This window comes from Plecotus auritus (genome assembly GCF_963455305.1).
Source record: "Plecotus auritus genome assembly, chromosome: 9".
Classification (NCBI taxonomy): domain Eukaryota; kingdom Metazoa; phylum Chordata; class Mammalia; order Chiroptera; family Vespertilionidae; genus Plecotus; species Plecotus auritus.
Window position 1 is genome coordinate 102646088 of NC_137783.1, and position 71778 is coordinate 102717865.

The 71778-nt window shown below is 42.2% G+C and overlaps 1 protein-coding gene and 2 pseudogenes across 6 annotated transcripts; all 3 read right to left on the reverse strand.

Annotated features, from left to right (window-relative positions):
- Positions 1-4640: 4640 nt before the first annotated feature.
- On the reverse strand, positions 4641-8573 carry LOC308233474 (DDB1- and CUL4-associated factor 13-like; annotated as a pseudogene). Its single transcript has 3 exons — positions 8542-8573; positions 7931-8229; positions 4641-5314 (listed from the first exon to the last, which is right to left on the reverse strand). The product of its transcript is annotated as a DDB1- and CUL4-associated factor 13-like (transcript).
- LOC308233473 (uncharacterized protein) lies at positions 8269-27458 on the reverse strand. Of its 4 annotated transcripts, none has more exons than XM_080640485.1 (8): positions 27340-27458; positions 26286-26349; positions 25303-25502; positions 22968-23106; positions 21653-22000; positions 20950-21231; positions 14877-15000; positions 8712-11490 (listed from the first exon to the last, which is right to left on the reverse strand). In XM_080640485.1, exons 4-8 carry the CDS (start codon positions 23086-23088, stop codon positions 10671-10673), a joined length of 1695 nt encoding a protein of 564 aa, XP_080496611.1. In that variant the 5' UTR covers positions 23089-23106; positions 25303-25502; positions 26286-26349; positions 27340-27458; the 3' UTR covers positions 8712-10670. The 4 variants fall into 4 exon arrangements, with proteins under 4 accessions (XP_080496609.1, XP_080496611.1, XP_080496610.1 ...); XM_080640484.1 differs by having other exon boundaries at positions 26148-26349; positions 27340-27384; XM_080640486.1 differs by having other exon boundaries at positions 26012-26349; positions 27340-27384.
- Positions 27459-37561: 10103 nt separating this feature from the next.
- On the reverse strand, positions 37562-48110 carry LOC308233629 (cellular tumor antigen p53-like; annotated as a pseudogene). The gene is made up of 2 exons: positions 46925-48110; positions 37562-37734 (listed from the first exon to the last, which is right to left on the reverse strand). The product of its transcript is annotated as a cellular tumor antigen p53-like (transcript).
- Positions 48111-71778: the final 23668 nt, after the last annotated feature.

Consider the following 71778-nt stretch of genomic DNA (forward strand, 5'->3'; position numbering starts at 1 on the left):
TTTTAATAAATCTTTATTGTTCAGATCATTACAATTGTTCCCCTTTTATCCCCCCATAGCTCCCCTCCACCCGGTTTCCACCTCACCCTCTGCCCTTACTCCCCCCCCCGACCCGACTGTCCTCATCCATAGGTGTACGATTTTTGTTCAGTCTCTTCCAGCACCCCCCACACCTCTTTCCCCCCGAGAATTGTCAGTCCACTCCCTTTCTATGCCCCTGATTCTATTATATTCACCCTTTTATTCTGTTGATCAGATTTTTTTATTCACTTGATTTTTAGATTCACTTGTTGATAGATACGTATTTGTTGTTCATAATTTTTATCTTTAACTTTTTCTTCTTCTTCCTTTTCTTAAAGAATACCTTTCAGCATTTCATATAATACTGGTTTGGTGGTGATTAACTCCTTTAGCTTTTTCTTATCTGTGAAGCTCTTTATCTGCCCTTCAATTCTGAATGATAGCTTTGCTGGGTGGAGTAATCTTGGTTGTAGGTTCTTGCTATTCATCACTTTGAATATTTCTTGCCACTCCCATCTGGCCTGCATAGTTTCTGTTGAGAAATCAGCTGACAATCGTATGGGTGCTCCCTTGTAGGTAACTGTTTTTCTCTTGCTACTTTTAATATTCTCTCTTTGTCTTTTGCTCTTGGCCTTTTAATTATGATGTGTCTTGGTGTGGTCCTCTTTGGATTTCTTTTGTTTGGGGTTCTCTGCGCTTCCTGGACTTGTAAGTCTATTTCTTTCACAAGGTAGGGAAAGTTTTCTATCATTATTTCTTCTAATAGGTTTTCAGTATCTTGCTCTCTCTCTTCTTCTGGCACCCCCATAATTCTGATGTTGGTACGCTTGAAGTTGTCCCAGAGACTCCTTACACTATCTTCATATTTTTGGATTCTTTTTTCTTTTTGCTTTTCCGGTTGGGTGTTTTTTACTTCTTTGTGTTTCAAATCTTTGACTTGATTATTGCAGTCCTCTAGTCTGCTGTTGGATCTCTGTATATTATTTTTTATTTCAGTCAGTGTATTCTTAATTTCTAGTTGGTCCTTTTTCATATCCTCGAGGGTCTCGCTAAATTTATCAGCCTTTTCTAGAAAATTCTTGAAAAACCTTATAACCATGGTTTTGAACTCTATATTCGGTTGTTTGCTTTCCTCCATTTCTTTCATTTGTGACTTGTTTCTTTGTCTCCACATTTTGGCTGCTTCCCTGTGTTGATAGAGTGGCTTTGTGTGCTAGGTGTCTTATAGGGCCCAGTGGCTCAGCCTCCCCAGTTACCTGAGGTGGACACTCTTGGTGCACCCCTTTGTGGGCTGTGTGCACAGTCTTGTTGTAGTTAAGCCTTGATTGTTGTTGGTATCACTGGGAGAAATTGACCTCCAGGCCAATTGGCTATGAGGATCAGCTGTGTCTACACTGGGAGAACTTCTGTGCTGGAGACACTCTTATGAGACAAGATTTGCAAAAGCCTTTGTGCTCAGTTTAGGTGGGGTGGAGTCTCATGGCGGAGCAGACAGCAATGGCTTCCCATCAGCCCTGCCCTAAGAGGCCCCTGGGTCTCAGTGTCCTGAGGTAATCGCTGCAAGCACCTCTGAGAGAAAGCTGCTCTCAAGTTTTACCCGCTGCCAGACAGTCCAGTTTCTCCCCGAATGAGTCTGGGTCCCCAGAGTCTCGCCCGGAACTGGAGTTCAGAGCCATTGGGAGCTTTAGTCTCCCTCCTGGTTGAGAAAGCCAGCCGCATATTCAGTTGCAAGCCCTCTCTGCGCGCGCGCGCATGGGTACCTCTGTCTTCCACAGTTCCTCTGAGTCTCAGTGTGCTTTTCTCTTTCCTGACATTCCAGTTTCTCCCCTTATAAGTCTGGGTCCCAGAGTTTCGCCCGGAACTGGAGTTCAGAGCCATCAGGAGCTTTTGTCTCCCTACTGGTTGAGAAAGCCAGCTGCGTACTCAGTTGCCAGCCCTCTCCGCATGTGTCTCAGTACCTCTGCGTTTTGCTGCTCCTCTGAGTCTCAGTGTGTTTTTCTCTTTCCTTCTAGTTGTAGAATTTCCACTCAGCCAGCCTTCCTGTGGTTCTGGATGATGTCCGTTTTGTCTTTTAGTTGTAGTTTTGAAATTGTGCGAGGCAGCAGTTTAGGTGTTTACCTATGCCGCCATCTTGGTTCCTCCTTAACCAATTTGAGATATAATTCACATACCATACAATTCACCCTTTAAAAGTAAATGCTTTATATTCTATGCATAGAATTGTGTATTTATCCCTACAATAAATTTTAGAACCTCTTCATTATTTCAAAAATATAACTTAGCCATCACCCCATGTCAGGTTTTTCCAGAGAATTACCTTTTGTGGCTGTTGTGAGGATTGGCAATTCTGAAATTTTCAGATGTAGCTATAGGCTGAAAATTCTAGAAGTTATTTGTAAAATTCAGAGTAGATATTACAGTATTAAGTTTGAAAGCAGTGTGGATGTAGAATTCTTTCCTCTTTGAGAGATCTCAATCTTTAAGGCCTTTGATTGATGAGCCCCACCCACATTCTAGATAGCAGTCTGCTTCACTCATAGACTGTTGATTTAAATATTAATACATCTAAAAAGTACCTTCACAGAAACATCTAGAATGGTGTTTGTCCCAGCTACTGGACACTGTAGTCACTGGTTCTGGGTGACTGATTATGAACACCTCACACTACCCGAAAATGTGCCCTCTCCCTATAAACATCCTGAGCTCTGCTGTCCCAAACCCTCTGCCAGGAGATGAGATCCTAAAAGTTTTAGGGGATCAAGAGAAAGATGGGCTCCAAAGTCACACACACACACACACACACACACACACACACACACACACACTCAAGTTAGGGAGAAGACATATATTGAGAATGGGATAGATGAGGAGAGGGAATAGATAAACAGAAAATGCAATACTAGAGACAGGAAGAATGCGTGTTTGAGGAGGATGAAGAAGGAAGAGACTCTTACTATGATCTTGCAACAGTTTCTTCAGTTCCACAGAAATAGAGAAGCAAGAATGTATGACCAAAGTGAAATGACACATATATGATGGGAATGTCAGGGTAACTTGTAACTTCCCTTTTTATGGACCTCTCAGGGCACAACCAATGTGCCAGAGTGCCAGGGTGGAGACCACAGAATCCCTCATTGTTATTGTTATCTTGTTAATTGTTGACTGTTAGCTATCCTGCACCCACCTATGTAAAAGAAGCATGTGTCTATCATTTTACTTTTTAATCCCAGAAGTTTCCCCTGATTTTCTTTCTCACACCTCCCTAATCTATCAACAATGGATTTCATGTAACCCACTTACATCTCCTCCTTTTGTAACCAAACAACCAAGGGGTCCAGGCTGCCTGCTACTACTTCAGCCAATTAAGCAGAGACAGTGTTGAATCATATAAACGTTTATTCCAATAATGCTGGTAGTATGGGAGAGCAGCAGGTCATCCACAAAACTCTGCTCTGCCTCTCCCCATGAGGCAGCTGCTTACATTGGGTAGAAGGACAAAGATTATATGGGAAAGTGGGAATTACAGGCATGGGAAAGCAGGCATGATATAACTATTACAGGTTACAAGTCATGCAGGCTGGGGGGTGTTAGAAATGAGGCAAGCCACCCAAAACCAGGGATCCTGGCAGAATACAAAGCATACTCAGGAGCCAGACAACAAGGCAAATATCTGCTCCTGCAGGATGGTGCGCAGGCCCAGGGTATGGGAGCAAATGCACAGTGAGTGGGCGGTCTACTCAGGCTTTTATGCTTGATGAACGTCATCTGTACCTCACTTTTTTTTTCTGAGAAAAAGGATGTTTTATTACTTTGACTTCACCATAATTATAATTATTATCATTTATAAAAGTTACATAAATGCAGGCTGATCTTGAAAGCTTAAAAAAAGCCAAATATAAAGTACAGAAAATAAATTCAATTTAAAAATGTACTGACATAATTCTTTTATATGCTATGCAAAATCCTAGCAAGAATTGTTGCAATAATTATTCAAAGTAATATTAAAGATAATATGAAAGATGTTTGGTCTTAAATGTAAATTTAAATGCACAGTGTCTATAATAGATCAGAGTTAAAATTATATTTGCAATTTCTAACAGAAAAAATAAGTTAGTTTGCAAATACTCTGTATTCTTCCAGGAAATAAGAAAGCAGATCAAGAATCAAATGTTGCATAGTTTTATCAACCTTTGACACCTTTGACAGATAATTTTTCAGGGTAGCTAAAATGAGCAATGGTAAAGCTCTACAAATATAACTAAACCATCTGTTATACTAGAGCTAGTACAGCTGACCCCTTGAACAATGCGGCGGTTGGGGTGCTGACCCCATGTACAGTCAAAAATCTACATATAACTTCGGTCGGCTCTCCACATTCACAGATTCCCAACCTCAAGTAGAAAATACTGTTTTGATCCAAGGTTGGTTGAATGCATGGATGCACAACCCGGGAATACGAAGAAACAACTGTATATTTATTGAAAAAAAATCTGCATGTAAGTAGATCTGGCCAGTTCTAACCCATGCTGTTCAAAGATTAACTGTATTTTTATTTGTAGAGTTTACAAATAAAAATGTAACAAATAATTATAAGCCAGTATTGGCAGGAATACCAAATATTATTTTACAACTGCCACTGTGTGTTTCTTCTTCTCTGACACAATTGGCACAGATCCAGGCTTGCTATGCTTGAGACGATTCACTTCCTTCCATCTTCAAGCTTCTTTCATGATGCGCTGTTCTTGAATCTGGCTGTAGATCGGTTTTGGTAGCTGATGGTGATGAGCGATGCGTTTTATAAGAGGATGATGTTGAAATTTCTCCTTCAACTTCTGGTTATAATTTTTGGCTGCCTTTTCTCATGATGTAAGCACACCCAATTTTTCAGAAGCATTAGCTTTCCACAGAGGAATGTTCATTTCATCAGGTCCACACATAATGTACTTGTTATCGGAAGTCCATTTTACACAGATAACATATTGCATTCTCTTTGTGTGATATACTTTCCTGCTTCTACTTTTATCCACAGGAAAGATTTGAATAGATTTATCAAAACTAGCGGGCACAAACTCTTCCCCAGTGGGAGAATAATTCACGTCTAGCACCGCAGACACGCGATCCATGTGCACCATAACAGGAGTGTCCAATGCACGCATACCAAAAGTATATAAGTTGTAATCTTCATTTGCTGCATTAAAAATGAAAGCTTCCATAGGATTCCAACAAATTGTATTTGTTCTCATATCTAAGATGACCTTTTTTAGAGGAGTAGCTTGCCTCATATCACACAGTACTACCAGTGGCCCAGTGCACGAAATTCATGCACATTAAAAGGGAATTAATAGAGGAAATATTTTAATATTGCTATTTGCCCTTTGCCAGGGATGGGGACGTGAGCCTCACATCCCTGGGCCAGCACAGGGGGTGGGGACACGAGTCTCATGTCCCCTGGCTGGCGCAGGAGGCAGGGATGTGAGCCTCACATCCTGGGCCCATTGCCAGGGGCAGGGACATGAGCCTCCCCACCCCGGGCCTGTTGCTGGGGGCGGGGACGGGAGCCTCAAGTTCCCGGGCTGGCGCAGGGGGGCGGGGACATGAGCCTCATGTCCCTGGGCAGTGCAAGTCCCTGCCCACTGATGCTGCAAGTCCCTGCCCATCTACTCCTGCTTCAGATGCAGCCTGCTGATCGGTCGTTATGTGACGATGTCCTGACCAATTTGCATATTATCCTATCCTATCTAATAAAAGAGCAATATGCAAATTAACCATCACTCTGCTACACCAACAAGCCACGCCCACCAGCCAATCAGGAGTGAGTATGCAAATTAACCCAACCAAGGTGGCTATGGCCATAGAGAGCAGGAGGGAGGCTTGGGTTTCCCTGGCAATGGAGGAAGCCAAGCTTTCCACCTGCCCTTGCCGGCCTAGGCCTCCACTCAAGGCTATAAAGTTTCAATGATAGAAGATAAATATAGCCCAACAGAAATGGCGGCAGCCACAGAGCTGGAAAGAGCAGGAGGCTAGGGTTGCCCCCGGTGATGGAGGAAGCCAAGCTTTCCGCACACCCTGGCCGGCCCAGGCCTCCGCTTAAGGCTACAAAGTTTCAATTATAGAAGATACATAAACCCCAACAGAAATGGCTGCTGCCACGGAGCAAGCAGAAGGCTTGGCTCCGCTCCAGGCTACAAAGTTTCAATTATAGAAGATAAATAAACCCCAGATACCAGGGCCTCTGCTTGGGTTGCCAGGGGGTGTGGCCGGCCTGCAAACCACCACAGGCCCCTCGCCCAGGCTGCCCCACACCCCAAGGGGACCCCCACCCTGATCTGGGACACCCTTCATGGCAAACCAGCTGGCCCCACCCATGCACCAGGCCTCTATCCTATCTAATAAAAGAGTAATATGCAGATTGACCATCACTCCAACACACAAGATGGCTGCCCCCATGTGGTCAAAGATCCTGCCCCCATGTGGACACAAGATGGCCACCACAAGATGGCCAGCAAGCGAGGGCAGTTGGGAGGGACCAGGCCTTAAAGGGAGGGCAGTTGTGGGCGATCAGGCCAGCAAGGGAGGGTAGTTAGGAGGGACCAGGCCTGTAAGGGAGGGCAGTTGGGGGCAATCAAGCCTGCAGGGGAGGGCAGTTAGGGGTGAACAAGCCGGCAGAGGAGGGAAGTTGGGGGCGACCAGGCCTGCAGGGAAAGGCAGTTGGGAGGGACCCAGGCCTTCAGGGGAGGGCAGTTGGGGGGGAGGACCCAGGCCTGCAGGGGAGGGCAGTTGGGGGCAACCAGGCTGGCAGGGGAGGGCAGTTAGTGGTGACCAGGACTGCAGGGGAGGGCAGTTAGGGGAAAACAGGCTGGCAGGGGAGCAGTTAGGCATCAATCAGGCTGGCAGGGGAGTGGTTAGGGGGTGATCAGGCTGGCAGGCAGAAGCGGTTAGGGGCAATCAGGAAGGCAGGCAGACGAGCAGTTGGGAGCCAGCAGTCCTGGATTGTGAGAGGGATGTCCGACTGCCCGTTTAAGCCCGATCCTACCAGGATCGGGCTTAAACGGGCAGTTGGACATCCCTCGAGGGGTCCCAGATTGGAGAGGGTGCAGGCTGGGCTGAGGGACACCACCCCCCCCCCGTGCACGAATTTTGTTCACCAGGCCTCTAGTCTACACTAATAAAAGAGAAAGATGCAAATTGACCATACCTCCGCCACACCCACCAGCCAATCAGGAATGATTATGCAAATTAACCTGACAAAGATGGTGGCAGCCCCGCCCCACAGCCGCTCCGGGCCTGTGGGAGTCAGAGAAGTCGAGCGCCAGCGCCTGAGGCTGGCTGTGGCCAGGGAGACCAAGAAGCCGCCTGCCCTGTGATTCCAGGCTGCAGCCATCCAGAGAAGTCACCCACACTGCATCCCAGGGAAGATGGAGAAACTGCCCGCCTGCAGTCCAGGCACCAGCACCTGTGGCTGGCTACGGACTGGTAGGCGGAGAAGCTGCCCACCCCGCGGTCCTGGGCGCCAGCACTTGCAGCTGCAGCCCAGGTGAAGCCACCTGCCCACCATCCCCTGAGGCTGCAGCCGGCCTGGGCACCTATGGCTGACCAGAGGAAGGGAAGCCCGGATCCCGGGTGCCTGTGGTCAGCTGGAGGAGGGAATCCTGGGTCCTGGGTGTGGGGCCGAAGCAGAGGTGGTTAGGGGCAATCAAGCCAGCAGGGGAGCAGTTAGGGATGATCAGGCTGGCAGGCAGAAGCAGTTAGGGGCAATCAGGCAGGCAGACGAACGGTTAGGAGCCAGCAGTTCTGGATTGTGAGAGGGATGTCCGACTGCCGGTTATCCTCTGAGGGGTCCCAGATTGGAGAGGGTGCAGTCTGGGCTGAGGGACACCCCTCCCCCCCTCCCATTCATGCACCAGGTCACTAGTTATTAGATAGATATTCCTGTCAGAAGCACAACTTCCCAAGAGAAATATCTCAATTGGGTTAAATTTAACACTACTTATACTGTCAAATCCCCAGGTCATTGAACATATAGGACTGGTTTTCTGTTCATCCCAAATGTCTACTTCCTGTCCACATGTGGCAAAAATTCCTTCTTTCCAGTGATGATCAGTTCCTGTATACACTGTGTTTCCTAATATTGTATGTAATGGCTCTTGCTCTTCTCCAAAGCCTAGTCCATGCATTTGCCAGTGCTTCATGGTTTTGTGATCACCAACAGTAAAAAAAGAACTCCCACAAAAACGAGTACCTATTCTTCGTACAAAACCTTCACATGCCTGTATTGTACGGATACAGTTTTGTTTGGTCAAGTTCCAAATTCTGACCTCTCCATCACATGCCCCAGAAAGGACAGTAGCCAGGCTCTTTGGATACTTTGCCAAACAATTGACTCCATCTCGGTGACCATCCAGAGAAGGAAGGAAGGAATGGTTTTGCAAATACCCATTCCAGTTTGGTAGCATTTAAAGCTCTTATGTATTCTTGTGGGACCTCAAAACGATGTAAGGTAGGATCATAGTTTCTTGGAACTCTCTGTAAGTCCAACTTGGTTTCGTGGACATAGTTGTCCGGGTTCAGGCTCAGCATCTTCACCTTTATCTTGGCTGCCAGTGTTCGCCCACTCCATGAGCCTTTCCCTCTGGGTTCCGGGTACTGCCCCCTCCTCTAACACCCCCTCACTTCTTTTTTACATAAAAAATCAAGGTTAATAGTTTATTATACTCTGGATAGAGATATTGAGGGAGCAGAGAACTCTGCTGTACTCAGGGTGTATGGAATATTCACTTATACACTGGATACACTTTACAATACTGGAAGGCACGAACACCCACAGGGCATTAAGGCAGAGGAGACACGCGAGGTCTTCATGCCAATGACACAGTCCCTCCCTTGGGGCCTGACAGGTTACAAGTTAACACTGAGGGATGCAGTGACTGGTTAATGAGGGTTAAGGGGACCCCGGCAGGGACACTTGAGGGGCACATTTACAGGAGTGCCCAGGACAGTGCCCTATGCCTGCTGGTTCCCAGGGACCAGGAGCGGGGCAAGGCTCCTTCCCAGGCTGAGCTGGGTGGGTGGTGGGGCTCATGTATGGCCTGTTGCTGAGGTCATGGGTGCATCTGCCCCATTTAATGCACATGTAACACGTGAAGAGGCCTGTCATACCGACTCATCAGACCAGGGATGGCTCCCTGGAGTCCTGGGTGCCCGTGACCACAGGGAGGGCATGTTGCCCCTGGACCATGGGTTTGAGAGCAAAGGTGCCCTGCTTCTTGGGTGTCCAGGATGGGGACTGCAGGGAGGCCCAGTTCCATGACTCCCGTGGGCTACGAGTCTCACACCCTCTGGCTCTGACTTGTATACAGGCCTGTGCATCTTCATCCGAAAGGTAAGGGGCCAGCCCCTGTCTGCTCCTCGATTCCCGCAGGGATAGGTGGAGGGCTCCCAGGGACCAAGACCTCAGGCCTGGGGGAGCCAGCAGTCCCTGCGGCCACAGGCTTGAGAGGAAGAAGGTCACCTGGGGGCCCAGGCGGAGTTTGGCACAAAAATGAGGCACTTGCGTTTGGTGCTTTGATGGAAGCTGCAGGGGGCCCACTGCCCTGGTGGTCCCAGCCCCTTCCCATGCCTCAGACACCCTTGACAGGAGCCCACCAGGCTAGTCCCTGTGCCTCACTCTTGATTGGAAGGGCTTAGGCTCCCAGTCTTGTGTGATTGGCTAATTTAAAGGAAAAAGGGAGAGGTTGACCTTTGCCATTTCAAAATGGCCACCCCCAGGGGAACTGCAAGTCACGGAGCCAAAATGGAGGCTGCCTCAACTCCTCTCTTTGACAGAAAAGATTACCTGTTTATTCTCACAGGAGGTGGTCGCAAGCCTCTGAGCCCCGGGACCAGATTATAGGCACCTGGGGTTGGGGTTGTAAATGGTGGGAGCCTCTGGGACTAGATTGTTTGAGCCACAGGTTGTAAATCTTTCCATAATGGAAGGCAGTTCTCAGGACAGGAGGATGGACTGCCTTCCAATGTTAGCTCCCCTGTCCCTGGGAGTACAGCTCTCATCCAGGTTAGAATGTGCTTTCTCTAATCAGAACAGAACCATTATGGTTATCAGAGCATGATTACTGTTTCTTACCATTGTAGCTGGTCCCCAGTATTCTATTTCTGCCCCTAACACTTTCATTGTAATGTATACAACAAGGTGAAGAACTGCCGTTCTCCAGAGCATTATCCGAATCTATTGAGATTCTGCTTCCTGGCAATTGTTGACAGTTTAGCATAAATAAACTCACAAAAAGTCTTTACAGGTTTGCATGTTCCTTACGTGAATGGTGGCCCTTTGCAGGCAGATGGTTGCATGGCCCATGGGTGGAAGGACATGATTCTTGGGGAGGTAGACAAGTGTGCCTTCTCATGCCACATGGCATCATGCCTGACTGGCTGGCACACTTGTTGGTGCCCCTCTGGAGCCCCATGATGTGCTGGCTCACCTTCAAGGTGGCATCATGGGTGTTCCACTGCTGCTTTTCCATGTAGTTGATGCTGATGTCCACACCACACGCAGCCCGTTGGTCTTGGCCAGAACCTGAGCCGGGGAGACACCTGCCCCTGCCTCCTGTTCCGGCTCTCAAACAGGTCATTGGCCTGGAACGGCTCCCCGGGGTTCACAGGTGGCTGACTATGTTGAAGTTGGAGAGGTTTTCTAGTGGGTGCCTGTTTTGCATGGTGTGGTTGATCCTGGAGACTGAGCCACCACCTATTCGTGAGTTCGCACCGGACAATTCCCTCGAGACCCTTCTGCAAATAGGGACCGATGGGCAGGTCAGTGAATCTCTCCTTACTGCCGCGAGTTCCGCCTCCTTCTTAGGGTCATATTTGGACAAGAGCCGAACCTTTGCAGGAGCTTTGGAGGCGTTGGTAGAGGGTGTCATGGGCCTCGGCTGGGGCAGCCCCTGGCAGGTAGGTGCAGGTGGCTTCTGGGTCAAGGTCTGCGTTGGTGGCCTTGGGGCGTTATGGAGGGCGGCCCCAGGTGGTTGGGTGCTGGCACTGTCCTGGTCAAGGTTGGTATTGTGGTCCTCCTGGGTGGCGGGGGCTGTCCCAGGTGGGTGGGTGCAGGCGGCTTCTGGGTCAAGGTCTGCATCGGTGGCCTTGGGGGTGTCTGCTCTGATGGCAGCATTGCCAAGGACGGTCCCGGGCGGGTCTTTGCTGGCACCGTCCTGGTCAGGGTTGGTATTGTGGTCCTCCTGGGAGGCGGGGGCAGTCCCCAGCGCCTGGGCCCGGGCACCGTCCTGGTCAGGGTTGATGGCAGCAACACAGGCATAGGCCAGTTCTATGCTAAGTCTGACCCCGAGGGTGACAGCGCCCTCGGGGTTGGACTCATCATAGAACTCCACGTGGTCGGCAGGGGCTGCGGCATAATCCCTGGTCACCAGAGGGACGTCCTGGCAGATGCGATGGTGGGTGTCGTGCTGGTGTTTACCGCTTCTATAACATGAGGAAACAAGTTTGCTTTTTGCTCAGAAAAGAAATTATTTTATTTCTCAAGGTTGCTCATTGCAAACTCGGCCTTGAGAAATGATTCAAGTAAAGAGAATCCCGGGCATTGCATTCTTTGCACACTTAGCAAGAATGCCCGGGGCAGAGCTGGGACTAGTGTAGGCAGGTGATGTAAAGTATAAGGAGGCATTTATTCTCAGTGTCATGCAAGAACAGGGGCAGCATTTATGTAAACCTGAGTTAGTGTCTCCCTAAATGTTGTGTCTTAGGCACCTCCCTTACTTCAGCCTAGTCCTGGGAGGAGTGCCTGGATGCTCGGGGTCCATGACAGCCTGTCTCTCACTTTGTGTTTGGCCTTCCTAAGCTCTTTCCCTTAGCTTCTTGGGCAGGCTCTAAGGGCAGGATGACCTTTAATAGGGTCATAGAAGTCAAAGGAATATTTCCATCTGTAGAAAGAATAATAGACATACTTCCAGCTATAATGAAGTAACTGGGACTAGACATGCCCTCCTGGCATAAACACTAATAAAATCAGATAAAATATATTTTAAAGCTATTTCAAACATTAAATAATAGCTTCACAGGGTTATGATCCTGCAGCAAAGAGCAACAATATAATTTTACAACCTACTGTGTTGAGACTATTTCTAGACTGCAGAGCAGAGAAGAGAATCCCGTGGACAGAGCTGCCTTGTGAAGATGAAGAGACAAGGATCAGAGTTCAGGGAGGCTGAGGGGGTAGAATTTTTGGAGCAGAATACCAGAGAAAAGGAAGCTAGGCAGAGAGAGAGAGAGAGAGAGAGAGATATCCAGGAATCTACACAGGGATTTTCTGACCTGGTTGCCCGAATACTGTGCTATATATAAGGTGAGGCAAAGTACTAATGGGAACTTTAACTGGACAATCCTCAGCTCACACAGAACTGAAAGACATTATACTAGTAGTTTCAACTAGTCAGAGTGGAGATACCTTGCTTTTTAGTAGAGAGCCCAGAAAGATTGACAGGAATAGGACTAAACTAGCTTTAACAATAAAGGCTACTCTAGACTTGCTCTATATCCAGTGAAAATAGTCTTAAGAAAAAAAAAAAAAAAGAAAGTGGAAAGGAAGGCTTCTTTGGCAAATAAAAGCCATGAGAATTTGTTATCAGCATTCACACACAACAAGAAATGTTAACGTTTCTTCGGGTAGAAGGGCAATGATGTTAGGTGGAAATTAACACATTTATAAAGAACCCATAGATCAAAGGGAAATTAGAAAATGTTTGAACTGAGTAAAAAAATACAATACATGCACTGGCCACGTTGTTCAGTGGTTAGAACGTTGGCCCTTGGACCAAAGGGTCATGGGTTTGATTCACAGTCAAGGGCATGTACCTGGGTTGCATTTCAATTCATGACATACAGCTAAAGCAATATCTAGAGGATATTTTATTTGTACATTTTATTCACCTTATTTTGAATTGGGTTCAAAGATTTTTTAATGATAGATTTTTTTAAATGATAGTTATGGGTATTAGAGAGAATTGGTCAACTACTGTGGAATAGTCTAATTTGTTTACAAACTCATCTAAAATGGAAAGTTTTGATAGCTGCAATGTTAAAATTATTTTTGAAGTTCAATATTATTTTAATTAGTTTCAGGTGTACAGCATAATGGTTAGACATTTATATAATGTCCAAAGGGATCACCCCGATAAATCTAGTACCCATATGACACCATATATAGTTACTATAATATTATAGACTATATTCCCTATGCTGTACTTTACATCCCTGTGCCTATTTTGTAGCTAACAATTTGTACTTCTTAATCCCTTCACCTTTTTTACCCATCCATTCAACTACCTTCCCATCTGGCAAACATCAGTTTGTTCTTTATATCTATGAGTCTGTTTCTGTTTTGCTTGTTTATTTTTTGTTCTTTAGATTCCAAGTATAAGTGAAATCATATGGAATTTGTCTTTTTATTCCTGACTTGTTACATTTAGCTTAATACCATTCTAGAAAGAAATTCATAGTATTAAATGTTTAAATGCTTATATTAGGAAAAAAGAAAAGTTTAAAAACAATCACTTAAGAAGCATCTACCTCAAGAAACTAGCAACAGAAGAGCAATTTAAGCACAAAGGAGGAAGGATATAATTCAATTAAGAACAAAAGTCAATGAAAGACTATTTCAATGAAATCAAAAGATAGTTATTTGAAAAGATTGATACAATTGATAAAATTCTAGTTGAACTGAACAAGAAAGAAAGATAAAACACACAAAATTCTAATATTAGGAGTGAGAGGACATTACTATAGTCAGCCGTGGGCAAACTACGGCCCGCGGGCTGGATCCGGCCTGTTTGGCTGTTCTATCCGGCCCGAGGAGCTGAAAGAGCGGAGGGTTCTCTTGCTCTCCCCTCTGCTCCTTTACTTTGAATTTATATTAGTTCACACAAACACTCCATCCATGCTTTTGTTCCGGCCCTCCGGTCCAGTTTAAGAACCCATTGTGGCCCTCGAGTCAAAAAGTTTGCCCACCCCTGCATCCTTCAAAATTAAAAGAGTAATAGGAAAATGTTTTAAACAACTCTGCCAAATTAAGAAGCTCAAAACACAGAGTCTATTGAATCAATTTAAAGTACAGCGAGAAGCCAAGGGAAAGAGATGATTTAGATAAACACACTTAGGAGAGTTTGCAAGCACACCATGCAAATCCCGTGTTGAGCAGTGTTCATAGGTCCTGTTTTTCTCAGCTTCATCAATTCTCTTTGCTGATTGTGTGGTTTTAAAGACTAAAGGATCTTGAACAGAGGGGCCCCCGTATTGTGTTATCTAGGGCCAATGCACATACCTACAGGACAAGTATACCCAGCATAGTTGTAGCTCCTTGTTGGCCTAATGAGTAACTCTAAATTTTACCCATATTTCTTAGGCAAAAGATGTATGACATCAAAATGAGTAGTACCTATGGGAGGTCAATTTAAGGCCTCATAAATGAGTGCTTCATATGCCTCATGTATATTGAATGTATCATGAATATTTGTCCTTCCATCACCTTTCATCCCTTTCTATCTTCATCCTTCTTCTCCCATAACATTAATAATAATAACAATAATAATAAGGATAGGCTTTTGTTGAATGCCCTTGTGTTGATGCAAGCAAGAATGCTTCATGTAAAGCATTTCTTTTAATCTACACAGAAATTCTATAAACAAAGTTTATTTTCCATATTTTATGGTTGAGGTATTAGAATCTCATTGGTGTGACTTCCTCTGAGTAGAACTTTACTGATTTTGATATTGTCCTGAGCAGAAAGGGGAAGGACAGATACCTATGAGAAGGGATATTTGTATATTGAAAAAAACAAAAAAGAATACTTTTACCTGTTTTTGGCCCGGTTTTTGAGCAGGATTTTCAAATAAAGTCCAGTGGAAATCAGGATTATCAGAAGTGCTGCCAAAGCTATACCCGCTCTCCTAGTGACTGTTGTACTGGTGGGCTCAGCAACTGAAATACAGATGTCTCACAATCACTTTCCCAAGGGAGTTGTTCCCACATTCACTTCTTAGTCATTCCCCAATTGTGTTCCCTCTAACAGTAATATATTGTGATTCCTCCCTTTATTTCCATTTCCCTCCAAAATTATGGTTAATTAATAAGTTCAGGCCTCCATTAAAATATTATCTTACTTAGCTTACTTGTTCAGAAAATAAATATAAGCAAATAAATTCATTTCTTCCATGGGAGAGTAGCAATGCAACAGAAAATTGACAAAATAGTAGATCAGGGAGGTAACCCATAGAGTTTAAATGAGGCTGAAGCTGGTAGCCTGGCATAGTATGAAAGAATCAAGGGACCAGAGGTCTCTATGAGACTGAAAAGACTGTGTAAAAAGAGGTAAAGTATAAAGTTTAAAGAATTAGAAGTTGTGTTCAAAAAGTGAGACATTGGGATTTAATGTTTTAGAACTGAAACATGTTCACTTTTGGGTCAAGCCCACGGTCTGACACTGGCAGTGGGCGATTGAAGTGAAGTGGGTCTCTGTACTGTCCCTATTCCTGGAACACTTGTTGCCTTTCCCTTTACCATCCCTACTGGACAACTTCTATTCACTATTTTGTCATCAGGTGCAAAATTACCTCAAAAAAGCTTTTGCTCTGACAGGTTCGGCTCAGTGGATAGAGCGTCAGCCTGGGGACTGAAGGGTCCCAGGTTTGATTCCAGTCAAGGGCATGTACCTTGGTTGCGGGCACATCCCCAGTAGGGAGTGTTCAAGAGGCAACTGATCAATGTTTCTCTCTCATTGATATTTCTAACTATCCCTCTCCCTTCCTCTCTGTAAAAAATCAATAAAATATATTTAAAAAAGCTTTTGTTGAGAAAAAGTGCCTAAAATACGGAAATAAGGCAAAAACAAATTCCATGTCTTTTTAATAATATGCTAAAACATTATCTAATAAATTTATCTAATGATCATCTGACTTAGGAAAATAAAGCTTTATTATGGTTTTATTAACCTGTAGCAGTTCCATGAACTTAGCAGTCTTATTGTAGGATTGAATTTTGTAATTAATTTTGAACCAGTTATGTTATCTGCTCTTTTTTCTCACTTATGAGTTAATTAAAATTATGGCCCCTGATTTCTATGTATTTTTATGAGAATTATGTTTTTAATATTTTTAAAGTTGCACTTTGAAGTATTCTCTTCCCCTTTCCATAACCTATCTCTCCTTTGAGTTTTCATGGCATCCTCTGCTTGCTCCATACATTATATTATAACTGAGTTTAATTTGTGAAAATAATATGTATTGAATTCCTTGTAGTTGCCACATGCAGTGATAGGTGTTAGTGATACCACAGTGAACAAGGCAGATATGGTACAGCCCTAAAAGTTTTTTCTTTTGCACAGCCTTTTCCTCCTACTAGAGTGTATGATTCATAAGTATAGACTATGTCTTAGCCATTATGGCCTTCTCAGTGTTAAACATTGTGTTGGCCCACAAAGTTGCTCAATAAATATTTGTAGGATAAGTGCATGGATGAATACATAATGGTGGAAATATGGCATTTATAGAGCTGAGATGCTAGTGTGTTAGATGAACTGTCTGCTTGGACTTGAAGTAATCTAAGGTGATGGCAAGTATTGAGGTGGAGAGGCAGACTATAACTCAGTAATAAGTAAATGAAGAGGAATGGCTGGCTGTGACAAAACCTTAAAAAACAACAGGAAGTATTTCCGTGATTGGAAAAGGAGAAAGGGCTGGCATTGATCCTGGGAATTGAATGTAATGCCAGGAAGAAAAGATCCTTAGGGGAAATTTCTGTTTTAATTAAGGCAAGAAGGTAGATGGAATTTGAGGGAAAAGATGGAATATGGCTTGGAAGTTATTTTCAATGGAATAAATTTCTAGAAGGCCCTGAGTAAAGGTTTGGGTTGTGGGTTTTTGGAACAGTGGGAAATTTATTCAAATTAGAGGATGAATGGGAGTGAGTAGCCTGTATCACAATTAAAACCTGATAATATAAAAAATTTCTCTTTTGACTTTGTTTGATAGTATTACCCTTTTATTTTCCACTGCCCGGTCTCATGGTTGGTTATTCTCCACATTCATTGATGCACCAGGCCCTGTCTTCCATGACACCCTCCAGGCCAAGGTCTGTCATTATCCTCAGGGACTTCACTGTCCACATGGACAAGCCCTTCAAAACCTTCATTTTTCTCTTTATTGAACTCTTTAACCACAAATATTTACTGAATGCTTTCTTTGTTTCTTGTACTACAAGGTATATTACACAGTGGGTTTTGAATGATTAAAAAAAATCTTGTCACCATCTTCAAGAATCTTACTACATACTGAATGACACAGATAATAAATATAAATGCACAAGGAAATATATGTACAATTGCATTGTTTTAGTACCAATGTTATGAAAACATAGGGTACTATAAAAGAGAATAATGCTGGAACCTAATTCAGCTAGATGGGCAGTAAAAGAAACACTCTCTAAGGAAGTAATAATCCATCCAAGACTAGAGAATAAGTAGTAGTTATCCAGATGAAGAATAGAGAGAATAATTGAAAAGCTACCACATAGAATGGGATACAATGTTCTGGGGAGCACACTGACTTATGCATCCATATTCATATTAGAAACCTAAAAGTTTGAATTTAAGTCAGATGTGGGACAATCCTAGGTGATGACCAGTCCAGAAATGGCCATGAGAGCAAGGGGAGAAAAATGAACATAAAATGAAGACCTAGGTAATTTGTCCTCTCTCAAGCTCCTAAACTTTATCTCAGTTCATTTCCCTTTCTCTGAAAATAATTTTGGGCTAAGAGACTGAGAACTTGAGTTTGGTGCTCAGCTACACCTGGTTTAGATGGACAATTAGCCTTAGAGAAGCCTTATTCCCTTTCTACCTGTCAGTTTCCTCTGACTTTCTCTTTAGAATGTATGTGGATATTGTATGTGAATATTGTACTGGCTGGTACACATTGTTTTCATCATCCTTTTATTTTAATCTCTTTCTAAGGACTATGGTTACTAGATGAAAGGCACTTAGTTTAGCTGAGGCTCTGATGGGTCTGGACCAGCAAATTTGCAGGTAGGAGTTAAAGAAAGTTGAATTTTCCTTTATCATAGAAGTAAACAATTCAGTGTGTATGTTGGGGTTGGGGAGCAGTGGTATAACACAAAGCTCAGGAAGGAAGGGATGAAGCAAGAAAGGGAGGGTATGGATGGAGAAAAGTGAGATTGGAACTAGGGACATAGCAGGATTTTGATGTGTACCACCATGTCACCCTCTCAAATTGTAAATAAATTATACTAAGATGAAAGCTAAAATAGAGTGTTGTAGTCAGAGGGGGGAGCAAGTGCATAAGCCCCATGTAAGGCCATGCTTGATGCCTTTGAGGACCTAGTCAAAGCCAGTGTGCCCAGAGCTCAGTGAGAGAAAGGGAGAGAGAGCTAAAGAGAGGGCAAATGAAGGAGATCTCCACTTTTCTCCACTTGCTCTCAATGGTCATTTCTGGACTTGTCATCACCTAGAATTGCCCCACATCTGACTTAAATTCAAACTTTTAGATTTCCAATATGAATATGGCTGCCTAAGTCAGTGTGTTACTATTCTTTGCTTGGAAATAAAATGCGGGGGTGGGGGGGGGGAGAAGAAAGTAAGAAAGAACCAAATTAAAAAACACACACCTGTGGATACAAGACTTTAAAATAGGTGTAAAGGCTGCTAAAAGCAGCTTTGATCACACAGAAGCTATGTGGGAGAAAGTGAAACCATGTGGAAAATGGTGAGAACACCATGCAATGGCAAATATCAGGAAGCACTAGCAAAAATATCCTTACTGAGCATGAGGGGCCTAACTTGAAGCATTAGAGCTACATGCTTGTTTGTAACAAATTATTTAAGAACTGAGGTGTGCATCCTAGACCTATTTTTTGTTTAGAGAGGCAGAGGGCATGGGATATGCAACTATTCACACACATGAGCATGTTGGAAGGAAGAAGCCTGTCTCTGTGGCTGCAGTTGGATGTGAGAATCATCTACTCTGGAAGACTACACTAGCCTACCTGCCTCACAAGAAACTTGTGAAACAGCTGGCCCAATAAAATTCAATGCATGTAATAATGAGTAAGACAGTAATATTGGCATAGAAACATTCCATGTACAAAGATTTTACATGGAATTATGAGAAAAAAGATAATCAAGATTTACTAGAAAATGCTGCTGTAGCATAGATTAGTATTAAAGCCAAACATTTAGCCATGAATTTTAAGACTATTATAGAATAATAGTTTCTATGAAGGAATAGCACAAAGCAAAAATGTAAAAACGTAAGAAAACTGTGGCAAGACAATAGGACTTGGCAGAAATCAGGAAGGAAGTGAAATCCTATATAATAAAGAGGGAATATGCAAATTAACCCTCATGCCCTCACAAGATGGCTGCCTACGACCAGGCCGGCAGGGGGGTTAGTGAGGGAAGACCAAATGACTGAACAAGCAGGCTGCGTTGCCCCACATCTGACTTAAATTCAAACTTTTCAATTTCCAATATGAATATGTTAGTGAGGGAGGACCAAATGACTGAACAAGCAGGCTGCATGGGGTGACCAGGCCAGCAGGGGGGGCACTGTGAGGGGTGACCAGGCCAGCAAGGGGGCAGTTGGGGGCAACCACGCTGGTGGGGAGTACAGTTAGGGGCAACCAGGCCAGTGGGCGGGGTGCAGTTGGGGGTGACCAGGTCCACAGAGGGGGCAGTGAGGGGCAACTAGGCTGGCATGGGGGGCAGTTGGGAGGTGACCAGGTCCACAGGGGGGACAGTAAGGGGTGACCAGGTCGGCGGGAGCGGGGGGAGTTAGGAGCTACCAGGCCGGTGGGAGGGGGCAGTTGGGGGTGACCTGGCCGGCAGTGGGGGCGGGCAGTTAGGGGCAACCAGGCAGGCAGGAAGGTGAGCCATTAGGAGCCAGTGGTCCAGGATTGTGAGAGGGATATCCGACTGCCGGTTTAGGCCCGATCCCTGGGATCAGGCCTAAACTGGCAGTAGGACATCCCCCGAGGGGTCCCGGATTGGAGAAGGTGCAGTCTAGGCTGAGGGGACCCCCTCCCCTGTGCATGAATTTCATGCATCAGGCCTCTAATGTGTGTATATATATATAATGTGTGTGTGTGTATATATATATATATATATATATATGGCAAGATATATCAAAACCATAACTGCATGTTAGAAAATTGATCTACGTTTATGGTCATAGAATTTTTGCAATAGGTTATGTAGGTAGAGGGAGAAGAGAACATAAAAAGGCTGAGGAGAAACATTGTAAAATGAGAACCAGGAGAGATGGGCCTATTGGAGGGCTAGGAAGGAGAAAGTATGAAAATGGTTCCTGGTGAAGAGTGCTCTGGTTTGAATGTTTGTGTCCCCTCAATAATCATATATTGAAATCCCAAATGCCCAGTTTGTGGTTCTGAGCTCATGAATGAGATTAGAGTCCTTAAAAAAGAGACTACCCCATACCCTATTTGAGCTCCCTAGGACTTTCTACCATGTGAGGACACAAGAAGAAGTTGGCTTTCTGCAACCCAAAAGAGGGCTTTTACCAGAACCTGACTATGTGGACACCTTCATCATGAATTTGCAGCCTCCAGAACTGTGAGAAATAAATTTTTGTTGTTTATAAGCCATCTAGTCTGTGGAATTTTGTTATACCAACCTGAATGGACTAAGATAAGAAGGTCCTGTTCCATAGAGAGGTTAAATAGGTGAAGATTGGAAAATTAGTCAGGAAAGGATGGGAGAAGTTAGAAAAAAGAGGAGGGAAGTTGGGTCCTGGCAGCAAGATTGGTGTGGGTGTGATGAAGAGAGCAGAACCAAGCTTATATGCTTAGAGTTGCCACCACCATGGATGTGAGCACAGTAAGGGGAGAGAGAAAACTGACTTGCTATGGAGAATTGTTCTTCCTTTTTCTGTTTCGGTACTGGGTTCCAGACAGAACATGTCAGATTCTTCTGAGAAGTTTCTCTGAGTAATAGTGATGTTGTTACATGGAACAAGCCACCTTTGTCCTGGGTATGAGTCTCAAACTCAGCTGGAATTTCTCTTCCCTCAGAGTCCATCCACTGGACCTTTGGCTGAGGGAACCAGCCCTCTGACTTGCACACTACTTGCATTTGTCTGGACTCAGTGACTTCCACATGGAACTGAGGATGTGAGCCAAGAGCTGGGAAGAGGAAGAGAGAGAAGTCAGATGCTAAGCTCATTTTCCTGAAATTATATCCATCCCCTGCTTCTGAAGAGTTTTTGTTGCTGACTAGACCTCAGTGTGCAGAACAGGGAACTGAGGCTCTGAGGAAGTCTTTGCAACAAAGGATGGGACTTAGACTCCTGGGTGAGAGAGGAGTCCAACACAATCCAAAACAAATGGCCCCTATTTCTTGACTTCCACTATGAATCTCTTTATTATCTTTTATTTAGCCTCAAGCAGTAATATATGGGATAATGGGGTGAGTAGAAGTAGTTGCCATCTCCCTTTCTTCTATGACTTCATTATATTTCCCAGGAAAATTGGATCAGAAGAAGGAGCTCAACCAAAAATAAATTCACCCCGGTGGGGTGTCAGGGCAATAAATGTGGGAAATTACCTGCCACTTTCAGCTCAATCACTGCATCACTGTAGAAGGAGCCATGTTGGATCACACAGCGATACTGCCCATTGTCAGAAGGTTGGACATTGAGGATTCTCAGGACCACTATCCCCTTATGCATAACATTTTTCACAAGCTCTGTCCTCCCCAAATACTCTGCCATAGCTTCCTCAGGCTTGTCCCTCCCATCCTCATACAGGTGCACTACTTGGGAGGGTAGGGATCTGGTCCACCTTATTTGCATATTTTTAACATTTTGATGAGGCAAGAGGAAGCAGGGCAGCTCAGCTTCACCACCCAGCATGGCCACCAAGGGTTCATGGGGCCCTTGGACTTGGAATGCTCCTGAAAAGAGAACAAAGATAGAATCAGGGTGGGCTGGGGGCAGGATTAGGGCAGATAAAATGGTGTTGACTATACACATGTTTGGCTATTTCCATCTTAACCAACTGGGGAGAAGGTCTGAAGGGGATAGTTGTTGAGTCTTGGGGCATCCCTTTTCTGACCTGAACATACACACAGAGCTAGCAGGTAGCTGTAGGTGTTGGACATAGGAAGTCTAGGCCTGGCTATGCTGAGGCAAGCAAAGGACTTAGGGCATAAATTTTGACTAAACACTTACTTTTTGGGCACATGTCCAGGGTCAACAAGATCATGAGAGAAAGTGCCTCTTAAAATTCGGGCCCTAGCTTCCTCACTTAACTCACCCTGTGGGGAGGTACCTGAGGAATATAACTGCAGAGGAGGGGGAATAGACATGCTAACTCCTTCAGGTCAGGTTCTGTCCTTGTCAATAGGAGGGGGAGATCACACAGGAACTCTGATAGCTCAGGATGGATAGAAGGATATCTGTGTTGAGAAAGAATCTGAAGCAGTTCAGTGGAAAAGATATTTGGAAATCATTAATAATGTTTGCCATGAGTGTGGGATGAGAAAATGGGAGCATACAAGCTAATTTTTGTCAATCTTATTCTATATTGTCTTGAGGCTCTAAGAACTTATGCTTCTCTATTACCATATGGGCACTTCCATTCTCTCTATTTTTATCCCACCACATCACATGCACTCAGGTGTACACACACACACACACACACACACACACACACACATCAACAGGCCTTGACCAGGAGATAGAGATGCAAATGCCTAGTATACTGCCTGGTACTTAGTAAGTGGAATAAAGTTATCTTCTTTACTTTTCCAGGATCTCATAACATTTGTGTTTTTGTCAAACTTTTGCTTCCATCTTCCCTCCCTTTTCCTTTCCCTCCCCTTACATAACAGAAAATCAGAAACTCATAAGAATTCATACCTATACCCATTTGGAAGCCGAGGTAGAGTGAGATGAGGCTGCCATGATAAATTGTAGAGATTCGCTGCCTCCTCAGGTGACTGAGGCAGGGTGGTCTCAAGGCTTTGTGCTGATGACCCATTGGAAATGGAGGGAAACACTGTAATGAGGGGAGAGGAAAAAGAGAACTCTGAGACTTAAGTCAAGGGTCAGAGAAAGGAAGGAATGCAGGAATCTCACTCTTGGACAGGTAAGGGCACGTCTTATCTATGGGAATAAGGTGAGGGGCAGAGTAAGATTCATGCTCCTTTTCCTACAAGTTTTGTGACTTTGATTTTCAGGAATTTACAGGGCACTCATGGCTCTAGATACTTTTTACATACTGACGACTCATGCCAAAATGTACATTGTCTGTCCATAATGTGACCCAGTGGCAGGACCTTTCTTCTAGAGGGACCAAGAGCTAAGGTGTTCCTCTGCCTTGGACCAACAAAAATAAACAGGTGGCTTCAATCATTTCCCGCCCCACTACCTTCTTTGCCAGGCCAAGGCAGGCTTCTAATGTCCCCTTCTAGAACTTAGAAATTAGCAGTAGTAGTGGGGAAGGGGCTGTAACATAGTTCATCAACCACTAAAACTTAGAATTTGGTGGCCATGGCTGTGAAGTTTGTTACCCAGGGCCCAGGGCTCAGAGATCTTGCTGCCCAGGGAGTCTCTAGGAAGGCTGGCCCAAAGAAGGGAGGGGAAGGCATTCCAGAGGCCATATTCTCTTTAGGTGGAGGTAATATATGGGGGAATGGATCCTGAGCTGGTGGAGGCATGTGGTATATAATTGTGCAGGATCTTAAGGACCATGGAGCACTACAGAGATGGAGCATATATTACTTCTCCATAGACTAGGCAGCATTTCTCAACCTTTTTGATATCATGGCACATAGAGAAAATGATATTATTTATTGGCCACCCTATAGTGGAATGGGATTTGGCTATATGGGCTTCATGGGAAAAATTATTTTCTCTATATTATATAATTATAAGAATAATAAAATAGAATTTATTAAGAAATATGTGCCCAGCTGGTGTGGCTCAGTTGGTTGGGCATCATCACATGCATTGAAAGGTTACTAGTTTGATTCCTGCTCAGGGCATATGCCTGGGTTGCAGGCTTGATCCCCAGTAGGGACGTGCAGGAGGCAGCCAATCAATGTTTCTCTTGGATGTTTCCATCTCTCTGTCCCTTCCTCTCTCTCTAAAAAAATCAATAAAGACATATTTTAAAAAAGAAATATGTTAAATATAAATTTAGAAAGAATATTCCTAAAAATCTAAAATTTTTATAATTTTTAAATTTGCTTCAATAAATATAGCTTAAAAATGTTTTTATATGAGTTTATCTGATGAAGCATGCTGTGGAAAAAGATCTAAAATACTCCCTAGAATAACAGTTTTTCAGCTTCTATTATGCATTTGAAACTAAGGAGGGGAAGTAAGGAAGATAACATGGAGGTAAGAGTAAGCAAAGTGAGAATTGGATTGCAGGATAGCTACCAAGATATGTGCTCTCTTGAGAGTAGTATGGCTTATTTCAAATGTGTGTTAGCCACATTAACACATTTTGAAAAATATTCATTATTTTGAACAAATATAGGTTTTTGACTTCTGATTGTATACTTGAAATAACTACAGATAATTATCAATGTTCAATTATAATGATTAATTATGTCTTCAATTTCTTCACAGAAACTATTGGTGAGATATTTTAGTTCACAAGTAAATAATACAAATTTTAAAACCTTTTTCATTCCAATTCTTTTTATTTTTTTAAAAAGATTTTTAAATTGATTTTTAGATAGAGCCAGAGAGAAAAGGAAGCAACCATGTGAGAGAGAAACATTGGTTGTCTGCCTCCTGCATGTCCCCTAATGTGGATCCAGCCTGCAACCTGGGCATGTGCCCCGACCTGGAATTGAACCAGCAACTTGCCAATGCACAGGATGACATACAACCAATGAGCCACACAGGCCAGGGCATTCTCATTCTTTTACATTGTATTTTAAAAGTTTAGGGCTCTTTCTTTTCTTTGTTTACATATGTAAAGGATTTAAATCCAATTGAATTTTTTCATCCAATGTTTCAAAATAAGGAGTTTTTGTTGTATGTACATACAATGTTAAATTAATCAATTTGCAGTTAATTTGCATGTATCAGCTACAAATGGACAAAAAAAAAATCTGATGTCAGTGAAGACAGAATTTGAGTGCTGCTGCCTTAAGCACCACCGGGAGCCTGTTCCTGGCCTCTTTGTTCCTCCCATCCACTCCAGGTAGAGTCACATATGGGCTCCTTTTGCACTTGCATTTTGAACTCTTCCTGTTGCTCTGTGGGATCCCTTTCCTGAAGGGCAGTATTCAGTGCAGTTGGCTGAAGACTCAATCTAGGCAGTCAGTTGAGCAGAGCATGTAGTCGTTATCACCAAGCAGAGGTCGACAGAAGTTGCTCTTCCCATTTGCTGCTCATCTTGCAAAGCCATCTGTAGGATGCAACTGGTGGGAAAATCTGTATAAAGACATGTTTAAAGATGAAGCATGAAGTTCTACTGGTATCTGTACTGGTACATGGTACCTTCAACTAAGTGGGGTCCTGTTTCCTAATCTTTTGAAAGTGTAGGAAATGACAGGTTAGGGACAGAATTTTGTGGCAACTATCTCATGTGGGCAAGAGAAAGTTATCATGTCCCCTTCCCCCCACCAGGACAGAGCCTGCTTCCCACCAATGGCAGGGAGGAGACACTGTGGAAACAATGTAGAGACCTAAGAATCTGTTGAGAGACCTGATAGAGAAAAGTGGGGAGGATCTTAGCAAAGAGTTCCAGGCTGTTAGTACCAAGCTCTTCACAGAGCTAAGTCTTGAACAAAATTTTTTTATAGAAACTCACTGCAAAATTAAAGTGCCCAATACAACTTTTCCAATAGTTCCCTTGTACTTCTGCCACACCACACATGATGTATTTATGGTGGAAACAAAGAAAATGGTTTTGAAAAAAGGAAAGCAGGAACAAGACTTACTGTTCTATGAAGTCTCAGGGGGACCTGGAGGATCATGTGGCTGTTAGGGGTCCTCTCAGGCAACTCTCAAGTGGCAGTACCCCAGCTCTAGTTATGGGGCCTTACTTTCTAAGAGCAGGTGTTTTGAGTACTTTACCAGCTATCAATCATACTTTGCTGGATCAGTCTGATGTTCTTGGTAAGTTTCTTCAGAGACTTCACTTGGTCTACCATGGCTACTTCCTCAGGCTACACTGAAATCACCAGCTAGTGATTTCACTTTAGGTCCACACACCTTTCAGTATTTGTAACTTTCTTCTCTGAAAGTGAGAATCCTGGCTATTGATCCGTAATCCTATCTAATAAAAGAGTAATATGCAAATTGACTGTCACGCCAACACACAAGATGGCCACCACCATGTGGACACAAGATGGCCACCATAAGATGGCCAGCAGGGGAGGGCAGTTAGGAGGGACCAGGCCTATAAGGGAGGGCAGTTGGTGGTGATCAGGACTGCAGGGGAGGGCAGTTAGGGGTGACTGGGCTGGCAGGGGAGGGCACTTGAGGACAAACAGGCCTGTAGGGGAGGGCAGTTGGGGGAGACCAGGCCAGCAGGGGAGAGCAGTTAGGGGCAACCAGGCCCGGCAGGGGAGGGCAGTTAGGGGTGACTGGACTGGCAGGGGAGGGCAGTTGGAAGGGACCAGGTGTGCAGGGGAGGGCAGTTGTGGGGGACCAGGCCTGCAGGGGAGTGCTGTTGGGGATGACCAGGCCTGCAGGGGAGGGCAGTTGGGGGTGACCAGGCTGGCAAGGGAGGGCAGTTAGGGGTGACAGGCCATCAGGAAAGGGCAGTTAGGGGTGACTAGGCCAGCAGGGGAGGGCAATTAGGGGCAGGAGAGGACAATTAGGGGCAATCAGGCCGGCAGGGGAGAAGTTAGGCATCGATCAGGCTGGCAGGGGAGTGGTTACAGGGTGATCAGGTTGGCAGGCAGAAGCAGTTAGGGGCAACCAGGCAAGCAGGCAGGTGAATAGTTGGGATCCAGCAGTCATGGATTGTGAGAGGGATGTCTGACTGCCCATTTAAGCCCGATCCCTAAACGGGCAGTCAGAAATCCCTCTCGGGGTCCCAGATTGGAGAGGGTGAAGGCTGGGCTGAGGGACACATATCCCCCCCCCCCCCCCCCGCACGAATTTCATGCACCGGGCCTCTAGTATATTTATATTTTTGATCAACCCCTGTGTGTGAGGCCAATTTCTCACCTCTGTTTATATGCTTTCTCCTACATCAATGCCCCCCTCAACCCTCTCCAGCACTATGCTGGTCATTCCCTCCACATGGATGCCTCCTTACCTTGTGTGGGCTCTGGCATGTCCTACCCATTCCTCACTGTGCTCTGGATCTGACACTCATTGGAGAGCTTCCTACCCCCATGGACTTTCACTTCCCCCGTGTCAGGTTGCTTGGGCTCTGACCCCTTGATTTAGGCCACCTCAGTTCCCCTTCTACCAGTACATCCTGTCCTCACTGCACTGCCAGAACAAATGTTGACTTTACTCTGCCTTATCCAAACAGTTTAAGATTGGGTTGTTCAGGAATGGAAGGGAAATAAAGCTAAAGAGAAAGAGGGAAGGAGGAGAGGAGGGAAAGGCTATCCCTTGCTTTTTATTACAAATAGTAGTACATATGTCTCCTTTCCCCCCCCCCCATTGACCTCCCCCCGGCCTCCCCTCTCCCTCCTCCCCGGCACTTGCCCTCACCGCCCCCCAGCAGTGACTTGCATCTGTTGGTTGTGCTTATATGCATGCATACAAGTCCTTCAGTTGATCTCTTACCCTGCCCCCCCCCCAACCCTCCCCTTGCTTTTTAAAGTAAAAGAAATACAACTTTGAGAGATGGAATAGAAAATAAGTCTCTCCAACCATTTTTGAAGAGCCCATATGGGGTTTGAGGGTACAAACATTCACCTGGTTCACACCACTCCTATCCGAGTATCTTGCAATCTTTTTACAACCTCAGGTGTATGTATACTGTATTTTGAAAACCACTGATCTAGGCATCACAGATTAATAATAGCATGCAAACACCTACAAAGAGACTTCCCATCTCAGAATCCTGGCAAACAGGCTACCAAGCCTTTTAGTTACCATAGTTATTTGACCCTAGACCCTAACCTCTACAGTTCTAGTCCCCTTCCCTCCTTCTGTCCTCTTTCATTCCACTTCCCTGTGAAGAAGCACAGCTCTCTCCATCCACACCTCCTCTGTGCTGTAGAACCTTTCACAGAACACTAGCTTGGTCCTCTCTTCAAACTGCCTCCTCCTTAAACTTTGAGACTGACCCCCTCCATAGGCACGGGCTCCAGACTTACCTTTGCCTCTGCTGTGGGGCTGGGTCTCCAATGATCTGTGGTAGGTCTGGTTAGAGACATTTCTCTCAGGAGCTCAGGGCTGGGAGCTGGAGGTGGTCTGGGTTAGAGGAAGAATGTGCAGAGGTATTGAAAGGGGAGGAACTTCATGCAAATGAGATACATTCTTTGATGGGTTTTGGACTTGGACTGGGATTGTGTGTGTGGCATAGAGTGGAATAAAGCACTACATTTCACAAACCAATATTACGAGGGCTTTCTATCTCTCTAGAGTATGAAACTGATCACCAGTTATGTATCTTGGTAAATTTTATGAACTTAAAGAGCATATAACTAAGAAGATTTTTGGCCTATAAATTAATGGTTAACATCATCAAGTTTAAACAAAGAGCATATAACTAGGAAGATTGATTACCTGTAAATTTTTTTTTTCAAATTTTTATTGAGGTATTATATGTGTACATATCTTACCATTGCCCCCCACCCCCACCCCACTCCCATACATGCCCTCACCCCCCAATGTTTTGCATCCGTTGGTTACTCTTATATACATGCATATAAGTCCTTCAGTTGATCTCTTATTTCCCCCACCTCTCCCTAACCTTACCCCTGTAATTTGACAGTCTGTTTGATGCTTTACTGCCTCTGTAACTATCTTTTTGTTCATCAGTTTATAATGTTTTTCATTATCCCCAAATGAGTGGGATCATGTGGTATTTTTCTTTCATTGACTGGCTTATTTCACTTAGCATAATGTTCTCTAATTCCATCCAAGTGCCTACAAATGGTAGTAATTCCTTCTTTTTTATGGCAGCATAGTATTCCATTGTGTAGATGTACCATAGTTTTCTGATCCAGTCATCTGCTGATGGGCACCTAGGCTGTTTCCAAATCTTAGCTATTGTAAATTGTGCTGCTATGAACATAGGGGTGCATATATCCTTTCTGATTGGTGTTTCTGGTTTCTTAGGATATATTCCTAGGAGTGGGATTACTGGGTCAAATGGGAGTTCCATTTTCAGTTTTTTGAGGAAACTCCATACTGTTCTCCACAGTGGCTGCACCAGTCTGCATTCCCACCAGCAGTGCACGAGGGTTCCTTTTTCTCCGCATCCTCGCCAACACTTGTCTTTTGTTGATTTGTTGATGATAGCCATTCTGACAGGTGTGAGATGGTATCGCATTGTTGTTTTGATTTGCATCTCTCGGATAATTAGTGACTTTGAGCATGTTTTCATGTGTCTCTTGGCCTTCCTTCTGTCTTCTTTCAAAAAGATTCTATTTAGGTCCGTTGCCCATTTTTTTATTGGATCATTTATCTTCCTTTTATTAAGTTGTATAAGCTGCCTGTAGATGTTGGAAATTAAACCTTTATCAGTGATACCATTTGCAAATATGTTCTCCCATACAGTGGGGTTTCTTGTTGTTTTGTTGATGGTTTCTTTTGCTGTGCAAAAGCTTTTTATTTTGATGTAGTCCCATTTGTTTATTTTCTGTTTGGCTTCCATTGCCCTAGGGGCAGTATCACTGAAAAAGTTCTTTTGGCATATGTCTGAGATTTTGCTGCCTGTGGATTCCTCTAGTATTTTTATGGTTTCCCGTCTTATATTTAAGTCCTGTACCCATTTTGAGTTTATTTTTGTGTATGGTGTAAGTTGGTGATCTAGTTTCATTTTTTTGCATGTATCTGTCCAATTTTCCCAACACCATTTATTAAAGAGACTATCTTGACTCCATTGTATGCTCATGCCTCCTTTGTCAAATATTAAATGCGCATATTGGTTTGGGTCGATATCTGGATTCTCTATTCTGTTCCATTGATCTATATGTCTGTTCTTGTGCCAGTACCAGGCTGTTTTGAGGACAGTGGCTTTGTAATACAGCTTGAAATCTGGTATTGAGATCCCTCCTACTTTATTCTTCTTTCTCAGGATTGCTGTGGCTATTCGGGGTCTTTTTTTATTCCAGATGAATTTTTGGAGAGTTCTTTCTAGGTCTGTGAAATACGCCGTTGGTATTTTAATGGGGAGTGCATTGAATCTATAGATTGCTTTGGGTAGTATGGACATTTTAATGATGTTGATTCTACCAATCCATGAACATGGTATGTTCTTCCATCTGTTTACATCTTCCTCTATCTCTTTTTTCAGTGTCCTGTAGTTTTCCGCATATAGGTCTTTTACCTCCTTGGTTAGGTTTATTCCTAAGTATCTTAATTTTTTTGGTGCGATGGAAAATGGGATTGCTTTTTTAGTCTCTCTTTCTGTAAGTTCATTGTTGGTGTATAGAAATGCCGTAGATTTCTTGGTGTTAATTTTGTATCCTGCTACATTGCCGAATTCATTTATTAAGTCTGTTAGTTTTTTGATGGAGTCTTTCGGGTTTTTTATGTACAATATCATGTCATCTGCAAATAAGGACAGCTTTACTTCTTCTTTTCCAATTTGGATGCCTTTTATTTCTTCTTCTTGTCTAATTGCAATGGCTAATACTTCCAGTACTATGTCAAACAGGAGTGGTGAGAGTGGGCATCCCTGTCTTGTTCCTGTTCTTAGGGGAAATGGTTTTAGTTTTTGCCCATTGAGTATGATGTTAGCTGTGGGTTTATCATATATAGCTTTTATTATGTTGAGGTATGATCCTTCTATTCCCACCTTGTTGAGAGTTTTTATCAAGAAAGGGTGTTGGATTTTGTCAAATGCTTTTTCTGCATCAATTGATATGACTATGTGATTTTTATCTCTCAATTTGTTTATGTGATGTATCACATTTATTGATTTGCGGATATTGAACCATCCTTGCATTCCTGGGATAAACCCTACTTGGTCATGGTGTATGATCTTTCTGATGTAGTGCTGGATCCTATTTGCTAGAATTTTATTGAGGATTTTGGCATCTACATTCATGAGGGATATTGGCCTGTAATTCTCCTTCATTGTGTTGTCTTTATCTGGTTTTGGTATTAGGGTGATGCTGGCTTCATAGAAGGAGCTTGGAAGTGTTCCTTCCTCTTGAATTTTTTGGAATAGTCTGAGGAGGATAGGTTTTAGTTCTTCCTTGAATGTTTGGTAGAACTCTCCTGTGAAGCCGTCTGGCCCCGGGCTTTTGTTTGCTGGAAGCTTTTTGATGACTGCTTCAATTTCTTCCATAGTTACTGGCATGTTGAGCTGTTTAGATTCTTCCTGATTGAGTTTTGGAAGGTTATATTTTTCTAGGAATATGTCCATTTCCTCCAGGTTGTCCAGTTTGTTGGAATAGAGTTGTTCGTAGTATTTTTTAACAATCCTTTGTATTTCGGCGGGATCTGTTGTTATTTCACCTCTTTCATTTCTGATCTTGTTTATTTGGGTCCTCTCTCTTTGCTTCTTGGTGAGCCTGGCTAGAGGTTCATCAATCTTGTTTATCCTTTCAAAGAACCAGCTCTTGGTTTTGTTGATCTTTTGTATTGTTTCTTTGGTCTCTATGTCGTTTATCTGTGCTCTGATCTTTATTATTTCCTTCCTTCTGCTTACACTGGGCTTTTCTTGTTGCTCTTTTTCTAACTCTTTGAGTTGTTGGGTTAGGTAATTTATTACCCCTGTTTCTTGTTTTTTGCAGTAGGCTTGTAGAGCTATGAACTTCCCTCTCAGGACTGCTTTCGCTGTGTCCCATAAATTTTGGATTGTAGTGTTTTCATTGTCATTTGTTGTCATGATGTTTTTTATTTCTTCTTTGATCTCTCTGGTAACCCAGTCATGGTTTAATAGCATGCTGTTTAGTCTCTATGTGTTTGATTTCTTTGGGTTGTTTTTATTGTAGTTGATTTCCAGTTTTATGCCACTGTGGTCTGAGAAGATGCTTGATATGATTTCTATCTTCTTGAATTTGAAGAGACTTTGCCTATGTCCCAACATATGGTCTATCTTTGAAAATGACCCATGTGCACTTGAGAAGAATGTATATTCTGTGGCTTTGGGGTGAAATGTTCTGAAGATGTCAATTAATTCCATCTGGTCTAGTGAGTCATTTAGGATTGATGTTTCTTTGCTGATGTTTTGTTTAGAGGATTTGTCCAATGGTGATAGTGGGGTATTAAAGTCCCCTACTATGATTGTATTGCTGTCAATCTCTCCCTTGATATCCTCCAGGAGTTTTTTTATGTATTTGGGTGCTCCTGTATTGGGTGCATATATGTTTACCAGAGTTATTTCTTCTTGTTGGATTGCTCCCTTTAGTATTATGAAATGGCCTTCCTTATCTCTTGTTATGTCCTTCAGTTTGAGATCTAATTTGTCAGAAATAAGTATTGCTACCCCAGCTTTTTTTTCAGTTCCATTTGCCTGGAAAACCTTTTTCCATCCCTTCACCCTCAGTCTGTGTGCGTCTTTTTTTCTGAGGTGGGTTTCTTGTAGACAGCAGATATATGGGTCGTGTTTTCTTATCCAATCCGTTACCCTATGTCTTTTGATTGGGGCATTTAATCCATTTACATTTAAAGTTATTATTGATAGGTACTTATTTGTCGCCATTCCTATTCTTTACCCCTGTGTTACTTCTTCGCTTCCTGTTTCTTTCTTTCTTTCTTTCTTTCTTTCTTTCTTTCTTTCTTTCTTTCTTTCTTTCTTTCTTTTTTTTTTTTTTTTCAGCAGACCCTTTAGCATTTCTTGCATTGCTGGTTTGGTGGTAATAAATTCCCTTAGTCCTTTTTTGTCTGTGAAGCTCCTGATTTCACCTTCAATTTTGATTGACAGCCTTGCTGGGTACAGTATTCTTGGATTCAGCCCCTTCCTTTGCATGACTTTGTATATTTCATTCCATTCCCTTCTGGCCTGATGAGTTTCTGTTGAGAAATCAGTTGCTAGTCTGATGGGGGTTCCTTTGTATGTAACTTTCTGTCTCTCTCTTGCTGCTTTTAAGATTCTTACTTTGTCATTGGTGTTTGCCAATTTAATTATAATGTGCCTTGGCGTCGGTCTTTTGGGGTTCATTTTGCTTGGGACTCTGTGAGCTTCTTGGATTTGTGTGTGTTTTTTCTTCCCTATATCTGGGAAATTTTCTGTCATTATTTCTTCAAAGAGGTTTTCTATTCTTTGCTCAGCTTCCTTTCCTTCTGGAACCCCTATTATGCGGATGTTGTTTTGTTTCGTGTTGTCCCAAAGTTCCCTTAGACTCTCCTCCTGCCTTTTAATTTTTTTTTCTAGAAGTTGCTTTTCTTGGGTATTTTTTTCCATCTTGTCTTCTAGCTCACTGATGCGGTCCTCTGCTTCTTCTAGTCTACTCTTGATGCTTTCTATTGAGTTCTTTACAGCAGCGATGTCATTTTTCATTTCTTCTTGGTTCTTCTTCATTTCCTCTTGGTTCTTACTCATATTGTCGAATTTGTCTTCCATTCTTTTCAGCCACCTTATGACCATTTCTCTGAATTCTTTTTCTGGAAGGTTGCTTGCCTCCATTTCGTTTACTTCCTTTTCTGGTGATGCCTGCTTTTCTTTCATATGCGGGCTGCTTCTTTGTCTCCCCATGGTCTCTCTTCTCTGGGTGTCTGGTTATGTAGTTCTCTCTCTCCTGGGTTGATTTAAAGGCACAAAATACAGCACTACCAGGTACAACTCACAAGGCACTGAACAGGAATGTATTCACGATATTAATAACCTCCAATAAAGGTGACCACCAGAGAAAGGCAAATTAGGTGATAGGAGAGAAAGAAGAAGAGGAAAAAAGAAAGAAAGAAAGAAAAAAAAAAGAAAAAAAGAAAAAAGGAGTGTGAAAATGAAATTGGGAAAAGGGAAAGTAAAGAGAAAAAAAAAAAAAGTAAGAGAGACAAGAAAGTGACTAAGAGAGAAAGGGGAACAGACTATATATATTGGGGATAAAACTCCAATAGAACAATCACTAATCCCAGCAAATGCCAGCAACAAGTGCCTGGGGATTAGTACAAACCACCACACCAACTAATATGGAGTGAGGCAAGGGAAAGCTGAAGCATAAAACAAACAAAAAAATAAACAAAAGAAGAATAAGCATAACAATCTCACAAAAAAGCATAAAAATTGGATATAATCTACATTCAAGCAAACAACAACAAAAGGACAGAGAGAAGGACAAGTTTATGGATAGCTCAGACAGCGAAGGGAGAGGTGTATGTGGACTTGGAGCAGAGGATTGGAGATTAGATATGTAAGTAGGGTGAAATTTTAACAAGGGGTAAACAGAAAGAATAGGGAAAATCTAAAGCAGTAAAAGGGTAATATAAACAGGACACTGAAAAGGGGGAGGTTAGGAAGAGAGTGATGGCCTAAAGGTAGAGTTGAGATAGAGTAAAACGATGCTAAAGGAAAGATAAAAATAGAATGTAGAACCCTAATCCCAAAATAAAATGAAGAGAAAATAAAATGACACTTAAAAAAAAAAAAAAAAAAGATAAAATAGCAGTAGTAATAATACGGATTGAAAATAAAAATGTAATCATTAAAAAGGTAAAATCAAGTGATGAAAAAAGAAAAAAAAAGTTTCTTGATTAAAAGATGCAAAAAATGAAAATAAAAAAAGAAATAAAAAAATAAAAAAATAAAAGGTAAAAATAAAATGTGAAGTAGTGAAGGTCATTCACTTCCTCTGTTTTTCTGTTTGGCACGCCTGTTTCTCAGTCCAGACAGTATTGCAGTTCCCTGCGATCCACTGCTCTTCGGTGTTGTAAGCCAGTCCTGATTTTAAGCAGGCGGTGTGTCTTAATTTCTCGTATTCCTTTATTTTTGATTACACAAGAGTCGATTTGTGATTCAGCCCCTGGGTGGCAGTGTTTCTGGATTAACTTCCGGGTCTATCTATGGCCTCTCTAGGCAGTGTTAGAGCCTTCTTTCCCTGTGGCACTCGCCACGGGCCTGTGGGAGTGGTCTGCCTCAGAGCTGACTCTCTGATGGTCACTCCCCGCTCCGATCCCCAGGTTCCAGAAAAACAACCTTCCCCTGCAGTCTCCCAGGGTGTCCCCAACTGGGTGTTCCTATGTATTGGGCTTAGTAATCAGAAGCAAGAATTTCAAGAGGAAAAAGCCCAGTTGTGCGAACTCCGGGACTCCGCGTAAGCCCAGGCACCCAGGGAACGCAGGGGCTGCGCGTAAGTCTGGACTGCCTGAAATTCTTAGGGTGTCCCTGCACTTCAGATCAAAATGGGTTGCTTTTTAGAGTGCCCTTCTCTTAGCAGCTCTGAGGACCCCTTTCCACAATCACAGATCACGCCAGCCCCTACAGCCACGGATTTTTCTAGGCACAGACTTCCCTGGTCCTCCAGCTCCCGCAAAACGCGCGTTCCTCTCTCCCGCCGGGACCAGAGACCTCACCTTATCCCAGGCGAAATCTGACCTTTCCGTGGTGGAGTGTAGAGCTCCTCTGAACCTGTGTGCTTGCGCCAGTTGGGGAGCGTTGTTCTGGGGCTCGCAGCTGTTCCTGGGGTGCCGCCGTTGTGGATTCTCAGGCTTCAGATAAGCTCCACTTTCCGGATCAAGATGGCGCAGACTCCGCGTCCAACCCCGCAGCTCCGGGAGGGGACCCAGCCACAGTTGGTGCTGCCAGGTCAGGGGAACCCCGTTCAGCAGTCCCCCACCTCCTTCTGAAATTCAGCTGTCTCCCAACCAGCCAACAAACACTCCTTGTGCGACCCTCAGCTGTTCTTTCTTTCTGCTCCGGGACAAGGCTCAGAACACGTCTGTCTATTCCGCCGCCATTATCTGGACCCCTGATTACCTGTAAATTAATGATTAACATCAGCAAGTAAATTTGAAACACTGGCACTCACACCAGTTTCCTTGAACATGCTCCACATCTACTTTCATACGTTTTCTTTCTTCACAAACCCCATACCGCACTGCTAGTCTTCTCAGCTGCCTCATTTTCATTGACCCAAAGAAGCAATCAAATCTTTATATCTATACTCACTCCTGCAAACAAAGCCCAATTCCATCTGAGTATAATTACTCCTTTTCTGTGTTAATGGAGAAAATAGGTTTCTATCTCCATTTTCTAGGCCTCCCAATCAATTAGTGTACAAATAAGTTGTGTATTAAATCCTGTTCTGCTTGAGCTCTCTAGAGATGTTTCTATTTCCTTTATTTTATGCTGACTGATACACTACAGCCCCAGTTTTCTCATCTGATAAATGGGTTTAATAATAATACCTACGACATCTAGGAAAGATGGGTCCTTGCTTGGGTACCACACGTTTTGGAGGCCTAACATATCATAACTACTTACAAAATGCATTTATTAACGAAAATGAAGACAGCACTGTCATTTGGTAATCTGTTCTCAGTACAAAGTGTCCCCTCAAGTATCTACTCTCATAATTAACATTATTCAGGCCAAGGGAAACATACCTCCATAGTTTTGTCCTATATCCTTAGAACTAAACTATATCTGAATGCAGTAAAAGTTTGTGGTTTATAATGAGGTGGAGTTTTGTTGTGTGTGTGTTTTTTGTGACAATTTCAAATACAGTTTAATTTAATACATTGTGTTTTATCCTTACACTGCAGTGCCTAGAAAGTGCAAGGTTATTTCTTGTCCCTGTGCACATGTTCCATATGCAAGTATGGAGATTGCCAGTTACTTACTATAGCAGCGCATCCTTAAAACTGCCATGGAATTTGGTGCAAATTTGGGTCTTTCAATGTTTTGTATGGAACAAAAACTAAGAGGTGGATCAGGTTGCCATGATCCACCTCTTCATTGGTGAGTGCAGAGGAAGGAACCACCAGATGGATGAGTTTCATCACTAGGGAAGCCCCAGGCATTCTTCCTGGCTTACCTCCTGCACTCAGGGACAGCTTGGGAATCATAGGGCTGCAGACTTTCTCCGGCTCTTTCTGCTGATGATCAAATTCTTGTTCCAGTCACCCCTAACTGCTCTCCCCTGCTGGCCTGGTCTCCCCCAACTGCCCTCCCCTACAGGCCTGGTTGTCCTCAAGTGCCCTCCCCTGCCAGCCCAGTCACCCCTAACTGCCCTCCCCTGCCAGCCCAGTCACCCCTAACTGCCCTCCCCTGCTTGAAGTAGTACTTCATGCTTCATCTTCTCTGCAGTCTGATTCTTATGAAACCAGTTGATGATTTCATTACATTTGTCAAGAATCATCTGTTTATCCTCATCGTTGAGCTTAACTTGAAGTTTCTCATCTTTAGCAGTTGCTTTTATGTTGATTGCCAATAATTTAAGTGAATTTTTGGAAGATGCCTTGTCCTACTGCTTCTCCTCTTCGGCTTTGTACTTCTCAGCTTCTTGGACCACATGTTTATTGTCTTCCTTGCTCAAATGGCTCTTGTGGTTAGTGATGATAACCTTATTTTCTTTTCCTGTACTTTTATCCCCAGAAAAGACTTTGAAGGTGCCATTGGTGTCAATATCAAATGTGACTTCAATGTGAGAAACATCACAGAGTACAGGTGATATGTCTATGAATATGAACTATGTCTATGTGTTCAAACTTGCCAAGTAGATTATTATCCTTGGTTATGGTGCACTCATCATCGTAAACCTGAATGAGTACACCTGGCTGCCGGTCAGAGTAAATAGTGAAGGTCTGTATCTGCTTCAGAGCCAATTTATGAGACTGGTAGTTCTTGATTAGGAAGGCTACTAATTATTGATTCAATTTCTTCTTTTTTAAAAATTGTTGATAGTATTACAGATGTCAACCATTTTACCTCCCTTTGCTCCCCTCCACCCAGTCACTGCCCCACCCCAGCTTTCAGCACATGATTGTCTATGTCCATGGGCTATGCATATATAATAGTACATATATATTTTTGTGTTAATCTCTTCCAGTGCCTCTCACCCTTTACCCCCTGAGACATGTATCCATGCCTCTAGTCCCATTTTGTTTGTCAGTTTATTTTGGTTTATTAGATTCCATATGTTAGTGAGATCATGTGGTATTTACCTTTCTCTGAATGGCTTATTTCACTTAGAATAATAATGATCAGGTCCCTCCATGCTATTACAAACCATAAGAGTTCCTTTGTTTTATAGCCATGTAGTGTTCCATTGTGTAAATGTCCCACAGCTTTTTTATCCACTCACCTACTGATGAACACTGATCTTGTCTATTGTAAATAAGGCTGCTATGAACACAGGGGTACATATATTCTTTCTGATTGGTGTTTGTGATTCTTAGGATATATATCCAGAGGTGGAATCATTGGGTCAAAAAGCAGTTCCATTTTTAATTTTTTGAGGAAACTCCATACTGTTTTTCACAGTGGCTGTACCAGTCTGCATTCCCACCAACAGTGCACTAGGGTTCCCTTTTCTTCACCTCATGGCCTACATTTGTTATTTGTTGATTTATTGATAGTAGCCATTTGACAGATGTGAGGTGATACCTCATTATAGTTTTAATTGGGTGAAACTCAAGGTCTGACACTGGAAGTGAATGATTGAAGTGAAGTGGGTCTCTGCACTGTCCCTATTCCTAGAACACTTGTTGCCTTTCCTTTACCATTCTTACTGGACAACTTCTACTCCCTCTTCAGTCATCAGGTGCAATATTACCTCAAAAAAGCCTTTGTTGAGAAAAAGTGCCTAAAACATGGAAATGAGACAAAAACAAATTCCATGTCTTTTAAATATTATGCAATTACATTATCTGAAAATAATCTGACTTAAGTAAATAAAACTTTATTATGCTTTTATTGACCTGTAGAAAATTAACTTAGAAGTCTTATTTTAGAGTTGTATTTTTTTTTACTGTTTCTGAGCCAATTTGTTATCTGCTCTTTTTCTCACTTATGAGTTAATTAAAATTATGGCACCCGATTTCTCTGTATTTTTATTAGAATTATGTTTTTAAAAATTTGAAAATTGCACTTTGATCTCTCCTCTTTGCCTTTCCATATCTATCTCTCCTTTGAGTTTTTAAGGCTTCCTCTGCTTGCTCCATACATTGTATTATTACTGAGTTTAATTCACTCAAAGACTATGCATTGGATTCCTCTTTGCTGCCACATACAATGATAGGTGTTAGTGATACCATGGTGAACAAAGCAGGCATGGTCTAGCCCTCAAAGGTTTTTTATCATTTTTTAAAAAATATATTTTATTGATTGTTTACAGAGAGGAAGGGAGAGAGAGAGAGTTAGAAACATCGTTGAGAGAGAAACATCGATCAGCTGCCTCCCGCACACCCCCTATTGGGGATGTGCCCGCAACCAAGGTACATGCCCTTGACTGGAATCGAACCTGGGACCCTTGAGTCCGCAGGCCAATGCTCTATCCACTGAGCCAAACTGGTTACGGTGAAGGTTTTTATCTTTTGTGTCACCTTTTTCTCCTACTAGAGTGTACATTCCATAAGTATAGACTATGTCTTAGCCATTGTATCATTCTCAGTGTTAAGCATTGTGTGAACTCACAAAAGTTGCTCAATAAATATTTGTTGGATAAATGTGTGGATGAATGTATAATGGTGGAAATATGGCATTCCTAGAAATGAGATGATAGTGTGTCAGGTGAACTGTCTCCTTGGACAGGAAGTAATCTAAGGTGATATAGATATTGTATTGGAGAGGCAGACTGTGACTCAGTCATAAGTAAATGAAGAGGAATGACTGGCTTGTGACAAAACCTTAAAAAACAAGAAGTATTTACATGATTTGAAAAGGAAGCAGGGATACATATCTTTCTCTGACTGGCTTATTTCACTCAGCATGACAAATCTAATGAACTATATAAACTGATGATCAAAAATAGACCCAGAGTCATAGGAGCATGAACAGAAGTTGAACCTCAGAAGGAAAGCAGGGGAAGGTGGATGGGAAGAGAACAACCAGTGAACTTGTATGCATATATGCATAACCTGTGGATACAGACAATGGGGTGGTGAGTGCCTGGGTGTGTGTGTGTAGGATGAGAATGGGCTGGAAGAGGTTAATGGGGGAAAAGGAGAACCCATGTAATATTTTCAACAATAAAGATTTTTATTTAAAAGAAAGGTAAAGAAAACAGGGCTGGAATTGGTCCTGGAAATTGATTGCAATGCCAGGAAGAAAGGATTCTTAGGGGAAGTTTAGGTTTTAATTAAGGCAAGAAGGTAGATGGAATTTGAGGGAAGAGATGAAAGATGAATTGGGAGTTATTTTCAATAAAATAAATTTCCAAAGGGCCCAGAGTAATAGTTGGGTTGTGGGTATTGGGAACAGCGGGATATTGATTCAAATTAGAGGATGAATGAAGGTGAGCAGCCTGCATCAAAACTTAAAGTTGATCATATAAAAATGTTCTCTTTTAAGCCTTGTTTGATGCACTATCCTTTATTTCCCCATGCCTGGTCTCATGGTCACTCTCCCCATTTATAGATGCACCAGGCCCTGCCTTCTATGACACCCTCCAAGCCCGGGTCTGTCATTCCAGTGACATCACTGTCCACATGGACAAGCCATTCAAAACCCTTGCCTTCCTCGTTATTGAACTCTTTAACAACAAATGTTTATTGAATGCTTTCTTTGTTCTCTGTATTATATTAGGCAGTGTGTTTAGAGTGATTTTAAAAAATCATGTCTCCCATCCAGTAAACTGAGTGACATTAACAATAAATATGAATGCAACAAATAGGAATTATATGTATAATTGCATGTTTTAGTATCAATATTATAAAAATATCAAAGTACTCCAAAAGAGAATAATGCTGGAATCTAATTCAGACAGATTCACGTTAAAAGAAATGCTCTATGGACGTAATATTTAATCCAAGACTAGAAAGTAAGTAGTGTTTTCCAGATGAAGAATAGAGAGAATAATTGAAAAACTACCACATAGAAATGGGTTACAATGTTTTTGGGAAACACAATGACTTATGCAGCCATATTCATATTGGAAATTTAAAAATTTAAATATAAGTCAGATATTGGGTAATTCTAGAAATGGCCATGACAGTGAGTGGAAAAGGGTGGAGTCAAAGTGAATATCTACATAATTTGCTCTCTCTCTCTAGCTCCCTAATTTGTTCCCAGTTAAATTCCCTCTTTCTGAATATAGTTCTGGGGTAGGAGACTAAGAAGTTGAGTTTGATGAGTGTTTGGTGCTCAGCTATACTTGGTTTGGATGGACAAATTATCTTAGACAAGTCTTATTCCCTTTCTACATGTTAGTTTCCTCTGACTTTCTCTTTGAAATGTATTAGGATGTGGTACTGGGAGATAAACATTATTTTCATTGCACTTTTATTTTCACCTCCTTCTAAGAATAAGGTTCCTAGATGAAAAGCACTTACTTCAGTGAAGGCTTTGATAGGTCTGGGCAGGCAAATTTAGAGGTAGGAGTTAAAGTTGAGTTTTCCTTTGTAACAGAAGTAAATAATTCAGTGTGTGTGTGTGTGTGTGTGTGTGTGTGTGTGTGTGTGTGTGTGTGTTGAAGACACGGTTCAGGGAGGAAGGGAAGAAGCAATGAAGAGTGAGTATGGATGGAGGAGAAGGTTGCTGGAGCTAGAACATAGCAGGATTTTGGTGTGACCCCCACCATGTCATTCTCTCAAAATCTAAATAAATTCTACTAAGAAAAAGCCAGAATAGAGTGTTCTAGTCAGAGGAGGTAGCAAGTGTGAAGGTCTGATGTAAGAAAAAGCCTAATGCCTAGTCAAAGCCAGTGTCCCCAGAGCTCAGTAAGGGAGAGAGGGAGATAAACTGTGATGAAGTTTGAGAACTAGAGAGAGGGCAAATGACGTAGTTCTTCATGTTGACTCCACTTTTCTCCACTGGCTCTCATAGCCATTTTTGGTCTTGTCATTGCCAAGAATTGCCCCACATCTGACTTCAATTCAAACGTTATATTTCCAATCTGAATATGGCTGCATAAGCCAGTGTGTTCCCCTTCTCTACTTAGGTATAAAATACCAGCAGAAAAAGAATCCCCCAAACCACACCAAAAAACCAACTGTAAATACCAGATGTTAAAATAGGTGTAAAGACTGCTAAAAGTAGTTATGAGCACTATGAGCACATAGAGGCTATGTGGGAGAAAGTGAAGAGAGGTGTGGAGAATGGTGAGAAGAACATGCAATGGCAGATATCAGAAAGCATTAGCAATGATATACTTACTAAGGATGAGGAACATACCTTGAAGAGCAAAAGCTATGTGCTTGTTTGTTACAAATGGCTTAGGAGCTGAGGTGTGTATCCTAGACCTATTTTTATTTAGAGAAGCAGAGGGCATGGGATATGCAAATATTCACACACACAAGCCATATTGGTAGGAAGAAGCCTGTCTCTGTGGCAGCAATTGGATATGAGAATCAGCTATTCTGGAAGACTGAATCAGCTATTATCCCTGCCTCACAAGAAATATGTGGAAATAGCTGGCCCAGGAAAATTCAATGCATGTAATAATGAATAAGACAGTAAGACTGGCATAGCAACCACACAAATATTACATGTGGAAAAAGGCAAAAAAAGATAATCAAGATTTACTAGAAAAATGCAGCCATAGAATAGATGAATATTGTAGCCAAACATTTAGCCATGAATTAAAATACTCTTAATGAATAGTAGCCTCTATGAAGGAATACCACAAAACAGAAATACAATAATTTAAGAAAACTATGGCAAGACAACAGGATATAGCATATATTAGTAAGAAAGGGAAATATAAACATAGCAAGATATATCAAAGTTATTACTGCATGTTAATAGGAAGTTGACCCGCCTTCAGGCTCATATTTTTGCAACAGATCATCTAGGCAGAGGGAGAATGACATAAAAATCTGAGGAGAAACATTGTCAATAAGATACAGGAGAGACAGGCCCTTTGGAGGGCAAGTAAAGAGAAAGTCTGAAAGTATGTAGTTTTTGGTGAAGAATGCTAATGTTTGGATCCCCACAAAATTCATATGTTGAAATCCCAATGCCCAATATGAAGCTCTGAGCCCATGAGTGGGATTAGTGTCCTTATAAAAGAGATCATCTCCTATCCCGCTCAAGCTCCCTATCCCTTCTACCATGTGAGGACACAGTGAAAGGTTGGCTGTTGCAGCCTGGAAGAGGGCTTTTTTTTTTTTTTTACCAGACCTGACTATACTGACTCCCTGATTTTGAACTTACACCCTTCAGAACTGTGAGAAAGAATTTTTTATTGTTTATAAGACATATAAATTTTGGTATTTTGTTATACCGGCCTGAACGGACTGAAGGTCCTATTACACAGAGAGGTTAAGTAGGTGTAGACTAAAAAATTTGATCAGGAAAGGATGGGAAAAGTTAGCAAAAGAGGAGGGAAGTTGGATTCTGGCAGTGAGACTGGTGTGGGTGTGATGAAGAGAGCAGGACCAAGCTTATGTGCTCCACCATGGAGTGTGAGCATCAAGTCCATTTTGTGGGCACAGTGAGGGAAGAGAGAAAACTGACCTGCTATGGAGAATTGTTCTTTTCTTTTTTTTTTTTTTTTCTGATTCAGTACTGGGTTCCAGACAGAACATGTCAGATTCTTCTGAGGAGGTTCTCTGAGTAATAGTGATGTTGTTACATGGAACAAGTCACTTTTGTCCTGGGTGTGAATCTCAGTCTCAGCTGGAATTTCTCCCTAAGAGTCCATCCACTGGACCTTTGGCTGAGGGAAACAGCCCTCTGACTTGCACACTACTTGGATTTGTCTGGACTCAATGACTTCCACCTGGATCTGAGGATGTGAACCAAGAGCTGGGAGGAAGAAGAGAGAGAAGTTAGGTCTTAAGTTAATTTCCCTGCCGAAACTGGTTTGGCTCAGTGGATAGAGTGTCACCCTGCGGACTGAGGGGTCCCAGGTTCGATTCCAGTCAGGGGCATGCACCTTGGTTGCAGGCGTGTCCCCAGTGGGGGGTGTGCAGGAGGCAGCTGATCGATGTTTCTCTCTCATCGATGTTTCTAACTCTCTATCCCTCTCCCTTCCTCTCTGTAAAAAGTCAATAAAATATATTAAAAAAAAGTTAATTTCCCTGCACTCATATCCCTCCCCTGCTTCTGAAGAGTTGTTGCTGCTGACTAACAGTTTTGAACTCTGTATCTAGTAGTTTGCTTGCTTCCATTTCATTTAGTTCCTTTTCTGCAGATTTCTTCTGTTCTTTCATTTTTGACATGTTTCTTTGTCTCTGTATTTTGGCTGCTTTCCTGTGTTTGTGTCTATGTACTAGGTAGAGTTGCTATGTCTCCTGGAATTGGTAGAGTGGCCTTGTGTAGTAGGTATTCTGTAGTGCCCAGTGGCTCAACCTCCCCAGTCACTTGAGCTGGGCACCCTTGTGAGGGCTGTGTGTACAGTCTTATTGTAGTTTAGCCTTTATTGCTGTTGGCATCACTGGGAGGAATTGATCTCCAGGCCAATTGGCTGTAAGGACCAGCTTCAACTACAGCAGAAGAACTGCTGTGCAGGAGAAACCCCTATGGAGCAGGAATTGCTTCAATGGGGTTTTGATGCTCACTGACTCTTCCCCTTGAATGTGTCCCTCATGAATGTATAGAATTGTAATCTGGTGTGGTCTAAAGCTGTCCACTGGGTGTACTGGCTCTGGGGCCTTCTGGGCGTTGCAATTTCAGCCACTACCTAGGGATACCCAGTGTGAGCTATATACTGATCTGCAGATGGCTGCTACTTTTGTTGGGCTTGGAAGTGCCCAAGTGAGGCCAAACTGTGAAGCAAGGAAGGCTGCTGTTAGTGCTGTGTCTTGAGCCTCTTATTGATAGATATGAGGTACTCTGATGCCAGCTGCTGTTTGTTTGAGAGATCTGAAGCTTGAGTCAGGACAGGACATTCATATGGAAAAACTGCTGCAAACAGCTTGGGTGGGACTGCAAGTTGGGTGGAGTAGGTCTCAGGAAATCACCAGGGTGAAGCCAACAGTGTGAGCCAGGTTGATGGAGACTCAGATATGGCTGGCAGTCAGCTCTGTGACAGGGATGTCCCAGCATAGAAACAATGACCCCTGTGAGCAACCCTGTATGGGAGAAAGCTGTACCCAAATTATTGCCCCAATGCCAGACAACCCAGTTCTTCTCTGTATGTTCCTGGGTCTCCCCAAGCCAATGCCCCAGCCCTGGAGCTCAGCGGGTGTAAGACAAGGTCAGTTGCTGTGCTGGTCCTTTAAGAGGAACTGCTGGGACTCCAGCAGCCTCTGTGTCACTTAGCCACTCTCCCCACTTGTTTTTATAGCCCAAAGTTATGGGGTCTTCTCTTCTAAGCTTTGGAACCCTGGGCTATGGGCCTGGTGTGGGGCTGGAACCCCTTGCTCTTCACAGGAGGCATCTGCAACCTAGATATACCTCCTGATTAAAAAAGGACCACATATGGGTGTCAGATTAGCCCATTTCATGCCTCCATTCCTCCTAACATTCTCAATGTGCTTTCTTCTTTACTTTTCTAGTTGTAGGATTTATATTCAGCTAGATTTCAGGTGGTTCTGAATAATGGTTATTCTGTATTTTAGTTGTAATTTTGATGTGATTGTGGGAGGTGGAAAGTACTGCCATTTACCTATGCCACCATCTTGGTTCCTAGGCCATTCTTTTCTTTCTCTCTCTTTTTTAAAAAAATATTTTTTCATTGATTTCAGAGAGGAAGGGATAGGGAGCGATAGAAACATAAATGATTAGCTGCCTCCTGTACACTCCTTTCTGGGGATTGAGCCCCCAAACCAGGCATGTGCCCTGACTGGGTATCAAACTGTGACCTCCTGGTTCATAGGTTGATGCTCAGCCACTGAGCAACACTGGCCTGGCATACAGGGGTTATTTTCTACTGGAGGTTGGTGCATTGGGAATGGGTTCCCATGCTATAGTGTCTCTATATCTCCTACATGTTTCTATGTGGTTTCTTTCTCACTTGTTGTGTAGAAGCTGCTCAGTCAGCTCCCAGGTATTCTTCAGAGGGAACTGCTCTATCTGTAGGTATGAATTCAATGTGTTCAGGAGAGGAGGTGAGTTCAGGGTCTTCTTATACTGCCTTTTTGGACAGGAAGATACTGATCTTACACTAGAGATGGAATTTTACAGGGTGTTGGATGGGGTGAGATCTCCTTTTAGGTGCTCAGGTTCACCAGGAGGTTAGACAGGATTTGGCCAGGCCAGTAGAGAAGGAAATTAGAAATTCCCTCCTGTAAACTAGCTGCCCAGTCAGAGAAACCATGAACCCACCCACCAATGGGGATAGGAAATCAGCACCCATGAAAGAATCTTACCCCAAACATACATTATTTCATTAATCCCCACAATAGGCCTTGCGAGCAGGTATAATTATTGGCATTTTATCAATGTGGACAATTATAGTGGGAGACATTAAACAACTTGAGATAGCTTCCCTGTCTAGCTTCCAACCGGTGTATGGCTGATTTAAAACCTAACCGTTACATTCAGGAACATTTCCCTACCTCTCCCAAATGGTCTTCACAATAAAAACCTTAAAAGCTAAGTTGAAACATCCAAGGGCCCACCCCCTCCAAAAAAAAAAAAAAAAAAAAAAAAGCACAAACAAACAAACCACCAGGGCAGGCCAACTTCTTTAGCAGAGTCCGAGGCCAAGGCAAACGGAATTCTGGGGTGTTTCTGAGGCACATCTGTACCAAGCAGAGGTTTAAGCTCTTAAGCCCCCCACAATGCCAGGAAATGGGGACAAGGGTGGAGGTGTCAACAGGGGGAAGGAAGCAGAGGTGTTCTGAGTGAGGTCCCTCTCTCTTAAACATGAGGGTTTTTTTTATTGCGGGAGGCAGATTGCCCCTTTTTAGACTTCAGTGGCTAGAGAGTCTTGCTCCCCTCTGGGTTCTTTCTATCCTTTAACTCTAAGGCTTCATTCAGTTCTCGGAATGTCTAAAAGAGTTCATGGATCTGAAGGGTGAAATATTCTCCATTCAGTTGCATCTTTGGTGGGGGAGAGGAGTTGGTGTTGGTGGGCAGTGCTCAATTCATGCTCCCAATGGGCTGCTTGAGTCAAGACTCTCTCTTCTTGTGGAAATTTTCTTCTTCTGGGTGCTGGTCTCTCCCAGGACAGGGGCAAGCACACATCTCAAAGCTATTCTGTCCCAGGAGATTACCACTGAAGTCTTTCAGCGTGATGATGGGGAGGATGGGCTACCAGTTCATGCCTCTCATGCAGGAGCTGTTACACATGAAATTGTAACGAACGATGGTACAGTCAGAGTTCACGTCGGGTTGCTCATAGGGCACATCCACACTATGTTGAAATGTATTTTTGTCGTGCAAATACTCGGCACATAAATTCCCTTCCACCCAGATAAGATGCTGAGGAAGGGCTGGACTTTCGCTATAGTTAGAACATCACTCATGGTAGGAACAGTGCCTCATGACCTCTGTCATGTACTTGGACTTCTCATAGATGGCCATGGCACAGACATAGGTACCGAGTGGGGGTGGGGAGCTGACCTACACTTGCAGGGGGCTGGTCTTTGCTAGCTGGCAAAACAGTAAGTTGATGGTAGAGGAGCATGTGCAGTTTACAGACCTGCTGTCCCAGAATTCAGGAATCCTAAACAGAAACCATAGCTGTCAGGGTAGGTCTTCTGGGGAGGGACAAAAGATGACAAGGGCCAGAAGGGGACTGATGCTGGGGTAGCAGCTGCTGGTGAGGAATTGCTGGCATACTGGGGGCTTCATTTGGACCTTTGTCCAGACAGGTTACAAGGTCTGGGGACAGCAGCAATTCATCCACTGCCAGGGGTACTTCGGGGTCAGAACATTGTTTTCATGACGTAGTTTCTGCCAGTCTGAAAATGTCTCCTGACTCTGAAGGGGCCCATGAAGAGTTCTGACTGTGGCTCCTCCATTGCAACTCCTGGGAAAGCAGTGTGGCTGTCAAACCTCAGGGGACTGTATCATGGTCCTGGGAAGCACACTGGGAGGTCAGCTGCCAGGTGACCCCAGGGGCCCAGAGGATACCTGCCTCCAGGATGTTGGCTCTGGACATTTTTGCTAGATGTGTATTTTGTTTCTTGATTACCTTTTGCATAGATAGTTTTTTTTCTCACATGTTTGGGTATTTATTTATTTATTTATTTATTTATTTATTTTTTATTGAATTTATTGGGGTGACATCATTAATAAAATTACATAGGTTTCTATAATACATCATCTATATATTGTATTGTGTATTCACTACCCCAAATCAAGTCTTCCATCACCATATATCCCTCCCCCAACCTCTTGTGCCTAGATAGTTTTAACAGTGCCATCTGGATACTCCACTCTCTTGCACTGGGCAGTATGTAGTTCTCTTTCGTCATTACTAAACTTTATAATTTTGCTGCCATCTAATTGTACTCTAGCAATTGTACCATCTGGGAAAATGGTTGTTTTTGTCCATCAGGAAATAAGTTTTCATTTATTTGTTTTGGGATGGGGGCAGGGAGAGAGAGAGAGAGAGAGAAAGAGAGAGAGAGAGAGAGAGAGAGAGAGAAACATCTATGTGAGAGAGAAACATCCATCAGTTGCCTCATGTAGGCACCCCATGGATGGAACCTGCAATCCCGCAACCCCAGTATGTGTCATGACCGAAATGCAATCCTTCAGTTCACAGGATGAATCACCAAGCAACACAGGCTAGATGTACATAACTTTTTAATAAGCTGGTCAGGAAATATGATTTATTTTCTTCCATCTGGAAAATGTTTTTATATCTGTTCCCTTGAGAAATGCCAGACTTTTAGTTCTTCTGGGTAAATGGTGTGAGTGGTCTGGGAGGTTGCATGGAAGTAGATCACTCATCTGGCATGACGTGCTTCACATCACCATTGAAGAGTGTGACAACCTTTCCCTTTGTACTCATTCATTTTTGAGTTCTGTTTGGAAGCTGTAGCATGGCAGGCATCGCTGTGGGTAGTGGCTTCAACAGATAAGGCTGGACAGCCGGCAGCTCTGGCAGCTAAGGTGGGACAGCTGGTCTGGGGGGTGCGATGGTAGAGGACATGCTAGGATTTCCTGCTTTTATAACAAGAGAAAACAAGTTTGCTCTTTGTTCTGAAAAGAAATTATTTTATTTCTCAAGGTTGCTCACTGCAAACTCAACCTTGAGAAATGATTTAAGAAAAGAAAATTCTAGCCATTGCAATCTTGGCACACTTAGCAAGACTATGCAGGGCAGAGCTGGGACTTGTGTAGGCAAGTGAAGCACCCAGGATGCACAATTTAAGGAGGCATTTACTCTTAGTGTTATGCAAAACAGAGGCAGCATTTTTGTAAATCTGAGTTAGTGCCTCCCTAAGGTTTTTTTTTTTAAAATCTTCACCTGAGGATATTTTTTCCATTGACTTTTAGAGAGAGTAGGAGGAAGGGAGGAGGGGGAGAGAGAGAGAGGGAGAGAGAAAAAAACATCAATGTGAGAGAGTGAGAGAGACACATCGATTGGTTGCCTCCAGCACATGCCCCGACTGGGGCAGGGATGAAGCTGAAACCAAGGTATGTGCCCTTGACCTGGGAATCGAATCCACAACTCTTGGGTCTGTGGGCTGATGCTCTAACCACTGAGCAACCAGCCAGGGCTGCATCCATAAATGTTGTGTCTTAGGCACCTCCCTTATTTCAGCCCAGTCCTAAGAGGAGGGCCCCCGCCCTAGACACTTAGGACCCAAGGCAGCCTGCATCTCACAGCCCAGGGCTCTAAGGGCAGGATGACTTTTTAAAAAACATATTTTTATTGATTTCAGAGAGGAAGGGAGAAGAAGAGAGAGAGATAGAAACATCAATGATGAGAGGGAATCACTGATCGGCTGCCTTCTGCATGCCCCCTACTGGGGATAGAGCCCGCAACTTGGGCATGTACCCTTGACCAGAATTGAACCCGAGACCTTTCAGTCCTCAGGCCGATGCTCTATCCACTGAGCCAAACCAGTTAGGGCAGGCCGGATGACCTTTAATAGGGTCACAGAAGTCAAAGAAAAATATTCTTCTGTAAAGGAAGCATAACAGACATTCATCCAGCTATAATGATGTAACTGGGATCAGACATGCCCTCCTGGAATAAACAATAATAAAATCATTCAAAATATGTTTAAGGAACTGTGTCAGACATTAAACAATCACCAACACAGGGTTGTAACCCTGAAGCAAAGAGAGATAATACAATTTTTCCAACCTACTTTGTTGAGACTATTTCTAGATTGCAGAGTAGAGAGGAGAATTCCATGGGCAGAGCTGCCTTATTAAGACGAAGAGGCAGAGATCAGCATTCAGGGATGTTGAGGTGGTTAGAATTTTTGGAGCACAATACCAGGGAAGAGGAAGCTAGGCAAAGAGAAAGAGAGCTCCAGAAATCTACTACATAGGGATTCTCAAACTGGGTGCTGAATACTGTGCTATATATGAGGTGAGGCAAGGTACTAATGGGAGTTATAAGCTGGACAATACTCAGAGGTCACACAGAACTGAAACACATTAGAGTTCCAACTTGTCAGAGTGGAGATACCTTGTTTTTTACTAGAGAGCCCAAAATGATTATGACAGGAATAGGACTAAATTAGCATTAACAGTAAAGGCTACTCTAGACTTGCTCTATATCCAGAGAAAATAGCCTTAAAAAAATAATAGAAAGTGGGGGGAAAAAAGGCTTATTTGACAAACAAAAGCCAAGAGAATTTGTTATCAGCATAGGCACACAACAGGAAGAGTTAAAGTTTTTTTTAGGGAGAAGGCCAATAATACCAAATGGAAATGTCGATCTACCAGGGTGGGGAACCTCTGGCCCACAGGCCATATAAAGCCGGTGAACTCATATGGTCTAGTCCTGAGAAGGCATTAGGGGTGAATTAATGAAATGTTCAACCAAATATAGCAGGCTATTTTTTAAGTTGAGAATTTTATATAGCCTTCGAATGATGTTATAAATATCCAAATAACCCTTGGCAGCAAAAAGGTTCCTCACCCAGATCCACAGAAAGGATAGAGTAATGGAAATGGCAGTGTAGATGCATTTTAAAAAGCTACTTTTTTTCTTATGTTTAATGCCTTTAAAAGATAATTGGCTCTTTAAAGGAAAAATAATAAAATATATGTAACATATATAAGTAAAATGTATGACAAAAAGAGCACAAAAAATAGAGGAATTAAAGCATCTCATTGTAACATTTATGCTAGTCATAAAGTATTACAATACTGTTTCAAGGTACAATGGGACAACTTAGAGATGCATATTGTAAACCTCAGAGCAATCAGTAAATAAATGAAAGAAAAAGGTATAATTGTTAGGTCAATATTAAAGACAAAATAATAAAAATAAGTAAATAAAAAAGGCAAGCAAAGAAAAAAACAAGGAACAATGAACTAATCTTATATAATAAAAGGCTAATATGCAAATCGACTGAATGGCAAAACGACCAGTTGCTATGATGCACACTGACCACCAGGGAGCAGACACTCAATACAGAAGCTGCCCCCTGGTGGTCGGTGCGTTCCCACAGGGGGAGTGCCACTCAGGCAGAAGTTGGGCTCACAGCTGGCGAGTGCAGGGGGAGTGATGGGAGCCTCTCCCGCCTCCACGGCAGCGCTAAAGATGTCTGACTGGGGAGCGGGCCTAAGCCATCAGTCGGACATCCCTCGAGGGCTCCCGGACTGTGAGAGGACGAAGGCAGGGCTGAGGGACGCCCCCCTCCCGCAAGTGCATGAATTTTGTGCACTGGGACTCTAAATGTCAATGAATAGCACAATGGTAAATTTAAATCTAACCATATCAGTGGCCTAAACCTGTGCTGTCCAATGCAGTAGCCACTAGCCACATGTGGCTATTGAGCATCTGAAATATGATTAGTGCAACTGAAGAACTAAATTTAAAAATATTATTTACTTTTAATTAATTTAAATCTAACAATTGATAGTCCAATTATCGGAACTCTTTCAAGTATGCTTAGAGCAACCTGGGTATGTGAACCTACTTTATTAACTATAAATTTTATGAAATCTAAATACAAGTCTATTATTTCTGTAAAACATTTAGTGTATAAACTGAGATGTGCTGTAACTATAAACTTTATGTAAGAAATTCATTTTATATGTAGGTTAAAAGTAAAAGAATGAGGAAAGATATGCTATGTAAACCTTAATCATAAGAAAGCTAAAGTGGCTATATTGTTATTTAATAAAGTAGAACTGAGTACAAGAAATATTACCAGGAATAGAAGGGACATTTTATAATGACAAAAAGGGACAGTTCATAAGAAGACATAAAACTCCTACGTATGTAAATGTCTTATAACAGAAAACAAAATTATAGAGCACACTGACAAAACTGAGTAGGAGAAATAGAGTAATACACAATTATACTTTAAAATTTCAACACTCATTTCTTAGTAATTGCTGAAACCAGTAGATTGAAAACCAGAAAGTATTTGAAGACTTCAATAATACTACCAACCAATTTGACCTAACTGATATTACAGAAAATTCCACTCAAGCATAATAGAATACAAATTCTTTAAAAGTATACATAGTATATTTACTAAGATAGACTGTGTGCTGGGCAAGAAAACTAGTCTCAGTAGTAATAAGAGGGTTAAAATAATAGAAAGTCATGTTCTTTGACCACAATGAAATTAAACTAGAAATATCTTGAGTATTCCCAAGTATCTGGAAATTAAATAAACATTTTTAAATGACCCATGGATCAAAGAAGAAATAACAAGGAAAGTTAGAAAATGTTTGAACTGAATAATAAAAATACAATACATTAAAATTCATGAGATACAGTGAAAGCAGTCTTAGAGGAAATTTTATTTGTATATTTTATTCACTATGTTTTGCATTAGGTTTGAAGATTTTTTAATGATAGACTTTTAAATGAGAGTTGTGGTTATTGGAAAGAAGAACTAGTCAACTACTGTGGAATAGTTTAATTTGTTCACAAACTCATCTGCAATGGAAGGTTCTGATAGCTCCAATCTATATTGCTAAAGGCCAGTGGCCATAACGCTGTAACGCGGGATCGACCAAACAACTGGTCACCAGGAGGTGCATGGAGCACCTCTCAGTCCCTCCCCCATGGCCTACAGGCTGTACCCATCTGACACCATATATAGTTATTACAATATTATTGACTATATTCCCTATGCTGTACTTCACATTCCTGTCATTATTTTGTAATTACCAATTTGTTCTTTTTAATCCTTTCACCTTTTTCACTCATCTATCCCACTCTCTTCCCGTCTGGCAACCATTAGTTTGTTCTCTATGTCTGTTTTTTATTTTTAATCTTTATTGTTGAAAATATTACATATATCTCCTTTTTCCCCCATTGACCTCTACTAGCCTGCCCCCACCCCAGGCCTTCACCACCCTATTGTCAGTGTCTATGGGATATGCATATCTATAATAATAATCTATAATAATAAAAGGGTAATATGCTAATTAGGCCAGACGTCATTCTGGATGTGATGCTGGATGTCCTTCTGGACTAAGTTGGGGCCAGAGTGAAGCCTGGGTCTTGGGTGCCTGTGGGCAGCTGGAGGGAAGCAAGCTCAGGTCCTGGGTGCCTGCAGGTGGCTGGAGGGAAGCAAGGCCTACTCTTGCACGAATTTCATGCATTGGGCCTCTAGTATGTATATAAGTTCTTTGGTTGAACTCTTCCCACCCACCCATCCTCCCCTGATTCCTCTGAGGTTCAAAAGTCTGTTCCATGCTTCAACTTCATCAGTAGTTATTGACCTATTCAGGTTTTCTGATTCTTCCTGATTGAGTTTTGGAAGATTGTATTTTTTCAGGAATATGTCCATTTCATCCAGGTTGTCCAGTTTGTTGGAATATAGTCTTTCATAGTATATATTTTTATGATCCTTTGTATTTCTGTGGGGTCAGTTGTTACTTCACCTTTTTTGTTTCTGATTTTGTTTATTTTGGTTTTCTCTGTTTCTTGATGAGTCTGGAGTCCTTCCTCTTGAGCTGGGCTCCTGCCTGGCCCGCAATATTTCCAAATTAATATTTTCTAGTCTCTTTCATTTGCGTGCAGCCTCCTCCAGAGCCTGAACCCTGAACCTGAACCCTGAACCACGTGGGACATGGTGGGGACACTCGCAGAGTCACGACCCACAGGTTGAGAACCGCTAGCAGGGTCGCCTAAGACCATCGGAAAACACAGATATTTACATTACGATTCATAACAGTAGCAAAATTACAGTTATGAAGTAGCAACAAAAATAATTTTATGTTTGGGGGTCACCACAACACGAGGAACTCTATTAAAGGGTCTCGGCATTAGGAAGGTTGAGAACCACTGGGCTAGAGGTTCATCAATCTTGTTTATCTTTTTAAAGAACCAGCTCTTGGTTTTGTTGGTCTTTTGTATTGTTTTTTTTTTAGTCTTTATGTCATTTATTTCCACTGTGATCTTTATTATTTCCTTCCTTCTACTTACTCTGCGCTGTTGTTCTCTTTCTAATTTTTTAACTTGTAGGGTTAGACCAGTGGTCAGCAAACTGCGGCTTGCGAGCCACATGTGGCTCTTTGGCCCCTTGAGTGTGGCTCTTCCACAAAATACCATGGCCTGGGCAAGTCTATTTTGAAGAAGTGGCATTAGAAGAAGTTTAAGTTTAAAAAATTTGGCTCTCAAAAGAAATTTCAATCGTTGTACTGTTGATATTTGGCTCTGTTGACTAATGAGTTTGCCGACCACTGGGTTAGACAATTTATGAAAAGTTTTTCTTGCTTTTTGAGGAAGACCTGTAGTGCTATTTATTTCCCTCTCAGGATTGCTTTCACTGTGTCCCATAGATTTTGGGTTATTGTTTGTTCATTTTCATTTATTTCCAGGATGTTTTTTATTTTTTCTTTGATCTGTTTGGTAACCCATTCATTGTTTAATATCATGCTATTCAGCCTCTATGTGTTTGAATGTTTTTATTATAGTTGATTTCTAATTTCATGTCATTGTGAGCTGAGAAGATGCTTCATATGATTTAAATCTTCTTGAATTTTTAGAGACTTAGTTTGTGTCCTAACATGTGGTCTGTCTTTGAAAATGTCTTATGTGCACTTGGAAAGAATGCATATTCTGTTGCTTTGGGGCAAAATGTTCTGAAAATGTCAATTAATTCCCTCTGATCTACTGTGTCATTTAGGATCACTGATTCCTTGTTGATTGAAATGTGTTGGTTTGGTGGTACTACTCCTTTAACCTGTTTTTGTCTGTGAAGCTCTTTATTTCACTTCAATTTTGAATGATAGCTTTGCTTGATAGATTATTCTTGTGGTTAGTCCCTTGGTTTTTATTACCTGTGTACTCCATGTCATTCCCTTCTGATCTGAAGTGTTTCTATTGAGAAGTCAGTCTAATGGAAGTTTCCTTGTAGACAACTTAGGCTGTCTCTCACAGCCTTTAGGATTCTTTCTTTGTCTTTAATCTTTGCCTTTTTAATTACTATGTGCCTAGGTGTGGGTCTTTTGGGGTTGATCTTGGCTGGGACTCTCTGTGTTTCCTGGACTTAAGTGACTTTTTCCTTCACCAGGTTAGGGAAGTTATCTGCCATGATTTCTCCAAACAAGTTCTCTATTTTTTGCTTGGACTCTTCTCCCTCTGGTATCCTTATGATGCGAATGTTGTTCCATTTCATATTGTCCCAACCTGCCTTAAACTCTCCTCCTAGTTTTTAATTTTTTCCCCATTTGTTGCTCTAAATGGGTGGGTTTTTATTTACTTATTTTTTAACCTTGTCTTCTAACTCACAGATTCAGTCTTCAGCTTCTTCTAGTCTACTGTTGAATCCTTCTAGGGTGTTCTTTATTTCAGCTATGTTGTTCCTCATTTCCAATTGATTATTATTTATTCTTTCAACTTCTCTTTTCATGTTGGTGTAGCTCTCATTAAGTCCCTTAATATTCTCATTAATTTCCTTATAATTATCATTAAGGAATGATAGTTCTTATGCTTGTAGTTCTCACTGAATTGTTTGAGCATACTTATTATAACCATTACTCTGAATTCTTTACCTGAAAAATTGTTTACCTCCATTTCATTTAGTTTATTTTCTGATAATTCCTCCTTTTATTTCATTTGGCGATTGTTTCTTTTCTCCCCATTTTTTGCTGTCCCTTTGTTTTTTGTTTTTATGTATTAGATCAAACTTCTGTGCCTCCCAGATTTTGTGGGGTTGTCTTATGTAGTCAGTGTTTTGTGGGACCCAGTGGTGTAGTCTCTTAGGTATGCTGAGCTCTGTGCTTTTGGAGAACCCCTTACTTGAGTTATTTGGGTTCTCCTATTGTAGTTAGGTCTTGAATGTTATTGTCCTGTCTGTGGATAGAATCTCTTCTCAGGCTGGCTGACTACATAGCTCACCCCATCCACATGTGAAAGCTATTGTGGAGGTGCTTACCAAACAGAACAAAATACAAGAAAACAAAACACTAAACAGAAGAAATGATACAAAAATGTACACAAGACCCTACAGCACCAACAAAAGGAACCACCAGAGAAGAGAGAATTAGAAAAGAGAAAAAGAGAGCAAGAATGGTAGGGAAAAAAAGGGAAAAAAATTCAAGGGGAAAACACAACACAACAAACAAACAAACAAAGCACAAACAAACAAACAAACAAACAACAGAAAAGGGAGGCAGAATATGTAGATGCAGAGCTGAGAAAAAGAAAATAAGAATAAAGAATTAGAAGAATAGGGGAAGGAAAATGGTTTAAAATAAAGGAGGGAGAAAATAAATGAAAAGACAAGAAAAATATGAAAAGGAAAATAAAGAAGAAAGCAGATATACCTAAAGTAAGAAAAAGAAAAAAAGATGAGAATGCAGGAGAAGAAGAAAAGAAAGAAAAAAGTTGAGCAGTGTAAAAAAGAACAAAGGAAAAAAATTGGGTAGGAAAATGGAAGAGTAAAATTAGATATATGAATGAAAAAACAGAGGCTAGAATAATAACAAATAAAGCAGATAATGAAGATAAATTTAAAAATGGAAAAAAAGAAATAAAAGAGAAAAATTAACAAAAGAAAAAAAAAGGAGAAAAGGGGGGGAAATGCAGTGGAGGTTGTTTCAGCCGAGTTTACTGACCCATGGGAGCTAGCTTTGGATCCCACTCTTCTGTTCTGTCTGTCAATTCTGGGCTTCCTTTTAGGTACTTACATGCTAACCACTGTTAGACACTGTCTTTTGGCTTTAGGCAACCTGCTCGAAGCTCTAAGTGATCCACTGATCCAGCTTGTGTCTGTCTCCACAGGCTTTGGCTGTAAGCAGGAGGGGCCAATCTGCCCTCTAAAGTAAGTTTGTTAGCAGCACAGGGCCCAGGGCTGGGTCAGCACCCTTCCCCTGGTTCCCCAGGCTCCACTTCTTGCTTGCCTTTGCCTGATGGCCAGCTGTCAATCTTAATCACTCAATAGTCTGTTTCTGAAAGGGCTTTAAGTGGGGGAGGTGCTGTTTAGCTTTCAGGGAATATGGTGGGTGTGTTTCCCTGTCTCAAAGCTACTCCTCTCAAGTGGCCCAAAATATTAGTCTGCCCTTGGCTGGACAGAGAGATCCTTGTATGGAGACCAACAGGATCAGCTGGAAACCTGGACTTTTTATCAGTTCTTCCATGTGGGGAAAATATTAGTCTGGTTCCCAGGATATTGGGGTGGATGACCCCTCCCCCAAACTAGTCATTGAGGGCTCCTTGAGACTGTTCAAACCCATAAGCTCCTCTCAGGAAAAATGGCCATTTTGATTTGGGGTCCTATGACCAAATGCTCTTATCTGTTATTCCTTCAAGTCTCCCCACAATGCTTCCTACCCCAGCCTCACTCCAGGCGCCTCAAGCCCACATTTCCCTTCCTGCACCAAAGCCTCAAGTGAGTAGTTGCAAATGAAAATTCCCATATTTAGAGATTTTAAAAAACTGTAACTGTTGCTTTCTCATTCACAGCTGGATGCTACAGGGGCTGTGGGTCTCTGCTGTGGTGCTTGGGGACTTTGGAGCCCAGCCTGGGTTCAGGGCCTCTATCTTCTGAGGGAACAGACTTTCCCATAGTGGGGAGTTCCCTCTTCCCTCTTGGACTGCCAGCCTGCTGGCTTGCCACCTCTGGGAGCTAGGTCAGCTCCTCTCACGATCTCACCCTTTCTACTAGTCTCCAAGTGTTTTCTGTCCTTTCTGGATATGTCCGCTCCTCAGCTGGACCTCAGTTGGTAATTACAGGTGAATATTCTCTAATTTAGTTGTATTTCTAGTCTAGCCCTGGGGTGAGGTGAACAATAGGTCTGCCTATTTGGCTCCCGTTTTCTTCAATAAATCAGAGTCTGTTTTTGTTTTGTTTGTTCATTTATTTTGTTCTTTAGATTGCACATATAAAAGAAATCACATGGAATTTGTCTGTCTGTGTCTGACTTATTTCACTTAGCATAGTACCCTGCTAGAGAGAAATTTATAGTATCAAAATGTTGAAATGCTTGTATTAGGAAAGTAAAAAACCACTTATGAAGTTTCTACCTCAAGAAACTAGCAAAAGAAGAGCAAATTAAACACAAAGAAGTGATGGGGAAAATAAGACATTTTTGGGGGGCTAACAATTTGATTCTGTGCCAGTAAGCTAATGTACATTCTTGATAGCCTATAATTAAATCACTGCCCCTTGCTCCACAATCTGGTCTTGCAAGACCAGTTTACTTAAATACTCACATTTTACAGAGGTCACAAACCATGAACAATACACAACCCCCGGAGGGAATTACAAGTGTTCTCTCTTTACCTTAACCAGCATGGCTAGAGAGCAGACTGAGTCCCGAGTAGGAGCAGCTGGAGACTGAGAAAAAGAAAAAAAGGAGACAGACACAGAGACAGTAGGGAAAGCTGGGACTGGGTGGGACAGCTGTCCTTGGATGGAGAGACAGTGACCCAGAGCTGGTGCAGTGCATTTATTATATACAGCATGATTCCAGCAAGTTTTACTAGAGTTTAAGACAAAGGAAATTATGTGAAATCATGGTTAAGGATCAAGCTGCAATTCTTTATTCTTGTGGCTTCTTTGTAATTGTTACTCCTGGCTGAGCCTGGATAATTGTGTGCATTCCTTGCACCTGGCTGAACTTAGATAATGAAACCCACCCCCTGGCGCTTGAGCTAAGGGTGAGGCTGACAACACACCTGTATCTGGCACGGTATGTTTCCAGGACGTGGCTTTGCCAACGTCACTGGACTCAGCCGACAGTTAGCTCATGCACCTTCCCAGGCACTCTCTACAGGGGCTTATCAGTGCTGGCACCAGGCCAGGCCTTTAGGTGTGGTCTCACGACCCCATCCCAACACACGGGGCTTTTTGCAAAGCCCGCGAAAGGTCCAGAAGTCCCATCCATATTTGGGGGACAAAAAACCAAAGGGTATAAAGGAAGAGCTTCCTCCATGTTGGTTTGCTCAGGATTTGGAGAGAAACAGTCTCCCCTGCGTCACTATATTAGTGCATGCGAAACATCTGAAAATAAGTGTTTTTTTCATGTATCTCCAGGTACTCCTGTGTATTTTTCGGTAGCCTGGTAAATTCTGTAACAGAAGGAAAGATATAATTAAATTAAGAACAAAAGTCAGGAAAGATTATTAGCCAAAAATTATAAATTAAATGAAATAAAAAGATAGTTCTTGGAAAAGATTAATAAAATTGGTAAATTTCTAGTTGGGTTAATCAGGAAAGAAAGATAAAACACACTTAATTCCAATATCAGGAGTGAGAGGACATTACTACAGAAACTTCAGACAGTAAAAGAGTAATAAGAAAATGTTTTAAACAATTCTATGCCAAATTAAGAAGCTCAAAATACAGAGTTTATTCAATTTAAGATATAGCAAAAAGCCAAGGAAAGAGATGATTTATGCTAATATACTAGGAGAGTTTGCAAGCACACTATGCAAATCCTGAACTGAGCAGTGTTCATAGGTCCTATTTTTCTCTGCCTCATCAATCCTCATTGCTGATTATGTGGTTTTAAAGACTAAAGAATCTTGAACAAGGAAGCTTAGTAATGTGTTACCTGAGGCCAAAACCATACTTGCAGGATAATTATACATAGCATAGTTGTAGCTCTATGTTGTCTTAATAAACAGCAATAGATTTTACTCATTTCTTGGGCAAAAGATGGATGAACCCAAAATAAGTATTACCCATGGGTCATCAATTTAATACCTCATAAATGAGTGCTCCATATGCCTCATGCACATTTAGCATATCATGAATATTTGGTCCCTCTGTCAGTTTTCTTTCCTTTTCTATCTTCCTGCTTCTTCTCCCACAATATTAATAATAACAATAGCAAGAATAATAATAGCCTTTCATTGAATGTCTTTGTGTTGGTGCAAGGCAAGGAGGCTTTATGAAAATTGTTTCCTTTAATCCACCAGAAGTTCTATCAATAACATATTATTTTCCATATTTTATGGTTGAGGTATTAGAGTCTCATTGATGTGACTTCCTCTGAGCAGAGCCTTTGCTGATTTTGATCTTGTTCCTAAGCAGAAAGGTGATGGACAGATACCTCTGAGAAGGGAGGTTTGTGTATTGAAAAAAAGAATACCTTTACCTGCTTTTGAGCCTGTAGTTGAAACAAAGTCCTATGCTTATGAAATTCAGCAGTACCAGAAGTGTCAAAGCTACATGCATTATGATGATTGTCATACTGTCGGGCTCAGCAACTGAAATATAGATGTCCACTAGTTAGTTTCCTGGAAGATAGTTGTTCCCACATTCACTTCCTGCTCAGTGAATCCCCAATCATGTTCCCTCTAACAGTAATACATTGTGGATCCTCCATCCATATCCATTTCCCTTTCAAAGTATGGCTAATTAGTAAGTTCAAGTCTCCATTCAAATATTATCTTACTAAGCTTACTTGCTCAGAAAATAAATGTAAGCAAATAAATTCAGTTCTTCCATGGGAGAGGAGCAATGTAACAGTATGAACAGAATTGAGTGTTGAGACAAGAGTAGGTCATCGAGTCAAACCAAGTAGTTTATTCAAGGCTGAAGATGCTAGCCTGGGATAGCATAAAAGAATAAAGGGACCAGAGGTCTCTATGAAGCCGAAAAGGCTCTGTAAAAAGAGGTGAAGTATAAGGTTGGTAAAATTAAAAGTTGTGCTCAGAAAGTGAGGTATTGGGATTTAATGTTTAGAACCGAAACATTTTCCCTTTTGGATAAAACCCAAGGTCTGACACTGGCTGTGGGCGATTGAAGTGAAGTGGGTCTCTGCACTGTCCCTATTCCTGGAACACTTGTTGGCTTTCCCTTTACCATTCTTATTGTACAACTTCTACTCACTCTTCAGTCATTAGGTGGAATAATATCTCAAAGAAGCTTTTGTTGTGAAAAGTGCCTAAAATTTGGAATTAAGGCAAAAACAAATTCCATGTCTTTTTAATATCATGCTAAAACATTAGCTGATAAATTTATCTAAGGACTTAGGGAAATAAAAGTTTATTATGGTTTTATTGACCTTTGGACATTAACTTAGCAGTCTTATTTTAGGATTGAATTTTTAACTGCTGTTGAACCAGTTTTGTTATCTGCTCTCTCCCTTATGAGTTAATTAAAATTATTACAAACTAGAAGCCCAATGCACGAAGATTCGTGCTAGAATGGGCTTTCCTTTTCCTGGCTGCTGGCACTGCCTTTCCACTCTGGCCCAGCCCCTTTCTGCTCAGGCCCCGGAGCTGCCTCTTTCTGCTCTGGGAGCCGCCTCTTTCCACTCCGGCCCTGCCTTCCCATGCTGCCCAGAAGCCCTGAGAGACCAGGTGTGGGGCAGAACCATGGTGACGACACAAGTGTCCTGCTCCCATCACTTGGTGCCTTTGTATGCAAATTAACCGCCATCTTTGTTGGGTTAATTTGCATATCACTCCTGATTGGCTGGTGGCGTAGTGGAGGTATGGTCAATTTACATGTTTGTCTATTATTAGGTAAGATGATTTTTATGGGAATTTATGTTCTTAACATTTTGAAAATTGCAGTTTGACTTCTTCCCTTCTCCTTTCCATATCTGTCTCTTCTTTGTGTTTTCATGGCATCCTGTGCTTGCTCCATACATTGTACTATAACAGAGTTTAATTCACTCAAAGAATATGCATTGAATTCAACTTAGGTGTCACATACAGTGATAGGTGTTAGTGATACCGTGGTGAACTAGGCAGACGTAGTCTAACCCTCAAAGGCTTTTTCTTTGCATGGCCTTTTCCTCCTATAAGATTATCCTATCTAATAAAGAGGGAATATGCTAATTTACCATCATGCCATCACAAAGATGGTGGTGCCCATAGGCAATAAGGAGGGAATATGCTAATTGACTGTCACGCCCTCAAAGATGGCGGCACCCACAGCCACAAGATGGCAGCGCTCAGTCCCCTCAGCCCCGCCGGGGTGGCAGGCAAGCAGCACGGCCGGGCCCGCCCCTAGGTGGGTCTGGCCACTCCGCGTGCCTGCCTCTGGAGTCTCCCAGTCCCCTCAGACCCCCAGCTGCCCAGGGCGGGCCCAAGGTGCAGCAAGCCTCAGATGACGGCTGCCCAGCTGCCCAGGGCTGCCCAAGGCTCAGGTAACCAGGGCCGGCTGAGGCTTGTGCTGCTGGCAGTGGCAGCAGCAGAGGTGTGATGCGGGCATCACCTTCCCTTGATTGCCTGGTCACCTCCCACCCTGAGGGCTCCCAGACTGTGAGAGGGGCCAGGCCGGGCTATGGGACCCCCCCTCCAGTGCATGAATTTTCATGCACTGTGCCTCTAGTTAGGTTCATAAGTATAGACTATGTCTAAGCCATTATGGCATTCTCAGTGTTAAGCATTTAGCTGACCCACAAAACTTTATCAATAAGCATTTGTTGGATAAATGTGTGGGTGAATGTATAATAGTCATCAGGTGCTATATTAACTCAAAGAAATGTGGCATTCATAGAGCTGATATGCTAGTGTGTTAGGTGCACTGTCTCCTTGGACTGAAAGTAATCTAAGGTGATGAGAGTTATTGGTGTGAAGAGACAGACTGTAACTCAATCATAAGTAAATGAAAAGTAACAACAGGCTTGTGACAAAACCTTAAAAAAACAGGAAGTACTTACATGATTGGAAAAGGAGAAAGGACTGGAATTGGCCCTGGGAATTGAATACAATGGCAGGAATTCTTAGGGAAATTTAGGTTTTAGGTAAGGCAAGAAGGTAGATGGAATTTGAGGGGAGAGATGGATGATGTTTTGGGAATAATTTTCAATAGAATAAATTTCTAGAGAACTCAGAGGAAAAGTTTGGGTTAGGGGTATTGGGAATAGTGGGAAATTGATTCAAAGTAGAGGATGAATGGGGGTGAATAATCTATATCACAACTTAAAACTGGATCTTATAAAAATATTATTCTTTCAGCTTTATTTCATAGCACTGCCCTTTATCTCCCCATGCCTGGTCTCATGTTTACTCTGCCCATTCACTGAAGGCACCGGGCCCTGTCTTCCATGCCACCTTTTAGGTCAAGGTCTGTCATTATCCTTAGTGACTTCAAGTCCACATGGGTAAGATATTTAAAACCCTTGTCTTTCTCTTTATTGATCTCTTTAACAACAAATGTTTATTGAATGCTTTCTTTTTCCTCTACTATATTAGGCAGTGGGTTAGAGTGATTAAAAAAAATCATGCCTCCCATCTTCTGGAAACGTTCTGACATAGACAATAAAAAAATGCACAAGGAATTATATGTATAATTGCATTTGTTTTAGTACCAATAGTATGAAAATAACAGTTTACTATAAAAAATAATGCTGGAATATAATTCAGCCAGAGAGGCAATAAAAGTAAGACTCTCTAAAGAAGTAATATTTCAGCCGAAACCGGTTTGGCTCAGTGGATGGAGCGTCGGCCTGCGGACTGAAGAGTCCCAGGTTCGATTCCGGTCAAGGGCATGTACCTTGGTTGCGGGCACGTCCCCAGTGCGGGGTGTGCAGGAGGCAGCTGATCGATGTTTCTCTCTCATCGATGTTTCTGGCTCTCTGTCCCTCTCCCTTCCTCTCTGTAAAAAATCAATAAAATATATTTAAAAAAAAAGAAGTAATATTTCATCCAAGAGTAGAGAATAAGTAGTAGTTATCTAGATGAAGAACAGAGAGAATAATTGAGAAACTACCACATAGAAATATGATGCAATATGTTGGGGAGCACTCTGACTTATGCAACCATACATATTAGAAATCTAAAAGTTTGAATTTAAGTCAGATGTGGGGCAATTCTATCATTGATGACAAGTCCTGAAATGGCCATGAGAGCAAATGGAGAAAAGTGGAGTCAAAGTGAAGACTTACATAATTTGCCCTCTCTCTAGCTCCTAAAGTTGATCTAAGTTACTCTCCTCTCTGAAATTAGTTTTGGGCTAAGAGACTGAGAACTTGAATTTGGTGCTCAGCTAATCTGGTTTGGATGGACAAATTGCCTTAAACAAATATTGTTTCCTTGTCTACCTATCTGTTTTCTCTGACTTTCTGTTTGGAATGTATGAGGATATTATACTGACAGGTAACATTATTTTCATTGCCCTTTTATTTTAATCTGTTTCTAAGGACTATGGTTCCTAGATATAAAGCCCCTTGTTCAGCTGAGGTTTAGATGGGTATGAACAGGCAAATTTGGAAGTAGGAATTAAAGAAAGTTGAGTTTTCCTTTATAGTAGAAGTAAATAATTCAGTGTGTGTGTGTGTGTGTGTGTGTGTGTGTGTGTGTGTGTGTAGTAGTGGTGTAGGACACAGCAGTTCAAGAAGAAAGGGGTCAAGCAATGAAGAGTGCATGTGGATGGAGAAGAGGGAGACTGGATTTAGGGACATAGTAGGATTTTGGTATGACCCCACCATGTCTCCCTCTAAAATTGCAAATAAATTCTACAAAGAAGAATACCAATCTAGAACAAACACTCCAAAAAATTATGTGGAACGAAAAAAGACCCCAAACAGCCACAGCAATCCTGGGAAAGAAGAACAAAGTTGGAGGGATCACAATACCAGATATCAAGTTATACTACAAAGCCACTGTAATCAAAACAGCTTGGTACTGGCACAAGAACAGAAATATAGATCAATGGAACTGAACAGAGAACTGAGAAATCGACCCATGACATTATCCTCAATTAATCTTTGATAAAGGAGACAAAAGCATACAGTGAAGTAAAGACAGTCTCTTTAATAAATGGTGTTGGGATAATTGGACAGCTACATGTAAAAAATGAAACTAGAGCACCAACTTACATCATAACACAAGAATAAACTGAAAATGGATAAAATATTTAAATGTAAATTGTGAAACCATAAAAATCCTTGAAGAAACCATAGATAGCAAAATATCAGACATCTAACATAGCAAAATTTCAACCGGTACAATGCCCAGCACAAGAAAATCAAAGGAAAAAATAAATGTGACTACACCAAAATAAAAAGCTCCTGCACAGCAAAAGAAAACAGCATCAAAATGTAAAGGGAACTGACTGTATGGGAGAACATATTTCCCAATGATACATCTGATAAGGGATTAATATAAAAATATATAAAGTACTCATACAAATCAACAAAAGTAAAACAAACAACCCAATAAAAAATGGGCAAAAGACCTAAATAGACACTTCTCCAAAGCACCAAAGCAGACATACAAATGACCAAGAGACATATGGAAAAATGCTTGTCACTAATCATCAGGGAGATGCAAATTAAAACAATGAGGTACTACTTTACACCTGTCAGAATGGCTACTATAAATAACAAACAACAAGTGTTGTTGAGGATGTGGAGAAAAAGGAACCCTAATACACTGCTGGTGGGAATGCAAACTGGTACAGCCACTATGGAAATCAGTGTGGAGTCTCCTCAAAAAGTTAAATATGGAACTTCCATTTGACCCAGTGATCCCACTTCTAGGAATATATCCTAAGAAGCCTGAAACACCAGTCAAAATGAACATATGCATCCCTATATTCATAGTAGTGCTATTTACAATAGCTAAAATCTGGAAACAGCCCAAGTGCCCATCAGTAGATGAATAGATAAAAAAGCTTTGGTACATCTACACCATGGAATACTATGCAGCAGTAAAAAATAAGGATCTCTTACTCTTTGAGACAGCATGTATGGACCAGCACAGTATTATGCTAAGCAAAATAAGCCAGTCAGAGAAAGACAAGTATCACATGATCTCACTCATATGTGGAATCTAATGAACAAAATAAACTGCTGAACAAAATAGATCCAGAGACATGGAAACATGGAACATATTGTCAAATTTTAGAGGGAAGGAGTGGGTGAGTGGGTGTGTGGGAAGAGATGGACCAAAGAACTTGTATACATATATATGCATAGCCCATGGACATATACAATCATGCAGTGAAGGCCGAGGCCGGGGCTGGGGGCGGGGCGGCGGGCGGGGGCGGGGGGGAAGGGGCAAGGGGAGAGGAGGCTACATGGGGTTAATGGGGAAAAACAAAGGGACGTATATAATAATTTCAACAATAAAGATTAAAAATAAAAAAATTAAGAAAGCCAGAATAGGTTGTTCCAGTTAGAGGAGTTAGCTAGTGTGGAGGCCCAATGTAAGACAAAACTTGTTACCTTTGAGGAATTGGTCGTAGCCAGTGCTCAGTGAGAGAAAAAGAGAGAGAGAGTTAGAAAGAGAGCAAATGACGTAAGTCTTCACTTTGACTCCACTTTTTTCCATTTGTTCTCATGACCATTAATGGATGTGTCATCATATAGAATTGTCCCACATCTGATTTAAACTCAAAAACTTTAGAAATCCAATATGACTATGGCTGCCTAAGTCAGTGTGCTACTCTTCTTTGCTTGGAAATAAAACACCAGCATAAAAAGAAACAAACAACCCCCCCCCCTGTAAATCCCATACTTTAAAATAGGTACAAAGGCTGCTAAAATAAGCTATGATCCATAGAAGCCATGTGGGAGAAAGTGAAGAGAGGTGTGGAGAATGGTGAGAAGATCATGCACTGGAAATAACAGGAAGCACTAACAAAAATATCCTTACTCAGTATGAGGGGCATGCATTGAAGATCAAAAGCTACATGCTTGTTTCTAACAAATGGTTCAGGAACTGAGGTGTGCATCCCTGACCTACTTCTGTTTAGAGAGGCAGAGGGCATGGGATATGCAAATATTCACACTCATGAGCTATGTTGGTAGGAAAAAGCCTATCTCTGTGGCAGCAGTTGATGTGAGAATCAGCTCTTTTGGAAGCTACACTAGCCTCCCTGACTCACAAGAAAGTTTTGGAAATAGCTGGCCCAGGAAAATTCAATGCATGTAATAATGAGTAATTCAGTAAGAGTATTACGGGCACTTCAGCATAGCAACAATACAAATATTATACATTGAAAAAGGAGAAGAAAGATAATAAAAATTTACTAAAAAAATGCTTCCATAGAATAGATGAATACTGTAGCCAAACATTTTATCATGAATTTAAAAATTATTAGGGTATAATGGCTTCTATGAATTAATACCACAACACAAAAATACTAAAATTTAAGAAAATGGTGGCAAGACAACAGGACCTGGCAGAAATCAGGAAGGAAGTGAAATATATATACAGCAAGCTATATCAAAATCATAACTGCATGTCGACAGGAAGCTGATCTGGGATTAGGCTCATAGTATTTTTTGCAACAGGTCATCTAGGTAGAGAGAGAATCCAGTGTGGGGTGGGAGGGGGCTGAGGAAAAATGTTGTAAATGAGACACAGGAGAGACTGGCCTTTTGGGGGACTAGTAGGAAAAAGTATGAAAGTGGTTTTTGTTGAAGAGAGCTATTTATGTCTCTTCAAAATTTGTATGTTGAAATCCCAATGCCTAATGTGGAGTCCTAAGCTCATGAATGAGATTAGTGTCCTTATAAAAAGTTTTACCCCTACACCTTGATCTCCCTATGCCTTCTACCATGTGAAGACACACAGAGGGGTTGGCTGTCACAACCTGGAAGAGGGCTTTTACTAGAACCTGACTATGCTAATACCCTGATCTTGAACTTCAAGCCTCCAGAACAGTGAAAAATAAATTTCTGTCATTTATAAGCCATACAGTCTGTGGTATTTTGTTATACCAGCCTGAATGGATTGAAGGGGAAGGTCCTGTTCATGGACTGGAACCTTTGGTCAGAAAAGGATGGTAGAAAGTAGAAAAATAGAAGGGAAGTTGGCTCCTGGCAGGGAGAATGGTGTGGGTGTGATGAAAACAGCAGAAACAAGCTTATATATTTAGAGTTGCCACCGCCATGGAGTGTGAGCATCAAACCCACTTTGTGGGGCACAGTGAGGGGAGAGAGAAAACTGACCTGCTAAGGACAATTGTTCTTCCTTTTTCTGATTCAGAACAGGGTTCCAGACAGAACATACCAGATTCTTCTGAAAAGCTTCTCTGAGTAACAGTGATGTTGTTACATGGAACAAGTCACCTTTGTCCTGGGTGTGAGTCTCAGACTCAGCTGGTATTTCTCTTCCCTCAGAGTCCATCCACTGGACCTTTGGCTGAGGGAACCAGCCCTCCGACTTGCACTCTAATTGGAGTTGTTGGGATTCAGTGACTTCCACATGGAACTGAGGATGTGAGCCAAGAGCTGGGAAGAGGAAGAGCGAGAAGTCAGGTCTTAAGCTCATTTTTCTGTACATATATCCCTCCCCTTCTTATGAAGAGTTTGTGCTGCAGACTAGACCTCAATGTGCAGAACAGGAAAGTGAGGCACTGAAGAAGTCTTGGCAACAAAGGAGGGGGATCTAGACTCCTGGGTGAGAGGGGAGTCCACCACAATGCAACACAATTGATCCCTGCCTATTTCCTGACTCCCACTGTGAGTCTCTTTATTTTTTTATTTAGCCCCCAGCAGTAATATATGGAATAATGGAATGATTAGATGTAATGGTCATCTCCCTTTCTCCTATGACTTTTTTATATTTCCTAGGAAAACTGGATCATGCCCATCCCAGAATAAACTTACTCCTGGAGGTGTCAGGGGGATAAATGTGGGAAATTACCTGCCACTTTCAGCTCAATCACTGCATCACTGTAGAAGGAGCCATGTTGGATCACACAGCGATACTGCCCATTGTCAGAGGGTTGGACATTGAGGATTCTCAGAACCACTATCCCCTTATGCATGACATTTTTCATAAGCTCTGTCCTCCCCAAATACTTCTCTATGGTTTCCTCAGGCTTGTCCCTCCCATCCTCATACAGATGCACCACTTGGGAGGGTAGGGATCTGGTCCATCTTATTGCCATATTTTTAACATTTTGACGAGGTAAGAGGAAGCAGGGCAGCTCAGCTTCACCACCCAGCATGGCCACCAAGGGTTTATGGGGTCCCTGGACTTGGAATGCTCCTGAAAAGTGAACAGAGATGGAGTCAGGGTTGGGGTGGGGAGGGGGGACGGTGGATTTGGGCAGATGAGGTGGTATTGGCTACATTATTGGTTGTTTTCATCCTAACCAAATCCTGAGACCAATGTCTGAAATAGTTACTGGATCTTTTCTGACCTAAACATTCACACAGAGTTAGAGAAAGCTGGAGATGTTAGGTGTTGGAGGTGTAGCCCTGGCTAAGGTGAGGCAAACAAAGGACATAGGGCATAAATTTCTAGGACAAACTCACTTTCAGGGTGCAGGTACATAGTTGGCAAGATCCTGAGAGTAAGTACCAATTTAAAATTTGGGCCCTAGTCTCCTCACTTAACTCATCCTGTGGGGAGGTACCTGAGGAATATAACTGCAGGAGATGGGGAATAGACAGGCTAGCTCCTTCAGGTCAGGTTCTGACCTTGTTGGTAAGATGGAGGAACCACACAGGAGTTCTGATGGTTCTGGATGGATAGTTGGATGGACAGTGTTGAGGAAGTATATGAAGCAGCTCAGTAGTAAATGGTTTGAGAATCATTCATACTGTTTGCCATGAGCATGGGATGAGAAATAGAGGCATACAAACTAATTGTTTTTATTCCACATTATCTTGAGGCTGTAAGAATGTATGCTTTTTAAAATTACCATCTGGAGCTCCTTTATTGTCTCTCAGTCTTTGCCCCACTGCATGCACATTTGTACTCAGGTTTACACACACACACACACACACACACACACACACACACACACACACGCACACCAGCATGCCTAGACCAGGAAATATGAATGAAATGCCTAGTACACTGGCTGGCACTTAGTAAGTGGATAAAGTTAACCTATCTATTTTTTGCCAGATCTCATAACATTTGTATTTTTGTCAAATTTTTTCTTTCAGCCCCCTTCTCTTTTTCTTTTTTCTTTCCCTTACATAACAGAGAATTGGGGACTCATGTAAGGATTCCTACCTGCACCCAATATGAGCATCTGGAGGCAGAGGCAGAGTGAGATGAGATTGCCATGATAAATTGTAGAGACTCGTTGACTCCTCAGGTGACTGATGCAGGGTGGTCTCAAGGCTTTGTGCTGATGACTCATTGGAAAAGGAGGAAACACTGAAATGAGGACAGAGATAAAAAGAGAACTCTGAGACTTCATTCAAGGGACAGAGAGGGGAGGGAATGAAGAAATCTCACTCCTAGGCTGGTATTGGGCACATCTTATCTATGGGACTGTGGTAAGAGGCAGAGTAAGATTCCTGCTCCCTTTTCTACAAATTTTGGGGCCCTTGATTTTCAGGACTACTCAGGCACTCACACTTCCAGTCTGATTTGCTTTCTGATTTCCAACTTGAAATAACTACAGATAATTATCAATGTGCAATTATAATTATCAATAATGATCCCTTCAATTTCTTTTTTGTTTTTAAAGATTTTAAAAAAATGTGATTTCAGAGAAGTGAGAGACAGATAGAAACATCGATGATGGGACAGAATCATTCATTGACTGCTTCTTGCATGTCCCCCCCCCCCCCCCGCCCCCTGCACCATTCCCCAGGGATCAAGTCCACAACCCAGGCATGTGTCCTGACTGGGAAATGAACCTTGACCTCCTGGTTCATAGATCAATGCTCAACCACTGAGCAACACTGGTGGGGCTTCAATTTCATTAGAGTCACCACTGGTGAGCTAGTTCACTTGCATAAGTAGGTGATACAAATTTTTAAATCTTACTCAATCCCACCCATTTAAATTGTACTTGAAGAACCTCACAACTCTTTCTTTTCTTTCATTCACAAATGTAATGTTGAAGTGTCTTGTAAAAATTGGAATGGATTTAAAATCCAATTGAATTATTACTTTGGAGTAAAAATAAGGAGTTTTACTTTGTAGAATGTGCATGCAATGTTAAGATAATCACTATGCATCTAGTTTGCACATATCTACTGCATATAGATTTAAAAAAATCATTTGATTTAATTGAGACAGAGTTTGGGTGTTGCTGCTTTGAGCTCTACCAGGAGCCCCTCCCTGGCCTCCAATCCACTCTAGGTAGGGCCACATATGGGCTCCTTGAGCCCCTGCATTTTGAACTCTTCCTGTTGCTCTATGGGGTCCTTTTCCTGAAGGGCAGTATTCAGTGCAGTTGGCTGAAGACTAAATCT

Excerpts from the sequence above, each read along its gene's own strand:
- LOC308233473 (XM_080640483.1), bottom strand. The coding sequence starts at position 23,088 with ATGGGTCATCAGCACAAAGCCTTGAGACCACCCTGCCTCAGTCACCTG. Across the intron at positions 22,001-22,967 it reads CGGCTTCCAAATGGGTATAG|GAGCATTCCAAGTCCAAGGG; the intron begins GTATGAATTCTT and ends TTCTCTTTTCAG. Across the intron at positions 11,491-14,876 it reads AAAAACCGGGCCAAAAACAG|AAGCGGTAAACACCAGCACG; the intron begins GTAAAAGTATTC and ends CTCATGTTATAG.